At 41.0% G+C, this 72,089-nt stretch overlaps 1 protein-coding gene across 7 annotated transcripts; it reads left to right on the top strand.

Annotated features, from left to right (window-relative positions):
- The first annotated feature begins 31,564 nt into the window (after positions 1-31,564).
- Positions 31,565-63,278, top strand: slc38a4 (solute carrier family 38 member 4). 7 transcript variants are annotated; one of them, XM_085375983.1, is made up of 19 exons: positions 31,565-31,661; positions 31,777-31,811; positions 44,181-44,430; positions 45,065-45,139; positions 46,029-46,067; positions 47,111-47,201; positions 47,724-47,839; positions 49,286-49,359; positions 49,776-49,868; positions 50,015-50,096; positions 50,180-50,262; positions 50,707-50,765; positions 51,683-51,943; positions 52,795-52,874; positions 53,718-53,818; positions 53,974-54,098; positions 58,536-58,680; positions 59,315-59,412; positions 59,612-63,278. In XM_085375983.1, exons 3-19 carry the CDS (start codon positions 44,315-44,317, stop codon positions 59,714-59,716), a joined length of 1,743 nt encoding a protein of 580 aa, XP_085232109.1. In that variant the 5' UTR covers positions 31,565-31,661; positions 31,777-31,811; positions 44,181-44,314; the 3' UTR covers positions 59,717-63,278. The 7 variants fall into 7 exon arrangements, with proteins under 7 accessions (XP_085232109.1, XP_085232108.1, XP_085232107.1 ...); XM_085375982.1 differs by lacking the exon at positions 31,777-31,811; XM_085375981.1 differs by lacking the exon at positions 31,565-31,661 and having other exon boundaries at positions 31,673-31,811.
- Positions 63,279-72,089: the final 8,811 nt, after the last annotated feature.

Here is a 72,089-nt window from a genome sequence, read left to right as displayed (position 1 = left end):
GAGGACCAGAAAGATCCATCTGGCCTTGCATAAAGGTGGTCATACCAAATACTGACTTTCAAGGTCATTAGAATTGTACACAGTCCGCTTCTGCCTTATATACAGTGGGGCAAAAAAGTATTTAGTCAGCCACCGATTGTGCAAGTTCCCCCACCTAAAATGATGACAGAGGTCAGTAATTTGCACCAGAGGTACACTTCAACTGTGAGAGACAGAATGTGAAAAAAAAATCCATGAATCCACATGGTAGGATTTGTAAAGAATTTTTTCGTAAATTAGGGTGGAAAATAAGTATTTGGTCAATAACAAAAATACAACTCAATACTTTGTAACATAATCGTTGTTGGCAATAACAGAGGTCAAACGTTTACTATAGGTCTTTACCAGGTTTGCACACACAGTAGCTGGTATTTTGGCCCATTCCTCCATGCAGATCTTCTCGAGAGCAGTGATGTTTTGGGGCTGTCGCCAAGCAACACGGACTTTCAACTCCCGCCACAGATTTTCTATGGGGTTGAGGTCTGGAGACTGGCTAGGCCACTCCAGGACTTTCAAATGCTTCTTACGGAGCCACTCCTTTGTTGCCCGGGCGGTGTGTTTTGGATCATTGTCATGTTGGAAGACCCAGCCTCGTTTCATCTTCAAAGTTCTCACTGATGGAAGGAGGTTTTGGCTCAAAATCTCACGATACATGGCCCCATTCATTCTGTCCTTAACACGGATCAGTCGTCCTGTCCCCTTGGCAGAAAAACAGCCCCATAGCATGATGTTTCCACCCCCATGCTTCACAGTAGGTATGGTGTTCTTGGGATGCAACTCAGTATTCTTCTTCCTCCAAACACGACGAGTTGAGTTTATACCAAAAAGTTCTACTTTGGTTTCATCTGACCACATGACATTCTCCCAATCCTCTGCTGTATCATCCATGTGCTCTCTGGCAAACTTCAGACGGGCCTGGACATGCACTGGCTTCAGCAGCGGAACACGTCTGGCACTGCGGGATTTGATTTCCTGCCGTTGTAGTGTGTTACTGATGGTGACCTTTGTTACTTTGGTCCCAGCTCTCTGCAGGTCATTCACCAGGTCCCCCCGTGTGGTTCTGGGATCTTTGCTCACCGTTCTCATGATCATTTTGACCCCACGGGATGAGATCTTGCGTGGAGCCCCAGATCGAGGGAGATTATCAGTGGTCTTGTATGTCTTCCATTTTCTGATGATTGCTTCCACAGTTGATTTTTTCACACCAAGCTGCTTGCCTATTGTAGATTCACTCTTCCCAGTCTGGTGCAGGTCTACAATACTTTTCCTGGTGTCCTTCGAAAGCTCTTTGGTCTTGGCCATGGCGGAGTTTGGAGTCTGACTGTTTGAGGCTGTGGACAGGTGTCTTTTATACAGATGATGAGTTCAAACAGGTGCCATTCATACAGGTAACGAGTGGGGGACAGAAAAGCTTCTTACAGAAGACGTTACAGGTCTGTGAGAGCCAGAGATTTTCCTTGTTTGAGGTGACCAAATACTTATTTTCCACCCTGATTTATGAATAAATTCTTTACAAATCCTACCATGTGGATTCATGGATTTTTCTTTCACATTCTGTCTCTCACAGTTGAAGTGTACCTCTGGTGCAAATTACTGACCTCTGTCATCATTTTAAGTGGGGGAACTTGCACAATCGGTGGCTGACTAAATACTTTTTTGCCCCACTGTAGTGTGTTTCGATTCATGTATACAGTGAGGAGATTCAAAGGAATTCAGAATGAAAGGCTCAACAACCTGGATGTCTACGGTAAGCATGAATCGTTTCTCAAGATTGTTGTATTTAATAGAATTCTGTTAGCACACGTGCTATTTATTATGATAAAAGCTTCTTATTCTCACTTTAGGTATCTATGACTTTCCATTATGGCAACATGAAGGCAGAGCTGCCCAGAATGTCCAGCAACAAGATTGAAATTCCATACGAGTGCAAGTCGAAATGCTTGAACATGTTTTTGCAAGCTTACAGTGATAAAGTGCTTGAGCCCAGAACACTGAGAGCGTTGGAGAGAGAAAGGATGTTTTCAGTGGAGGAGGTAGGTAGACAGAGGAGGGAATGTGATTCAGTGCTGAGAGACTGATGCGAGCTCATCCCTTTCGTTGAAGGGATGAGTATTTAGCCCACAGTGAGATAGGGAGGAATTGTAATGCGGCAGACTGACTTGATAATCTACATATGTAGGATAAGCTTTACAAAAGCCAAGAAAAGATTCTGAGCTTTAAACGCAGAGTAACCAAAGCTAAATTTTATGCAGCATATTACATGCTGTGTGAGCTAATTCAGTGGGATTTGTGGGATAAATGCAACACATTACAAATGAAACTGCCATTGATTTGTTTCTGGAAAACTAAAAAGGAACCATCTGGTTAGTCTCAGTGGGGGAAAAAGGCATCAGCATTGTCATACTAAAAAACTGATGCTAAATATAACTACATTTGGAAGCAGTGATTTTGTGGAGGGCACACTGCTCTTAAGCCCATTTCCATGAGATGTCTGTGTGTTGACGGTACCTGCAGAAGCTTTAGATCAACATGTTTTTTTTACATTTTAATCAACGAAGGTCAAGCTGACCCCTCATATTCCTCCTCCTCTGAATGCACTTTAGCTTATGCAAGGTCAAAAAATGCACAAAAACACAACATAAAGAGCTTCCATGTCATGTAAGCTACAGCAAGGTTGGGGAAAAGTGTCACTCTGCTCAGACCCTAGTACCACTGACTCTAATTAACCATTGCTAATGTAACCTTGCCCAGTATCTGTTGTATCTATGTTGCAGGTTTAAACGTTGTTTGTTCTTTTGTTATGAGTCTCCATGTTAGACTATTATTTTAGAGGCATCCCCCCTCCCCATCATGTCCGACATTACTAGGTTTAGACCCAAGGGGCACCTCTGGAGATGAAAAATAAAACCAATGACAAAGGAGTTAAAAACTGCAGTTCCTCAAGGCTGGCTCCATAAAAGAGTCAATCCCCAAAGATTAGGTATTTTCAGCTGCTCTCTAATTCCCCAAAGGGTCACCACAGCAGATGGACCCACATGTTGCACAGACTCCTGGGTTGAAAGTGACAACTAACAACACATTTAAAAAAAAAAAAAAAAAACATATTTACAGCCTGATGCAAAAGATTGCTTTGGGTTTTGGATAGCTTGCACTTTCATTTATGATGTCATGTCTGACATCACTAGGTTAGACCCAAGGGGCAACCCCTGGAGCCACTCAACCAAATGGAATATTTTCAATGCAGTAGAGTACAATGAAAACAATATGATGAAAATAAAAGAACTACCAATGTTAAAAAAAAATTAAGCCTGGAAGATATTTATAATGCATTTATGTCCTAACCCTGTGAGCACTCAGTCATCATATTCTGACCCTAACCACATATGTTGCAAACAGCCAAAACCGACTTTGTGGAAAAAAATGTGAATGTTTTTGATGTGTCTCACTTCTTCACCATCATGAACACAGGATGGACATCACTCTTCCACCTAAACACGAACATTTCACCATGTTTAACTCCGGACCCAACCTGGCCAAAGGAGATCCTGAGAGAGAACAAAGGACGCGACCCTAAGCGACAGCCTCGAGGTAAAAGGAACAGGCTACGGGCTCGCGCATACCGCGCACCCATGCCCAGTATCCTGCTAGCCAATGTTCAATCCATCAAGAACAAGCTTGATGACCTCAGAGCCAGAATCAAGTTCCAGAGAGACATTTTGCAACCTCCTCTGCTTCACCGAGACTTGGCTGAACCCAGCAATACCAGACCACGCCGTGCAGCCGACGGGGTTCTTTTCGGTTTACCACATGGACAGGACAATGGAGTCGGGGAAGAAAAGAGGTGGTGGAGTGTGTCTGATGGTGAACAACAGATGGTGCGACAGCACAAACATCTCCCCACTCACACGCTCTTGCTCGCCCAATCTGGAGATTTTGATCGTTAAATGTCGCCCTTTCTATCTCCCTCGGGAATTCACTGCCTTATGTGAGCTATGAGGCTTTCACACATCAACAAACACTTCACCAAGATGCCGCACTCATTGTTATGGGAGATTTTAACAGAGTGAATCTCAAACGGACATTTCACAACCTTCACCAGCACATCAACTGCCCCACCCGGGGCACTAGAACATTAGACCACTGCTACACCCCGTTCAAGAACTGTTACAAGGCTCAGCCCCTGCCGGCATTTGGAAAATCGGACCATGCCGCCATCTTCCTCATGCCTGCTTACAAACAAAGGCTAAAGCAGCAACCACCAATCAGGAGGGAGGTCGCTCGCTGGACGGACCAATCAGTGGCCGCAATGCAGAGAATGGACTCTTCTCACTGTTGAGGTCTGGGAAGCGCTTCCGCTCCCTTAAGGCCAAAACAGAGAGAATGAGGAGGAGCTTCTTCCCCCAGGCTATTCGGGCCCTGAACCAGGTGTAGGGCTGGACTCTCCCACACACGTCACTATAAGACTGGACTCTCACACACATCACCACACGCACCACCACACATTTCCTATAATCCTATAATTCCTATAATTTATCATCTTTATAATCTTTATAATCTCTTCTGCTATTTGCACATTCATTACTGTAAATTCCTAAGTTAATTTGTAAATTTTGTAGTAAACTGTAAATTGTAAATATTGTAAAACTTTTCTTCTGTCATTTAATGGTCGGGCATTGTACAGGTACAAGCATTTCACCCCCATGTCATACTGTGTATGGTTGTGTGTGTGACAAATAAAATTTGAATTTGATTTGAATTTAATCACATTTTGTGTATGTAGCTAGAGACCCGACAAATGCGTAGTAGTTCAAAGGCAGAGACGCTGCAAGCGTTCATGTGCTGTGGACGCAATTTTAATTCATGTCGGCACCTTCCGACTCAAGACGTGAAGCATCATACCTTTGTTTTATTATCTGAGAAGGGAAAGGGAAACACAAAGGAAAGAGATGTGACTGGTATCTGAATAAAATGTCATCCTCTTCCTGTTCACCTGAAGACACGAAATATAAATAAAGTATGCATAAACATGCAATAACTTACTCTCAGATTAGATTAGATCAGATTAAACATGCAATCCCTCTCTGTACAACTCAGTGCACAAGAGTCAGCTAACAGCAAGAACAACAACATTAGCTGGTCAACACAAAGCCAGCTAATGTTAGGCTTGAGTGTCCTAAAAATCAAACTTTCCCTCCTTTCACTTTTCTCTCTGATAAGCAGTTTGATTGTAGTCGCACATGTTATCAGAGTTTACTGCATGTCTGAGTCCAACAATGTTATATGCACTTCAAATAAAGTTTTTCAACACGTGCTAACTCAGGCTACCAGTAGCTAACAGTGGCAAAAACAAGTTCAGGATGTCCACAACACCTCAGCTTGCTAGCTGGGTACAGAATATTGAATTGGCACATATCTGTTTTTACCATGTTGCTATTATTATTATATTCTAATAATAAAGTGGTAACAAAAGTGTTCTTTTTTACATAAACAGTAGTAGAAACACATCATTATGGGGTACAATCTAAATGTAATATTTTTGGTCTGATCTAATCTTGGCTGACTAAAAGAAGCAGCAGAATTCAGTCGACTGAGATCTAGTGGTGAAAACTTTATACATTATGTCTTTAAGCATATCTTTGAGTTTTTCCGACAGTATTTTTCATAGCACAATGAAAAGAAAACAAGTAAACTGGAAGAAAGACCAGAAGACCAGAGGGAAGACATAGATTTGGGGATAGATTTAAACCATGTCCTCTGCAATAGTCATGCAGCATATGGATTGCCTGTTCAACACAATGAGCTAAACAGGCAACTCTAGAACAAGCAATTTAATTTTTTTAAAAAGACAAAACAATCACCGATGATAACACGGTCGGTTAATTTATTGCTACTGTTGTCTGTTTGCCAAGGTGTTTGACAAAAGAGAGCCTGTTGAGAGAACCAGAGAGGGGTCTTGAACCAACTGCCCCCATCTGTAAACCGACACTCTCGGCAGGTAGATGGGCAGCCAACAGCCTGCCAACACACTAATACTGCTGAACCATAATTTCCCCATTAGATCTCAGAGGGTTAAAGCTGTACCAGTCAATATTTTCTTGGTAACAATTACATTCAAAGTCAAAGAGGAAGCTCACACAAAAGAACAGATGTGGACATTCTTTTAGTGTTTTTCAGCTTACTGTTTCGGCTCATCCGCAGCTACTGTTTCCTTCCCCATGTACGTGTTTTTCTCAAATTCAGCTGTATTATCTCTTGATGCAGACAGTTTTCATGCTTCCACTCACTTTACTGCTCTCAGCTGTGGTGACTATAGTGTTATGTCTATGTTCATACACCAAACTCTCCTGTTTTGCACTTAAAACACTGGTGTTACACATTTCTCCCCTGTTCAAAAGCTGCCTACCACCACCTCCTCTTTCTGAGTGTGTGTGAGGTAGTGTGTGGGTTAAATAATGCATGTAGCACCTTGCAGGACCCTCATGACATTAAAAGTGCTTTGTAGTGAGTGTCCAAGCCCACATTCTCACAGTGAATACTATTAGTATTAGTAATACCAATAGCATTTATACTAAATAGTAATCATTTCACTGTAGTGGTAAGGAACATTTTAAATGGGATTTAGTCATTTCGTGGTAGAATTATAACAAAACCGAATTGACAGACAACAACAACAACGCAGTGGCGTTATTTGGGGGTGTCCAAAATCATAGGCTGCATCCTCCTGGGGCTGCATTTGTAGGTCGATTACGTCACAGTGACGCATTGAAGGCTGTCCACATTCTTAGACTCTTCTTTTCCCCAGATTTGAAGGATGGGTCAGGTGCATCCTTCGTGGCCCACCATATCCCAGAATTCATAGCGCAGCCCAGTCAATTCCAGTTTCCAACAATCGCGGTAGCTATCTAGTTTTAATAGTTTTAATAGTTAATAGTTTTAATATTACTCTAAGTAGTATTACTAATAAGCCTTTAACATATTTTCAGAGGAGAATGTAGCTGTGTAAACTTCAAATATCTGCTCGGTTTATCAAGATATCACATATTTGCAAAAGTGCTCCAACGTTTTCGGAGACGTCTGTTACCCACCAGCTCGATAGCTGACCGGGTGGTCAAGGTTCACTAGAGCCAGCAAGAACAGCAAACTCCCAGCACGTCGTTTTCAAACCCCTCACAGTCTTTCGCTACTCAGGTTATACATGATATATAAGTCACTTAGATTACTTAAAAATGTTATTATTTGGCTTTTTGCAATGTTTGGTTTGTTCCTGAGTAAATCGGTTTGGCTGAGATTACAGCTGAACAAACTTCAAACGGAAAACTGATTAAACAGAAGTGTGAGATAATAGAGAATTTACACCAGTGTCCTGATATATTTTACATAGCAAGGAGCAGACGGCTGAGTTTATTAAACGCCACCGAGACAGCTGGTGACGCAAATCTGAAGGCTGAAGGCCACTCCACAGCCACTCACTTCTGGCCGACCCATAGGCTGCATCCTCCTGAGGACCCGGCCTTTGGTGGGCCCGGCCCATGTAGACCATGAAGGCCGGGTCCTCAGGAGGATGCAGCCTATGAATTTGGACACGGCTTTTGGCTTCTTCTCATGTGACCTTTGACCCTTTTCAGGTCAATCAAGAATGATTTGTCACATGATCCTAAAACCAAAAACTCCCTCTCACATTATTATTTACTGTGTGACCTATATCATGGGTTGAAATTTGATATTTGTGCTATTATAGGAATTTAAAAGACACCCAAAAAAACAGAGACTGTTTTTAAGCTTTGGCACTTCATTAATTTTCTGTGCACCTGTAAAACGTTTTAGAAGATCACAGTTTACCTTAAAGTTAAGTTAAAGTTATTTAATGAAATATGGGAAAAGTAAAAAAAAAAAAAAAAAACTCCAAATATTGAAAGGCTGGAAAAACCAGCCTGCTATAGTGGGGAATAATGAATGTGTTGGTTTCTTTCAAACCCCTTCTTCTGTACAGAGTCAATGCTTACAAAGGAAGAGAGGCTGGTTGGTCTGTGGTTCATTCTGCAGCAAGATCATTACTCTAAATGTTGGAGAAACACACAGTCTGTGGCTGAGCTGTACTTGGAGAAATTGGACAGCAGGGTGAAAGCAAAGTCCAAAACATTCATTTCCAATTTCATTGCTGTTTGCCAAAAGCATGTTCGGCTTTTCAATACAGAGATGCTCCCTTATTCACTCGGGGTTGCCACAGCATGTAATAACATTCTTTTTTAACTTGCATTTAAGATGTAGCGTTCAGCAGTTCTTCTATACCAAAAAAATGCTCTTTGTTATAAAACTCAAAAATAGTTGTATACTTTTTTCTACAAAGAGTCACTTTAATGCCCAGCAACTCAAAGGCAACCAGCTGTGAATAACAGATAAACGAAAAAACATCCAAAGCATCAAATATTTGCGAGTATATGACCTGCTGTGTTTAGAGTTGTCTTTGGAAATGTTTTTTCCGTCAGCTGCAGGGGTTCTCTGTCTTTGAACCGCAGTCGCCTGGCTGACAAAACTGCGACGAGGTTTCTAAAACGGGACTGTTATGCCGAGGTGGCCAGTGTAGCAGCGGCTGATGCATCAGTGCACCGATGCCAAAGCACACCTTGACAAAACCATGCTACATCACAGCCCAGTGACTAACTTGACTGGCCTCAGACCTTTCGGCTTGTTGGGGTCATTGTCTTCCTGCTGAATAAACTGCTCTGAAAAATGTGACCCACTTGCAGAAGTGTGGGCCACGTATTCTCTCCTGTGTGTGTGTTTTTTAAACTGATCTGTTGTTACCTGCTTTCTTCTCTTCCATAGTCAGTCCTCTGAATCTTCAGATAGGTGTTCACCTTCTGGTTTGAAGGCAATCTCGACATATAGAAAGAAATGATAAACATTTCCACATTTATGTGAACATTTTTTTAAAGCCCCTCGGCTTACTTAACTCATTAGTTAAATTTATTTTGCACATAAAAGCTGCAGGAGAAGTTTGCCTTCAGTGCTTTCTGATGAGAAGGGTTCTGTAAAATGAAGGTTTTAAAATGTTGCACTAGACTCAAACTATGATCTTTTTCCCAAAGTCATCAAGATAGTTTTGTGCCTTTAAAGCCATTAAGGCAAGCCTCACCCGCCAGCAGAAAATGGGGACATAAGACACGAATGGCTATAAATACCTTGGAGTACACATTGACAATAAACTGGACTGGGCTAAAAACACCACAGCACTTTACAGGAAGGGCCAGAGTCGTCTCTATTTTTTGAGGCGACTGAGGTCCTTCAACATCTGCCAGAAAATGCTGAGGATTTTCTATGAGTCTGTGGTGGCCAGTGCGATCCTCTATGCTGTTGCATGCTGGGGGAGCAGGCTGAGGGTCGCAGATGCCAACAGACTTAATAAACTGATCCGTAAGGCCAGCAATGTTGTGGGGATGGAGCTGGACTCCCTCAAGGTGGTGTCGGAGAGGCGGATGCTGTCCAAGATAAAGACAATGTTGGATAACACCTCCCACCCACTCCATGACATGCTGGTCAGTCACAGGAGCTCGTTCAGTGAGAGATTGAGATTACCGAAAAGCACCACTGAACGACACAGGAAATCATTCCTGCCTGTGGCCATCTCCCTGTACAACGCATCCACTTAACACACTGTTTGCTGCTACAACTACACATGTTTCTTTTCCAAATATTTATTTATAAGTGACTTATGTATGTATGTATGTATATATATGTATATATTGTACTATTCTTAGTTAGCATATTGTCTGTCTTGTCTTAATGTTGGTTTATAATGGAGCACTGTAACAAAAAATAATTTCCCCCAGGGATCAATAAAGTATTCTGATTCTGATTCTGATTCTGATAAACAATGATTTAAAAAAAAGAGCAAAAACAAGTTTTTAAATCCATCTTCACTCTAGTGTTAAATTACTGTTGAAGAAATCTCAGAGGTGTTAGAGGCCCTGAACTTTCCGATTTAGGATAACACATAACATACGAAGTACAGAAGCATATAAGCAAACAGAGAAGCACAGGCTGTCCTGTGCCTTTTAAAGAGTGATTTACTGATCCAATACAAAATATCCACATCACCAGATTATTGCAAAAATAACCAAATGTTCTTGTTATCATTAAAGCTAATGAAGTGTACCAAAAGCATTTCACAAACACATGATGAGAAGAACTAAAAATGATTTCTCCCTCCATTAGTTCTGCTCATTTCTCTGGATAAAATGATCTTCATGGCTCCTGCTGCTGCTGCTGCACTAGTTTATGTGTTTGGCAGATTTAGTTCTTTGTGAGGGAAGCTATGTGCTTCAGCTATTGCTGTTTTTTTATTGTGTAAAATATTACTCGGAGATTAACAGTCTCAGCTCTGATCCTCCAACAGATCCTCCAATCCACCGCCAATCAAAGCTTAAAGAAAATCACATTTCATCACAGGATCTTTGTCCCATTTAAAACAATTCTTTTGTCTGTCAGATGAAAGACTCTACCAGCTGGAAACAGCTTTCTTAAATGTGTTGACAAGGCATTTTGCCTTTATGGAGAAGGATTTAACATTTTCAGTGATTCTGCAAATGCTTTAAATAATGTAAAGTTTTTCTTTTTAAAGGCACTATCTGCTTAACTACATTGAGCAACTCATGTGGTGTTATTATTATGGAGAAACAGCACGCTCCGGTGGATATATGAGGTACCTCTCTCTACTGCCTACTAAGCAACACATGTATAGTGACTCATTTTCCCTTTAAGATATATATATATACACAAATTATAGCCTAACTATGTTGACACCTATTAGCTTTTGGACTTACTTTCTGAGAGTCTTCCATTTTGGTTGTCCTGGTCTTGTTGAGAGGGTGGAGCTGGGAAATTGGAAGGGTTGGTTTTGGCTGAGAGCCCAACTATGTCATCCACACCCAGATGTTGACTTTTAAGTTGCAAGGTACACAAACCCTTAATTTACAAAATTATGAGACTAGTTAGTAGTGGGAAAAGACTAGTAGTAGTGAAGACTTGAAATGTGAAGTAGTAAGGAAAATTTTAATTATAAATCACGTTAGCAACTAGCTAAACATAACTACCTTTATCTGCTTTACATACCTGTGAGCTGACTGCCCAAGCTTTCATAACTTATGTTCATCAAATGACAAACAAGCAGTCCCTCTCAGTTGAGCAGATAACAGTGTCAGTGGTAACACATGTCAAAAGGGACATTTCTATCAGGTTTATCAGTACTGTTGGCATTTTAGTCAGAGATCTTGCACTGCCTCATTCTAAATCACATGGGTACGGAAGAGGATTAGGGCCACTGGGAAGAAAAGTCTCAGAATTCTGACTTTTTTCTCAGATTTTTTTTCCAGTGGCCCTAATCCTCTTCCGTACATGGGTCCCTGTGAAACCTCTGTTTTTAAATTTGTGACTACAGTCACTCTGTACAATAGCTAGTTAGCTTTGTTACAGTTAACTTGCCAAGTAAAAGAGTTTAGCTACTGGTATGTGATTTTCTGATTCAGGGAACAGTATCATATGAGTGTGATTAACATCACATCCACTGGCTGGTGTGTAAATATAATTCTGATTTCATAAGATCTTTGAATGGTCCTGTTTTCTAAATCAGGACATTATTCTTTGTCAAATATAAATAATATCAGGCTGATCCTGCCACAATTTGTTCCCCCTGTCCAAATCACAGACAAACAGTACCCCACGGTTGTTAATAATTTTGAACGCATTTTGCACAGAGAGACATTTTTTGAAAAATGTATTGATAGTGTAACCCAACCAGTGCAGGGGCCTCCCTACAATAGCAATGTTGAATATTATTACACAGGAGAAAAAACAACTACACATAAAATAATTACACCGTGACGCCTCTGCCTTTCTAAATGGAGGTACAGTAATTGCGTGTGTATATGTAATCGTGTAAAATCTGAAGATAGTAAGATTAACAGTAACAGTATTTTGTCTCTATCCGCCATTGTAGAAATTCATTTCATGTAAACAATAACGTGGTGCACGGCGTGAGGTGAAAAAAGGCACATACCTTTGATGTTGTGAGACGAACTCCGGGGTAAAACAAAGGGGGGCCTAGCAAAAAAAGTTGAGAACCACTGTTTTAATGCAAGATAAATGTCTTTATGTCTGTGTAAAACAATTCCTAGTATTCTAGTGGACTAGATTGTAATTATTTGACATTAACTTTTTTAGACAGACTGTGGTGGGACTAACAGCAGAGTGTGAATGTTAGATAGAAAGTACTTAAGCATATGCTTCTATGAATTGGTGAATGAGGCAGGCTGTATTAAGTGCTTTAAGTGCTTTAAGTGCTTGAGCAGAAAAAGGCTATACAAAAACTAGACCAAGGACCACAAAAGATATGTTGAGAAATAGAGATAAACTCAAACGTATTTATAAAGCAAACTATGTTATACAATCAAAGTGTTCAAACATCAAATAAATGAAAAATTAAAAAGATAAGAATTTATAGAAATAATGTTTCTAGTCATATAAACATAACATTACCGCAAAAACATGTTATTTAGACAGAATTTAAGAGCAGGCAGTGTTGAGGCCCTCTCAGCTCGCAGAGATAAGTCACATTCCCCCCTGTGGTTCAGGCTGGATCTTGGGATAACCAGACCCAACTGGTCAGTGGACATGAGTAACCTTGTTGGGAGGTTGGAGCTAGCCCATCGAATGATTTAAGCAAACAGTTAAGTGAAAATCAATCTGAAACCATACAGAGGGCCATAGAAAAGAGGCCAGTGCAGGGGAATTGAGCTCTTGGCCGTGTGCTTATGTGAAAAAAAATCATGGCAAATAATTACCAAGATGACATAATAGCATGTATTCTTCTTCCAGAGTCATTAAGCAATACAAAGGTCTTCAAGCTCCACAAGTGGGACCAACCCCACAGTTTAAAAGTGAGGGGATTATGTAACGATTGGTTAAATGAAGCCTATGTTAATTTTCCATTTCTACTTATACCACTATCTGCTTTTTTTTGGTAAAGGATACGTTTACTACATTTAGTTAGCTTTAGTTCTTCAAATTTCTGTACAGCATAAAACGGTTAACCTAGCAGAAACAGGCTTTATTAGACATGCAAGTGTTTTAGCAGCTAACCAGGAAGCAAACTCCATGAATATATAGAATAACCTGTTCTGGTCATAATCTGTAATCACATCAGATACATTCTGCCTTGCCACTGTTGCTTAACATACACACTATCATTTTGTGAATGCGTAGCTGTACGTCTATGCCTGTTTGTCAAGATTTGTGTGTGCTTGTGTGTGGCGTTTCCTGTGAGGCATCGTTTTCTTTTATCGCTGTGTTGACACATGTGTGCTCACCCTTAAAACTACGTGGGGGGAAAAAAAAACAATGTGCAAATCATACGTCATGCTACGGTTGCTGCATGGGAAGACAACTCCCCACTATACACTATACACACACTCTGAGAGACTTCCCAGTATTCAATGGGGAGCGGTATAGGGCACTGAAGGTGAGAGTTGGCATTCTAGATAGAAAACATGTAAACTGATTGTGCCCTTGAGAGAAACGAAAAGCTACAATGGTTTGTGTTTATTATTCCAGCTTTTCGTTGATGCAATTTTAGAATTTGATCATTGCAAATCATGAAAAATGCTGTTTTCAGAGACACGTTTTTTATTCCCCTCTGCAAAGTAAAATGGTTTGCCCCCACTTGTGGTCAGTTTATTAAGCCAAATGTTCATTTCTAAAAATATCATGTTGACAGGAAGGGGGCGGGCCCCATTTTGCAGGTGGCAGGCATTTAAACAAAGCACTGGCTTCACACTCAGCAGAGTCGCTAAGAAGCATGCCATCCGTAGCTCCGGAAACAATAACAGTGTCGCTCAGGGACTTCTTTGAATCCCCTCCTAACCCCTCCTGACCATCCAGGTAAAAACTCAAGGAGAGGAAAACGAGGGGAAAAACTCATTCCTCTTGATAAGACATGGCTGCTTAGAAAATTCAAGAGGCCTTTGCAAGTTGTTCGACTGTCTGATGGAAAAGTACAGGTCTTTGGCCTGCCACCCACACGCCTAATCATCATCTGTATGGGAGCATCATCCTCCTGAGCCGCTGCTCTGTGTATAGAATTAGCACAACTCAATTTGAGAAAAACAACTGGCGCATGACGTTCCATCGCACAAATCCTGTTTGTGCAGACACTCTCACGAGGGGCGACTTCTCATTATGAGTGGTGACACAGCAGAAAAAACAAGTCGGGGAAGGACACTGGAATATTGTGTTCTCGATCCACGTGTTTTGAGAAATTAAAGCCTTTTTTCTTAAGTACAGGTTATTAAGTAAAGGATCTACACAGCTTTCTGCCAAGAACAGTTTTGATTATTTCACTAAGTTCATGTTTTCCTCATCTGACCTTAAACCCTGTTGTACAGTCCCTGCTGACAGTTACACCCATAACTTCTCTGATAATTGCACAGTTTTTGTTGTTTTGCCTGTCTACACCACCACAGTGGATTTCATACAATCAATATATGACTGAACGGCTGACTTTCAACTTTAAGTCAAGGGGTTTAACTAAAGTACTGTATTTACTATTTAGGAAATTTTTATATGCAATAATTGTCATTTGAGGATTGCTGCTAATATTTTTATAATTTAGATTAAAATTAGTGCTGTCAGCGTTAATCTCGTTAAAATGGCGTCAACGCCATAACCGCATTACACGGCAAATCTCCGTTAGCGAGTTCACCCCGTGCATGGGGCTGCACAGCACTAACGCATTAACGAGCTAACGCGTTGACGCCGTGCAGCCGCACGCACCGGGCGATCCGTGTTAACTCGCTAACAGAGAATTGTTGCGTTAATGCGGTTGTGGCGTTAACGTCATTCTAATGAGATTAACGCTGACAGCACTAATTAAAATCCTTTGAAGTTTGTTGCCTGAAGTCTAGAAGCCCAGGGACATCACTAAATGTTTCTTCTCTTGAGATGATCTGGAAAGCCTTTATTGCAGCCACCTTACTGCATGTTTGTGGGTCTCCCTCTCCATTTAGTTTTCTATTTAATAACTGGAAAGTGTGCTCTATTGGTTTGAGATCCGGTGACTGCCTTGGCCATTGAAGAATATCTTGTTTCTTTACCTTAAGAAACTCATAGGATGCTTTTGCAGTATGTTTTGGGTCATTATCCATGTGCACTGTGAAGCAATGTCAGATGGTTTTGCAGTTTTGAGTATAGCCCTGAACACTTCACTGTGCAATTCATTAACAAGGTCCGCGTCAGGTGTCAGGTGAACCAGGACACTCTGATGATAAGTGGGCTACAGGAGCAAGAAAACATAAATGGAAGAGGGCCAAAGCCATGGCCAACTACCAAGACTTTGTGAAGTACCCTCTGAAAGTCTCCTAGAAGAAGTGAATGCAGTATTACAGACAATCTCTACTGCGACCATCATTGAAACCAACCAGCTGATATACACCACAGCAACAGTGATCCTTGAGATGCTTGGCTACAATATAAATGCCTGCAAGGAGCAGGACCCTCCCTGGAGAAGGAGACTAGAGGCCAGACTAGATCACAAATACTGTAGATTGCACTAAAAGGTATAGAAAAAAGTGCTTGCTTAAATTAAACCTTGGCACACATGCTAGACGAAGAGAAATTCACTAACTATCAGAACCGCAGAAAGGTGTGGTAAAGAAAGAGGTTCTTTAGAAATACAACAAGCTGAGGCCTTAGAAACTGCCAAGCAATGACTAACAGCCTTGGCTAGCTGCCTAAAGAGGTATACCAGAGACAGAAGCCAGGAGAATAAACCAGATTTTCTGCTCTGAACCACCCAAGGTGCGCTTTCAGCGGGAACAGCCCCACCGAGGCTTTAGACAGAAATGCCGGAAGAGCATATGGGAAAGGGACGCAACGCCTATCAACAGTGCTGTGGATAGTGCATCTAAGAGCAGAGCACAGAAACCTCCCTAAAAAGTAATCCAGTAACCATCACAGTGGCAGACATCCAGACAGAGTCACAAGCATTGGCATAAACACCAGAGGGACTAAACACCAGCTAGAAGTAGACAGAGCAGTCGCTTGAGACCGTAAGACCAGACTGACGAACATGTGCACCGCCTGGATTGACTACAAGAAGGTCTTTGCCTCACACATGAATCCTGGAATGCCGAGAACTGTACAAGAGGAATTCAGGGGGATGCGGGAACCAACACTAGAGGGAAACTTCAAACCAGCACTCTGAGACATCCTGAAAGAAAGAAAAGGAAGAAAAAATGTTCTGACTAATTTTAGACTTGTGGACAAATATGTATGATATGGTTTCAAAAAGGCAAATCTAGTTTACTTTAACTGAAAAAAGCATTTTTCTTTCCTTTCTCAACATATGTCTTAAATAGCCACCATTTTGAGTTTTCAAACAGCCAACGGGGTTTTATCATAAAAGTAACCATAAAAGTGTCATGAAACGCTGTGTGGCAGGCAGGGATTGGACCCAAACGCAAACTCACGGGGACAGAACTTGAACTCAAAAGCACAGCTTTATTGCTGGAAAATAGAAAACAAGCAATACAAAACTAAACTGGGAAAAGCTAATTATAACACATACAGAAGACACGGGGAGACTCACACACAGCATGAGGGACAACACGACACTGACTCAGAGAAACACAGGGTTTAAATACACTGGGGAGTAACAAGGGGAATGAGACACAGGAGGAGGGCACAGCTGGGAGAAATCAGGACTGACGAGACAAGCAAAGCAGGACACATTCACATAAGACATGGACCTTCAAAGTAAAACAGGAAGGATCACACAGAGACACGAACTTGACACAGTGGAGACAGCAACTAAGAAACACAGAGACATAAACCATAAGGCAGAGGACTCTAAGAACCGAAAGACACAGAGGGGAACTCAAACATGCAGACACAGACTTACACAGAACAGAGGGGACATAGAGAAACATGAAGGGCAAGGGATCGAAACTAGAAACCATAGAATAACTCACACAAGTACAATAATACAAACATCACAAAGAACTAAAAACGCTGGGTCAGGAGACCCAGGACCGTGACAAAAAGAGTCTGCACCACTCGTTGTCCTTGTATTTCACCATTAACGATTTCCCTGTAACAATATCTGTTACACTCTTTCTTTGGGCCTTATATTTAATACACCCTGAAGCAAAGTCTGGACTTTTCGATTCTATGATGTAAAATCCACTGTGGTGGTGTACAAAGGCAGAAGTATAGAAAATTGTGTCTTTGTCGAAGAAATTATGGACCCAACTATCACTGAACTTAATCTCCAATGTGTTTAGCTCAACAAAGCATTCAGACTATGACTCTGCTTGCTAAATTGGCTGGATGGAACAGGTCATAATAAATAAATAATAAATCTGATAAAGAATTATATCAGAAAGACTAAACCTAAAATTTATACTAAAGTTGCTTGTGTGTAAGTAAATACAAGTTTTTAAACAAGTGGCTGTTTTACCTTCCTGGTTCGTGGTCACTGGCTGGTGTTTATTAAAGGACAGGAAATGTTATATGTGACTAAACCCATCTATACCCTTAGCACTCTTGAATGGTAACTCCCACAAAGGTTTGTTCTTTCCATATTCACAGTGTTACTGATTGAACTGTCATAATAAGAGCTGACATTTAAATGGAATGAGAAGGACAAATCCACTTCTACTAGTAAATATCCTTTCTGCTGAAGGATCTTTGAGCAATATATATATTGGCTTCCCACTGGTTCGGGGAAGGCAAAAGACTAAGGGACCAATCATATTTGCTCATGTGAACAGTGAAGGTAGCTAGAAGCTGTTTCTGTAAGTCACATGAGGACAAAGATAGCTGATGTCTATTTTGGTGTCCCCGTTGCCCCTGTTGATTCCTTGTATTTATTATATTACAAATAGTGAACATTTGCATTATTGCACATAACCATTTTTAAATGCAGTAATTAAAATAAACGGAGAGCTATTCGATACTACAAATCAGTGCCAGATCAGAAATATTCTGTTTTAAATCTGACGAGTATTTACAATCAGTAGTTGTGGTAACCTTGAGTACAGCGTATATAGCCAGGATAAGGTGTTCTGCCTGTCAGGGTCCACTAATTACTTTTCAGGCTTTCTCCCAGCTGCACCAACCTCTAAAGGAGAGGGAAAAAATAAAACAAGTATCACATTATCACAGTATTACCAACTAGGAAAGGAGGCTAAAGTTCATTTCCTTAAAATAACCCCAGAACCACAGGGCGAAATATGTGAACATATGACAGTTTTAAACCTGCTCTTGTGAATATTTTTATGTTGTCAAAGGAAAAGATGAGTGACTAGAGACATGTGGACGATGCTGTCATTGAGGAAAAACAAAAAAATGTACTCTCCTTTAAACCTTTATTGTCTTTGAGCTCATTGTTTCAGTTTTAGAGTCATAGTTTCAGTCTCATTGACTCTGTATTAGTGTTAAAGTCCTGAAAAATCCCCTGTATTTGTCAGCCTATAGACAGCAAGTAGCTGATCTATCCATTATACTCCCACTTTGTGTCATCAAGAAGTTATTACTAATTAATTATTTCACTTTCCTTTATCTTAACAGACAAAACAGACACTGTTAATCCAGATTACAAATATGTCACACCAGATTGCTCATGAATCATTCTTTTGTCTGTCGAGTTTCCAAACAAAAATAAGTCTACCCACAGGATGGCCCATGCTGCGCTGTAACTGACAAACTGCATACGTCCCCTGTTTTCTCCACACACGTGTGGATCGTGACCGGTGGGCTCTCCGACACAGCCGACTGTTTGGGTTCATCAGAGCCAAACATCCACATCAGGAAGGGGAGCAGGGGGTGAGCTTTTGAATATAAACAGCATCTTCAGCCATCAAAAATGTGCCCCCGGACCTGTTAGTGAGCGGAGCCCTGAAAAATAGACATCAGACATTGCATAATATCTTATGTAACAAGCCTCAGAAATTAATAGATGGGGCAGAGAGGCGGAAGAATTGGGAAATTATGCCATGGCCTTGCAGTATTGTATCGGTGCCCTGGCATGAGGGGCACACAGGAGGGCTCAAAGGATTTTAGGGGGGAATGTCAACTGCTTGATGAGAACAGAATGTTTGAAGAGTTTCAGACTTTCAAGATAGATTAAAAATTCACAAATTATTAGACTAAGCGTCTTTTAGACTAAAACAACCTGATGCTTTTTCCAGTAATTCCAAGTCTTTTGGTTCATCATAGGTTGATAAATTCCTGACTAGTTAAGATAAAAACATGCCATAAGAACAGAGTAAGATAGGAAATGTGATCTATACCTTGTTAAACATTTTAACTCAAGACTGAGTTTGAGTTAAGAAGAAACTTGCTAGTTTCCTGTCTTTGGTTTTAGGCCAATGACAGTTCTCCACACCAAGGGAAGTGGGGTGATTGGTATTGATAACAATGCATCGAAGTGATGTGGTGCAGCACATGCATGCTTGTGCAGAAAAGGGAAGCATTGTTTTTGAAATTTTATTTTGACACTAGCAGGGCTGGCTTCTGCTTTAGTAAGACCAGAAGGGAAGTTTTAACTAATCTAACCCATAGCAAGCCTGAAGACTTTGTTTTTCATGATAATGAGTGGTGCAGATTGAACAGTATAAAGTGGCAAGTGTAAAAGATTTTGATGAATTGACGGCTCAAGGCATCTGCTAATGAAAACAAACTTTGAACTTGGAGCAATTTCTATGTCTTTAAGTTACTACTACTCAGTCACCAAGCCTAGAGACTGAAATCTGACCCTCTTGGCAACCACTGGTCAGTCAGGAATAATGTGTATTCACCAACTGCTTTGCAAATTGTGAATTTAACTAAACTTCGTGATTCCTTTGGTCAGATTGCCATAGTCTCCTCCAGTTTACATAGAAGATGCATACTTGGCACTTAAGCGTGATTGAGATTTCTATCAGAAATTTATTTTTAAACCAGAAATTCCTTATAGCCCGACACTGTAACCTTTCCACACCATGGGGTATGTGTCGACGTGATTTGTAGTTACATTTCTCAAGAGGTGCACATCAAGTTATGTAGAAGGTTGTGGCGTGGGGTTAAAATGGGGTTCAGGCTATAACGTAAATTACAACGTGGATCTGATGCAGAATATGTATTGAGCTTTGACAAAGGACATAAACCTATGAAAGAAATTTGTAATTACATAATTAGAGTTAAACATTATATTGTTAATTAACAACTCAAGTAATGTTTAGAATTAGGTAAATGTAGCAAGTGCATGATAATAATAGTGTAAGAATATGCATTACTATAACTAATAATATGTAAAAACTAATTTAGTTATGACACTGCCTTTTCTAATCTTAAGTGGTGTAAGTGTAACTGAACTGATATTGCAAATGCAAAGTACAACATCTTTAATGCGCATTTATAAACCCTTTCTAAAATGCTTTGCAATTAGGCATTCACATTTATTTAGCAGCACTTGATTCCTGAATAGAAAACAACATTAAATTGGTTAAATGTAGTTAACTCTAGGTGAATTAAATCTTTAACCACAACTCATGTGCAGGGTCTGTGTTCTTCACACACAGCAGAATATATTTCCTACTTTAACTGCACTGTTTTCACTAATGCAAACTGATATCAACCTATGTGAGCTCAGCCTTAAATAGCTGATAGCATTTTATTTTTGCATTGAATGAAGATGTGTATTATTCTACACATAATATTATATATCTAAAAGGAACATTGGACAAATTATATACACATAATTTGCATGTTTTGAAGCATTTTAGGATCAAATCTGACAAGTGCTAAAATAAAAATTTAAAACAGCCTATTATACCAAAATATTCAACAAAACTGTATGAAACAAATTTACCATATGGACACACTGCATAATCAAGGAATTTATCTTCTGTCAGATAAAGCTTGACATATACATATGCAGTTTTACAGGGGGTGTGGATTTCATGCCAGCAGATCTGATTTTGTTTCCTAGTACTATTGCACAACTTTATTTGGTCTCACGTGTGCAGTACATCTGAGCAGCCTACACTGACGTTCAATTAATTAAATGTGAATTAACCAGGAATCTGATTACTATTATTTATGATTTTTTTGTGCGACTTTCTTACCACAAGTGAGTCATAAATAAAGTTTTATCCTCTGTAAATCAATTATGTGCTTTGGCTCTTATGGTCAGAAAACACCCATCTGGATAAACATCTATTTGTAAGAGGTGAAGGGTCTTTGTCAGGGTCTCGCTTCTCGTCTTCAAACACTTCTTTTATGCTAAATCGGGAAGACAGATGTTAGATTTAACAAAAACACTCTGGGGTCCTACGCGTTTGCCCTCCCCTTTGATTTTTGTAAACATTGTTCAGCCGTGTCAAAACACAGATGTGGTTATTATTCAGAAAACAGGGTCTGACATTGAACAAGGGCCTGCAGGGCCTAAAAGTTCCAAATTCCAAATCTAAAGTTTTTATCTGTCCCAGCTCACGTGCAGTAAACTCAACCTGTCCCAGCGATCACTCCAGCAAAAGTTCAGAAAGTTGGCAAATGCATTTGTGCAATGTCTTTCTCAGTTTGTCAGTTACATAACGCAAGCGTTCGTTTGACTGGTTTGCTGAGTGGGAGTATTATCATGCAGCAACAGGTATGTTCCAGTCTAAAGTTTATCTAAGTTCTGTTTGCTAATATTACGATCCAAGTCCAAGTTATGAAGTTCAGCAGTATTTGAACAGAGAGGGTGGGATGGCTTTGAGCAAATAGAACTCTTACACCGTTGTTGGGCCAATCACGATAACCGATAAACGGGATACACATGTGTAACATCAAATCAAAGGAAAGGTCACACTGCTTTTAAATAGCTTATTAATATATACTTAAAAGCAGCCAGCCCTTTAATTGCAGCATGATAAAAAATGTGACATTTGTCTTAATTTGTAACATTTTTTAATCTATATTTAATTGTTGTTACTTTGTCACTTGAATTGTGCATGTGTATCCCACCACAGTGATCACTATTAATAAAATATTAATAATCAGTTTTATTCTTCCTTCTGTAACCACTAAAATTGATTGCTGTAGATTTTAGTCACAAGGTTTGTTGATATGTCCAAAGTAAATGTACCAATTATTGTTATTATGTACCAGCCGTGGTTACACCAGCCTCTTATTAGCAGGCAAACATCAAAGTAGCATAGCAGCATGTAGCTCTACAGCACAAATATTTTTAGCTCATTTTTTTTGTTTAATATTTAAGCAAAAATCACAATTCTGAGAATCATGTTTTAGTATTTTCACCCTCTTTTCTTTTTCTGAAAGTTGTGAGTATAATATTATGTTTTACCTTCAATTAAAACTTAAGTGCTAGAAAGTTTATTATCATTTTTGCTAATTATTATCTTTCTGCTCAGCATTAGCACATTCTTCTTTACATGCTCAACAATAAAGAGCGATATTTATCATTATGTTTATGTTACTTATCCACTTTAGCAAGACTTTTGTTCTGCTTACCCCAGAGCAAAATCTCTTCCTTCTTAGCTAACATAAGGAAATATTTTGGTTTGGGGTTTTTTCCTCAGCTAACATCGCAGCTAACTGTTCATCTGTCATTTGCTAATAAGTAGTTGGCTTTTCTACATGGAAAAGAAACTGCCACACCAGACAGCAGAGGCATAAGAGGCATAAGTCAAACAAACCTAGTGATATGCTATGCTATAAATTGCCGTTTTCCATTGAAAGTATGGGCAACTGTAGCAATCTTCTAGCAACCAAATCTGTCACAATGAGTTTTTGGTTATACTATGTTCAACACAGGCATGTCGATACCTGTGAGATTGCTTATATGGTGTTTGCCACACTGCAAACTGACATTATGTGTGTTTTCAACGTTATACAAGTCACAAAGAGCAGCACATTTCAGCAACATATAACAGAATTTTAGTAGTAATGTGATTAATTGTTTCACCTTGCTCTTAAATACATGCAGTATCTGTACTGCAATTGTTCAACATCGTCCATTATAAAGTGTTTAGTTTTAATTGTGTTTTGTTTCCTGCTTTTTAGATTTTGATTTTATTCTCCCATTTAAATCACCAGTAAATTCAGAAGCTAGGTAGTTGACATCAGGGAATAGACATTTTCCCCTTGTCAGCAGTGATTAGCAGGAAGTCCCAGCCAGTCTTTAGGCTTGTGTGATTGGGCCTCAATGTTCTATGAAGACGTTTGGAAGGAATATTTTATATTTTAAGAGTTATTATTTGAATGAAAGTATGAATGAACCACAAAGCCTAGCATTTTTCAAAGGAGAAGATCCTGTCACAATCTGCTGTAAACAGTTAACTAACCATCAGCATTCATTCCTTTTCAGGTAGGAAAGAACAAAGGTCATTACAGTTCACTTCTAAGATTCTATGTAATTCATTTTGTAATTTCAAAAGCTAAAATAAAAATTGGCCTTGAAAATGTTAGTTCTTTAGATCCATTGACTGCTATTTATAAAGGACTAATTTTCCTCGTGGTAACCGCATCTAAACATAGAAGGCACTTTTAGGTTCTGTTTCTCTTCTGAAAACAAAAGAAGCACATGATGGGAGTGTTATGATGAGAGTGTTATGATGAGAGTGGCTGGATGGCTTTGAAGCCCAATTTTCTTTGTTTCTCTAAACTGTTTGCTATCAGTCTCAGGTGGAATTGCTGCGCTGGCTTCTCTCACTGGGTCCGCCTCTGGGCAGCATTTCCCTATAGTTCCCTCCTTCATACACCTGCTTCACATTTGCGATCGAGTGCTGGGTATATCTGGCTGGTGGATTCACCAGTTCTTTGCAGGTTTGTTACAAATAACAGGTAATGAAGGTGGCTCAATGGGCGCCATGATGGTGATGACAATCTGTTTGTTTCCTCCCAGTTACCTGTCTGAGCTGTTGTGGAAACTTTGGCTCTTTGGAAATACAAACCTCCTCCATGACTCCATTCACCTAGAAAACAAGTAAGGCTGACACAGTTTTCACCTCTGTCAACAGTGTCCCACTACTGGACTGCTTTTAGCTCCCTATTTAAAGGCAGTGCTCACTAATGAACTGCAGAACCTCCCGACCATCTATCCACTACTTCTTCATTCAGTCGTTGTCAATAAAATAAATCTTAAACTTCCCAGCTGTTCTTTGAGTCTGCTCTCTGGGTCTACAATTAGCCACATTACCTTGGTGTTCATCTGAACAACAGACTGGACTGGACTCATAACTCAGACGCCCTCTACAGGAAAGGGCAGAGCAGGCTGTACCTGCTGCGGAGACTCAGGTCGTTTGGGGTGGAGGGCCCACTCCTGAAGACCTTCTATGACTCTGTGGTGGCTTCTGCTATCTTTTATGGTGTGGTCTGCTGGGGCGGCAGCATCTCTGCTGGGGACAGGAAGAGACTGAACAGGGTGATCCGAAGGGCCAGCTCTGTTCTAGGATGCCCTCTGGACCCAGTGGAGGTGGCGAGTGACAGGAGAATGGCGGCTAAGCTGTCATCCCTGTTGGACAACGTCTCCCACCCCATGCAGCAGACTGTGACAGCACTGAGCAGCTCCTTCAGTGGGAGACTGCGGCACCCACGGTGTGGGACGGAGAGATTTCGCAGGTCTTTCCTCCCCACTGCTGTCAGACTCCACAACAAAGACTTTAACTGAACAAACACACACATCCACACATGTGCAATAACACTAAGTGCAATAATCTTTTCTGGCATCGTTGTATTTTTACTCAGTTGTATATAGCATTCGTATTCTATTTTTATCTTATTGTATATTTTTATTCTATTTTATTCTACTGTATATAGTATATTATTTTATTCTATTCTGTACAGCTGTGTACTGTATTTATTCTTATTGTATTCTAATTTTTGCGTCATAACTTTTGCACTGTCCACTTCCTGCTGTGACAAAACAAATTTCCCACGTGTGGGACTAATAAAGGTTATCTTATCTTATCTTATCTTATTATTACAGGAAGCAGTCATCTATAAAACTGAATAAATCTCATTCAACCTTTATGATCCTGTACATTAAACATAAAAGTTTTTAATTAAATGTATTCGTGTCAAGGTGTCAACTTTTGCACCATATCTATTTATAAACGGCATGTTGCAATTAGAACGTCGCTCATGTGTGCCAGTTTTGTTTTTAGATACAGAATGTAACCCGCAGCTCAAAGGCTCTCAAATAGTTGCAGCTCTGCTATTGAAATCCATTTTTAGGTCAAGTCCCAGACATGCACTCCTTTCCATTAATCTGAGAGCATTTGATCAGGTCAGCTTCATGTCCGAATGTGCACACTTGTCGCTCTTCTATAAAATTAGCGACTACAATCTTACAAGGTTGATCTGGCACAGTAAAACTGTAGTAACATTTATGTGTCACTGTCAGCACAGCACACGTCACATTAATACGATTACAACTGCAGGTGTCCTCTGCTCAAACTAGTTTAAAGGGAGACTAATATTTTTTTAAAAAGCAAATATTAACAGATGCTGCCCTGGACAAAGCCTGAACGTGGTGCATCAGGCCGTTTTTTCCACATTTTGGCAGCAGCATTGTTTCATAAACATAAAAGTGCAACAGTCTGGCACACGCAGAGCTTCTAAAATCCCATAATGGTAACTTGGCTTAGTTCATCAGTGTTGTAGGTGTGTTTGAACGAAAGCATGAGGAGCATAAACATAATCTATCAAATCCCTGCGCTATGCGTGAGTAAGTGTATAGTCTCTGAGTTTCATACAGGTGGATTCTGCCTGGCCTGCAGTGCTTGTTTGATCACTGAAAATGTGGCACATACTTTGAGTTTAACAGTCTTACTTGAACTGTTATCACCTAATGATGGTCAACATTGCAAATATATTTATGTAATATACATTACATTTACAATAAAACGCTTTAAATATATGGTACCAAAACTTTACTTCAATTCAACATTCGCCTCAAGGTCCTTTATACTGTACATTCAAGACCCTACAATTATACAGAGAAAACACCAACAATTAAATGATCCTCTATGAACAATCTCTTGGTGACAGTGGGAAGGAAAAATTCCCTTTTAACAGGAAGAAACCTATGGCACAGCCAGGTTTATGGAGGAGCAGCTATCTGCTTTAAGTGTCTGGGGGTATAAAATATTACTATTACACTGTACTAAGTGTTGAAGCATTGATGATGAGTTGTAGATGATATGATGATGATGATGCTCACCCAAACTCCTACCTCTTATCCCGATGTTGTTGACATCTGCTCTGCTGTGTTATGTTCCTACCTTGTGCTTTTATTAGCTAATATCAGTAAGTTAGCGGCCACTCATCTGCACTGCAAAGATGGCAGTTTTGCAGTGACCATAAAGATGCATAGCATAACCAACATGCACAAACTACAACAAACATAGCATTCGAACACCAAACGTCCAAAAATGCACATGGTGAATGCAGTATTAAGGTAGGTAGGTAGGCAATATTTATGCAGTTTCATTAAGATCTGACTTCTTCCTCGTTTGCTCTCTCCTTGGCTCTCCTCTCAGTGAGCATGAGCGTGTGTCTTCCAGGAATTGGCCCAGGCGCACCTGTTTTCCATCTGTAGTCACTGGCAATATTTAAACCCAGCTTTCATCTCCACGTTTCGCCAGATTGTTAACCTACCTCATGTGGCTGTGAAGTGCAGGCCGCTTGCATTTCAGATTTATGTTCTACTTACCTGCTGTTAACTTGTGCTTTCACTTACCTGCTTCTCTCCTCCTACTCTTGGAATAGCATACACATCTACATACCTGCCTGACCCACTATCATCCCAGACTAGGAGTCAACCATGTATCATCGATAGAGGACAGAAAGGAAAGACACTTCTGATTCAGTGACGAGTTACTTACCTGAATAAAACATTCAGGTGACTGCAGAAACTTGTCTGATTTTCTAACAAGAAGCCTACCTGAGTGGCTTATTCACGTTTCTGAGACATCCCAGGAGTATCACCTGTTTCTTTGTCGTAAAATTCTCACCTAAGTTGAACACCCAGCTTTTAAGAAGCTCCATGGTTAACTTCTATTGCTTTTGTAAAACCATCTTGGCTTTTTTCATTAAACGTTATGAATCTGTGATCAGCGATCTGCGTGTGTGTCCTCTGTGCGAATAGTGACACTAAAAGTTATCTGCATGTGTTTTACCTGCACTTTAACAGCGTGGAGAACCCAGCAATGTTCTGTGCCTGAAAAGGAACTCGGAAAAAGTAGGTCATCTGGCTTCATGTTCATACACGTGTTGCACTGTTGGGATGTGCAGTTTATAATATCTGCCTGCAAATCCTCTGGTCTCAGATATAGCTGCTCCATGGACCAGCTATCGTGTGACAATAGTTCACATGAACTTGTTACCTGACAGAAAAAGCCAAAGTGATGTAGAAGCGGACGAAGATGCCAACTTTTGGATGGTTAACTCGTTGAGGTATTAGAGACTTCTTCAGGGGACTTACTTCCTGCTGACAGATGCTCCGTCTAATTACTGCCAGTGTGGTTCAAGTATTCATAATCGCTGTCAGCTGAAATGAGCCGACTCTCATGAGATGATTTATAGCATTTCTGTGCTGTTATTCAAAACATGAGACAACACATGACACGTAGCACCAAAAAGGGGGAAAAGCATGTCGAGCTGGCCTGTAACACCACACACAACTATTTCTGACCTCAGTGGGCACGTTGGCTAATAATAAGAAGGCATAATAAGAATAAGAATAATAAGAAGCTTATTTTTTTACTGCAATCAATCACCCATGCTATTCCAAAATATTGTTCTGCCCACTGTTATCAGCTGTACTGCGCATATAATAAAGAAAACTATCACTTGTTGCCTGCTTGTTGCCACATGAATGCCTGCTGAGAGGTGAAACCTGAAGGCGGATAAAGTCGAACCAACATCAGCTTCCTCTTTCCATCCTGTAAATACGGAGCAAGGATGTAGCAGAGAACAGCAGGTCAACAAAGCACACTTGGAATGTTTTCATAAACAGACGTGTTCAGTGTGTCGTTTCGGTGATGTTTGACGATAATGAGCTTTCAAATGTAAAACCAAAACATGCACAAAGGTGCACAGCAACAAACTTGAAGTGACAGCTGATGAAAGTCAGTTAAATGAAGAAAATGGCCTATCTATATAAAAATCCCCACTCACCACTGTAAGCAGTCTTCTTTCATGCTCGGGTCCTCTACCATAAGCCCGGGAGGTTGAGGGTGCTGCACAGTATCTTTACACTTCTTAGGACTGTGCGCTTCTGGACGGAGAGCTCAAATGTCATTCCTAGTATCTGCTGGAGCCACTCGCCTAGTTTGGGTGTCGAACAAGCTATAGGTTCATGTAACCCCTTCTGCTGGGATTACTTGTGTAGTAGCATTCCAACAGCTCCCTATTCCCATCCCTTGTCTACGTTCTTGTTCCAGTAGCCCACTTCTCATCAATGTGCCCTGATTCCTTAACACCTGATGTGGTACTTGTTAATCTAGGAGATGTTCGAGCCAGCATGGCATCCTGTATGGTTTAGGTAGCATGGGGGGCCTAGCCAGATGGACATCATGGTCGAGATTGGTATCCCCACCCTGTTCTGCTATATATATATATATAGAGAGAGAGAGAGAGAGTGAGAGAGAGAGATAGAGAGAGAGATATTGTACATATATAGCTAAGTTATCTGGCAGATAATTGTTTGTAATGAAAGACAGACAGAGAGTACCGCAAACACTGGAAGAAATATTGAAAGTCTACAAAATGTAAGAAAAACTGTTGAGTCCATTTCATATTGTTTTAAAATGTTTGCATTAAGTTCGATGTATTACATACAAACACACCATATTGTGAAGACACCCAGTCTCAATAGGCTTATCCAGTAATATCTCCTTTAAATCGGTCAAACAGTGTTTGGCCCAGTGATGAGGAAAAGATAGCAAAGAAGGTTTTCAGCAACAGACCCGTCGCATCAAGAAATTCTTTGACAAGTGGTTCCTATTTTATTTTCATGGAAGAAAAGGTGCTCAAACTGAGCACCAAAATGGGGAAGAAAGGTGATTTAAGTGACTTTGAATGTGCCATGATTGTTTATGCCAGATAGGCTGATCTGAGTCTTTCAAAAACTGCTGATCTGCTGGGAGTTTTCCACACAACCATCTGTGGTTTTTCTAGAGAATGGTCTGAAAAACAGAAATGAGTGGCGGTCAGTGTTGGTCAAGTTACTTGAAAAAAGTAATCGGTAACTAATTACCGATTACTTCCCTTAAAAAGTAATCCCGTTACTTACTGATTACTTATTTTCAAAAGTAATTAATTACTTAGTTACTTAGTTACTTTTTAAAAACACGATTTACAACCTGAATAGGTGATAAAGCAATAGATCTTTCAGCCCAATTCTACTTTTTCTACATAATCCATCATACCAAATGTAATCAAATGGAAAAGTCTCTTTTTAAAACTTGTTTTATTAGTTTTAACCTTTTAACTTTATGCATCAAGCAAAAATTTAATTATATGCAACATTCTCTGACTGGAAGAAATTTGTTAAACTTATTTTCTGCACATTCCAGCACATAAAATATTTTTTTGTGTGTGTGTGTGTGTTTACACTCACTCTTTCAAATAGATGCAAGTAAAACACAGCAGAAAATAAATAAAGTCAAAGACTAGCGGTCCTGTTGCTCTATTTTCACCTGTAAAGCAGGAGTGGCGTAGGCGGAGGTTTACCCTGGTGCAGGTGTGCCGAGAGTTTCTCTGTGAGTTTCCCATTACGTCATAGCGCACTCGGTGCTTGCTTGGAAGTTTAGGGGTGGGGGGGGGGTTTCGCTTTAAAAAGAAGTTTTCATCCCACGCACAACGGACACTAATGTTTTTGTCACTTTTTATGGAATCTAACTCAAAGTAAGGTCAGTACTTCCACGCTTTGAATGCTGCACGCTCATACTCTCTCCCGCACCCATATAATCCATTGTTGATCTGCACACAGCTGTTGTCAGGAACGTCGCACTCGCTTACGTCACTGTTATGAGACATTCTCGCAAAAAAATCACGTTTTAGTAACGCAGTAACGCAGCGTTCCTACGGGAAAGTAACGGTAATCTAATTACCGTTTTTGCAATAGTAATCCCTTACTTTACTCGTTACCTGAAAACAGTAATCAGATTACAGCAGATTACTGCCCATCTCTGGTGGCGGTGAGCGGCAGTGAGCGGCAGTTGGACAATAAAAGACCGGAAAAAACGCTGCCTGATGGGCTGAGTCTTAATTTCTGCTGTGACATTCAGAGTTTGCCATAAACAACATGAAAGCATGGATCTGTCTCCTGCTGCTGTAATGTGTAACGTGTGGGAGATACTTTGTTGGCACACTTTGCCAACTGAAGTTTTGTTCTAACGCAGCGGTCCCCAACCCCGGGCCTCGGACCGGTACCGGTCCGTGAGTCGTTTGGTACCGGGCCGCGAGAGTTGACGCTCAGGTGAGAAATGTATGGTTTTCAGGGTTTTTATCGGTTTTCAGCGTCATTTTGTTATCGTTTTTATCGTTAACTCGGTTTTCCTGGGTCTTTTCACGTGTGTTATGAATAAATCTTCTTTTTTTCGGTACCGGTACTAGTTTTATTTTGTTGTATTTATCAGCGACACCTTAAAGGCCGGTCCGTGAAAATATTGTCGGGCATAAACCGGTCCGTGGCGCAAAAAAGGTTGGGGACCACTGTTCTAACGTGCACTAACCAGTGTCACAGTCACCAGATCCCAATTTAATAGAGCACTTTTGGGATGTTACACGGGAGAGTCGCACCATGAACGTGTAACTGATAGATCTGCAGCAACTCTGTAATGCTGTCACACCAAAATCTGCCAGCAATATTTCCAACACCTTGCTGAATCCATCCCACAAAGGCTTAGATTTCTATGCCTGCTGTTAAAACTCACGACACTAAGATTTAATGTGTATTTGTGTAATATTTATTCCTTTTGGGGGGAAAGTAGTTAATGCAAGGCAGTAAAATAATACAATGGATAATAAATGCATGGCAAATAAAGGCGACAGTAAACTGCAGCTTCCTCAAACTTGGCCACCACCACAGGAACGCCCAAATGATAAGTCCGTTCCAGGTCCTGCTCGCTTTAAAAGCAGTGAATTGCACTGAACTGGCAGCGTGAAGCTGTTTTTCTCCAACAATGTGGTCAGCCAGAATGTAAACAACGACTCCCTGTCATTAAACCTGTATTTATCATAAACACTGCCCAAACATAAAATTGGACACTCATTATAAATGGCTAAGACTACAACGCCTGTTTCAGGTGGAAAAACTGGTAAAAGACTGACTGAGCGACTCCACTCAGACCGTCACTTTCTGAGCTCTGGGCTGTTTAAGTGTATCCTCAAATCAAATGAGGTAATTGGGAGAAGAAGGAGCCCCCAGCAGCGGTGGGTGTAACACGACGCTTAAAGAGTTGCTATCATCACATGGCAGATGGAAATTTCCATTCAGTGTCCTTGCTTGTTAAATGGGAAGGGTCTGAAGCGCTCGTTTCCAGTAGTCCGCTTCCTCCTGCGCCGCTCTTACACAGTAGGTAAGACCCCGACATTTCCATTAACATCTGCTCTTTACTTTAAGTTGTTTTTTTTTTCCATCCTTCTTGTGATTAGCTGCCTAATCATTACCCTCCCTTTCTGATACTCTGGAAGCGGGCAGTTTGACTCGGAGGGCTTCCCCCCGCCTGGTAAGCAGTGTGGTGAGGTTTAATGACTAAAATTAGAACATGTAAGTCAAATCATAAATAATAATAATGACAGAGAGCTCACTTGTGCGCGGGTTTATTTGGGTTTGCATGCATGCTTATTCGTTTGTTTGTTTTTTGTTTGTTTTTATCGGGTTTCTTTCTACAGTAAAGCGTGTCTTTAGATAAGGAGCGTCTGTGTGCGAAGGCTTCCTGCAGGGTGGTGCCTGAAGTCAATAAACAGCGCCAAACGTGTCTTTATTTATAAGAGAAAATTGCGCTTTTTTCTTTCTTTTTTTTTTTTTTTTTGGTGTGAGCATTTATTGTCTTAACAAAAGGGTTTCTCGAGCCACCAGTTGATCGCATGCAGCAAACGTGGATTTTGCGTGGAGCTTGTGTGTGTTTTGCATGCTTTTCCGCGTTCACTGAAACCGCAGGAAAAAAGCTACACAAAGGCGGCTAATAACGTTTCCAATTTTCATCTCGCTTTTTATTTAACATTTCCCTGCTTTTTTTCACTTTCCATAGTTTCTGTGACTCATAAAGTCTCTCTGTATATAATACAATTCCAGTAATGATTTTTGAAGCGGTGAGCAGCTGGAGAAGATGCTTAAAGAAAGAAAGGATCGTGGTTTATGTAACAGCGGAGCGAGGCACGCGGAGCGTGGCTTGAGGAAGCCCTCTGAGGACTAATAGATATGTTACGACTGCAATCACAAGCTCATACTGTCCCCATGCTTTGATGGAGATGCTTATATGGTTAATCTCAGTTTATTTTGACGAGATTTCATGTCCACGCTTTTTGTTTTTTTTTTCTTTTTCTTTGTCTGTCATGGTGTGCCCCTCAGTTACCACCTGGAAGATCATTTTTTTTGACTGTGGGCATCATAATAGATTACAGATTGTAAAGAGTGAGGTTTTTATAATGGGATGCTTTTCACTTTCCACTTTACTCTCTTGAGCGTCTTTTGGTTTGAAATTGGAGAACACTGGTCTTAGTGGCAGACAGCCAGGTGACAGCACAGGACTGAAAACAAAGACTTAGATTGAGCCTGGAGAATCTGCAGGCTTGGGCGTATTCAAGTGGTGACTTAAGGTTCTGTCACTGCCATTCTGGAAGCTAAAAATACCCAGTTGCTACTCAGTGACCGTACACTTTCAAACCAAGGCCTAGATTTTTCTTTTCAACCTACTTGCATAATAGAGGTCTGAGTATGACTCCACCTACATGGATATTTAAGTTTCTAGATGTGGGCGTGTTTTCTTTGAGGAATGTGGTGGTGGCAGTGGTACACACTCGTGTCGTAAAGACTGTGTGGAGACATAATGGCTATCAGTTATTGAAGAGAAGTTATTACCTTGCTGCAGCTTTAATAATTACTACAGAGTAAATGTGTAACCTAAGTTTATAAGAAATTTGAAATGACCCATTGCCTCAATGGCAGTGGGTCATTCCAGCTCTTGAGCAGAAGTGCACTTTAATGAAGTTTGACAACTTCCTAAACTGTAACTTTTTTTAAAGAGTATGGTCAGAGTCAAAGGATTGTAGAAGCATAACATAAGCGTGTTTCCAGCTTGGAAAAGGTTTTGTGGATCACGTACCAACTGAGCAGTTTCCAACTATTTCACCAGCTGCACGCTGGTTAAACTAACCTCCATGTTTAATATCCGTGCAGTGCCTTTCAGTCTTACACCAGCTGACTGTAAAGGTCTCTGTGAAAGCAGCCATTACAGTTATTTTAACTGCTTTTCCAAGATAAAGGTGGGAAGGAAATTCCTGCACATGTTAGAGCTTGGAGCTCGTGAAGCCTTACTCCTCACTGACCCCATGGATACCTGAATGACACATGTAGGTCAGATCCTGCTGCGCAGCTGGGAGCTGAAATATTGCCTGCACTGGCTGATCTAACTTGGAGTATGAGCAAATGATCCACAAGCCAAGTCAGTTTCAAAGGAATGGATATCATACAAAGATGCATTGAGCCAGTGCCACAAAGCACAGAAGCAACTGGCAGTTTTCCAGAATGCTGTCGGCACATTCAATGCGAATGTGAAAAGGTAAATACACTGTATAATGTGTGAACTGAATGATTGCATAATTCACAAACCTGGGCTGTTCACTGAGGTAACCACCTGCCTGTATGCAGTAATCCAGCTTTTTTCTAATGTAAAACTTAGCAGAACCTTGGAAGGAATTTACCCCTTTTCTTTTTCTCGCCAACAGGGTGGTCAGGGGTCAGCTGCAGGGGTTCAGTGTCCTCTAAGCACTGTGGGATGTTTGCCAACACAACTGCTTGAGCACTTTAAAAACTCCTGTGGAGGGAATAAGGTGTGATTCCTGATTAGGTTTTTTTGTTTTGTTTTTTTGTAGTTTTAGGGGGCATTCCTCAGTTGACTGATTGTGGTACACCTGGGGTAAATGTCAAGGAGAAAACCACAAAAGGAAAAGAAGGCAAAGAGAGGGAGTGATAGAAACTCGTAAACTATTTTTTTCAGCTAGCAAGCATATCAGGTGTCAGTCACATAGCCCTGGAGACCTGTCGACCCATGTATTTCCCGACCGTTTGACAAGTGATTGCTGGAGTTTGCTAGCTTTCACCAGGTGAAACAGGTCATAAAAAGAGTACTGCTTCAAAAACCTCCTTAATTGTTATCCATAGTTGCACACGTCTTTGCAACGCAATTTCATGGTAGTGACAGTGCAACCACTTGCTAAGCATTCGCAGAATACACAGCAGGACAGGTGACTGCCAGCTCTCAAGGCCTGTGTGAATGGGGCAAGTGATATCACATTGACTGCTCTCAACCACTCGCAACTTGTTGGGGAATGTACATTTTCCCCTCATGATCAGTGGTTTCCTTGCAGTTAACAACCTGGCTATAGGCCTGTGTGACTGGGGGCTTAGCTAGGCTATCTGTCTCCCCATGCTTACTCTGCTTTCATATTTGTCCTGCAGACTTGAGAGTTTTAGAATATTCTCATCTAAAACCTCTGAAGAAAGGACAATATACAGACTTCCCAAGATACTTCTGCCTTTCCTAAAAATGTAGCATTTATAATTTACCCAGAGTAACTCTGAGTTTACCTAATGTTAGCAAGTCCCTGCAAAGGTAAACACGAGTTTCATGTAGGCAACACTGTGCATGAGAGAGGTAATATATTTAAATATTTTCTTCTTTTATCTGTCTGCCAGGAATCAGAACTATGAGTCAGTGCCTTAGCAAGAGATTAGTGCAGAGCACTTGATATGATTGTAGCTCTAAATATCCCACATAGCACCTCTGAATAATCAGAGAACACCGGGTTGATGGTTACTAAAATATTCTCCATTTTTCTTCTACAATTCCTTCCTTAGACCCAGTTAATGTAATTAAAGTGACCTGAATTCATGCTTGTGTAGTGTAAAGACTCTTTTTCTGTTTCTCCTAATTCAATATTGTATGCTTCAATTACACTTTATAAAGCTACTAGGGACAAAGGTGTCAGCTTTACATAAGCAGCCAGAGTAGTTCTGTGTTAAAGTGAACTTAAAATGCAGACTGTTATGTGGAAAGTTCTTACTATGGCGTGATGAAGATATCCAGAGTTCAAAATGGTGCCAACTAGAGAAACATGAAAAGAAGCAGGTTATTTTGTAAATGTGTTCTCCTACTGAGAGAACAGTCTGTCTCCTCTGTGCATCAGGTAGTGACGTCTTTATACAGGTGACCTAACAAAAGTTACTGGCTCCAAGCTCTCAAATTACACCCACGGGTTATTTTTCATGGTGGAAAAGACCACAGATGGAACTGGTTTTAGTCTTTTAGCTTAATTTTAATCAAACTGAAACTGAAGACACCGAGAACTGAGCCTTTGACGTAACAGGAAACAAAAACCCTTCTCTGGCCCATTAGCCCCTTCTGAAGTCATCATCCACACCTCCAGCTAGAGTCAAGGGTGAAACCTTGAGCTTGTGAAGAATTACACATTGTTACAAAACAAAATGCTGTCGTCACTATTAGCAGACATGAGCTGGCAAATCAATATTAACTGATAAGATGGACAGAGAGAGAAAGTCTCCAGGGTTCACAAACAGGTTTGGACACACCAGGTTTATTTCAAAAGGTCAATATGGTGTTTACTTTAGGTCTAAGGTCAAAGTTTTTTGTCAATATGGGCTTTTTTTTTGGTTGTTTTTTGTGTGTTACTTGTTTGATATTCGTCATAGAAATCTCCATCTTTATGTAACAGTTTCTTTTGAATAAATGAAACGATTCATTCCTTCACTTCCGACACTGCTGTCGCCTAACAGTGGACGCAAACTGGTATCTTAAATGTCACAGGCAATAAGGGCCGTTCCATATTATGTTAGAAATAGGTCACACCATGTGCGGTTTGGCTACGTCAAAAAGTGTTTGCAGTTGTTTTCAGTGGCCACATACGTCACAGTGATCGCATGAAATGACAGAGGTGCGTTCAAACCCCGTCTTCTTCTTTACCTTCACACATCTAGCCCGTCGCTGTGAAACGATAACGGGAAATGAACAGAAAATGTTGGAAAACAGTTGAGAGGAATTATCTAACCAGCTAACCTAGCACTTTGGATGTAGTATAAAGTTGCCCTTATTCAGGAGAGTCGTTGTATGTGATTATTTGTTCCAGACTAGAGGGAATACCTCAGGACTGAGGTTGAAAAAATAGTTACCAGCCACCACACCTTTTCTGGGAACACTCAGTCCTCTGTGCTTACTTTACCCTACAGAAGCAGAACATTAAAAATCAAACTTCTCTATGGAACATCAAAATCAAGAAATAGATTCCTAACCCTTCCATATGGTAGCAGTTTCAAACTAGATATGAATAGCATGAACGCAGCCTTCCAGGATAGTCTGTTCATATGCTCTCAACATGTGAAAACGTGATATTCGATTCCAGCGCAACAGCAAGGGAAATTTACAGAAGGGAGGAGGGAGTTGTCGTCCACATGTCACACATGATGATTCGTCCCAAGTGCAAACAATGACAAACTGGATGATCTGAAGGAGCATGCGTGCCTCTGTCACACTCTCTCATATGTTGTTATAGTTCTTGCTGCAGGGACACAAGTGAATGTTAAGCCATCCACAGATGACACGCCTCACCAGTAGCTATGGTTAGGCTGTCATAATTCTTTGCAGATTCAGAACGCTTTGATTTCTGTCACTGTTCTTAGGCAGCAGAGGCAGATGGACTTCACTGGTTTAATGGACAGTTTGGTATTTTTTGCGCTCATGAAAAAGAACTTTTAGCTCCGTGAGCTTCAGCTGTCCTTATCTGTTATCAGTACATATTCAGACTGTTTACAAAACGAGTTGCAATCATAGCAAGATCTCTCGTTGGGGATTCCAGTCTTGGCTGTATGGCTCTTCACAGATAAGACTTTAGAGATAACACTTTATTGTTCATCCATCTATCATAGGGTTTCATGTTTTGGCAATTGTGAAATGACTGGAAAGTGTAAGCAAACCTAAGGTTAGCAAAACTGTTTTGTGCTTTAAAAGTTTCACGAGTTTTAGAAAGCAGGGATTGTCCGAGGTAGTAACACTGTTCTTCTAGGTCTTGGTGATATTTCTGGTTGGAATGTGGCGTTTGTTCATCGGGTGTCATCGTGTTACTTAGCAACCTCCGACCAATAGGTTAAAATGGCTAGTTTCTAGCATTTATGAATAGTAACACCTTATAAAAGTGTCATATGATACTGATTTTATAACAGTAACATCTAATTTAACAAATATTGAGTATACTCATTTTTGACATCTCCAAAGTGTGCCATATTAGTCCAGTGTTAGTATTAGTATTACATCATTTCACAGGGTAACTTAGTAAGTCAAGTTAACTGTACTTAGGAACCATATCAAAAGGTTGTCAGATAACTGTATGCATGTATTTTAGGCTACGTGATCTAATCCAGCTTTCAAAGTCACCTTTGTTTCAGCATTTTATGCATTTTTGTCTGGTGCATGTTGCTGATGTGCAGGTAAACCATAATTAAACGATAACTTAATGAAAATTAAGGTATGAAAATCTCCTTTCCTACATGGATGTTTATTTGATTGAGCAAAATCTTGCATTCTAATTTTTTATTATGCACTCAATGGAGGTGGTCAGTGTCTGACTGAGTGTAGTAGTTGAGCATTGATGCATGCATGCAGGTAAATAGAGTTTGCTGCATGTAAACATACAATGAGGCCCATATTTATGTCGATTTCTATAAACTATGTCTACCACCCTGTGGCCCTGTGACAGACTGGCGATCTGTCCAGGGTGTACCCTGCCTCACGCCTCTCTATGACACCATACAGTTTGTTATTTAATCTGTTACCCAGAATATTGCTTTACCTTCACCTAGTGGCAGGGTACCCAATTGCTTCTTAACAGGAAGTTTTGTGGCCGGTTGTAGCACAATTTTTAAAGCAAAGTGCATCATAAGAAGAACAGTTTGATTCTTAGTGACTCATTCTGTTGACCTGCAAACAACTAGCGGCCATTTCTGCTGACTGATAACTTTTTGTTCATTTTAATTGTTTAAAGCCCAAGAGAGGCTGGCAGGCTACTGGTGTCAGGTATGAACCAGCTGGTTCAACTTCTCCTTAACAGCTACCGTTGTACATCCAAACTTCCTCATTAAATTGAATTTGTGGTTTCAGGTGGAGGAATGTGGTTGCAATTTGCAGCTACTGTGACGTGTGTGACTTCTTTTTGACGTAAGCACGCCAGAACAACTTTGCACTAACTTTTAGAATGTTTACAAAAAAATGTTGAAAGTAACTTTAGTCATTTGAATTAAGCTTATATTTTTAATGTATGTGTTATTGAATATTTTTGAGATTATCTTGAAGGGATCTCCACAAATATAATTGCTAAGTATCATATGATGTACATAGCACTTACTTAGAAACACGTGCTGACAGAGGACAACTAATGATTTACTTGCAAGTTGTTTGGTATTTGCACCCAGTCACATCGAGTTGAGAGGTTTGGGCTTCACTAACAATAAAGATATACAGAGAAGTTAAAGTTGATGGTGCCAACGATGTTTTGGTCAAAATGGGAGGTTAATAAACCCTCGATCCATGATGGAAACGTCCCTCGTGGCCTCTTGTCAGCCACCTGATTTCAACATACTTTGTTATTCTCCCGCTACAGACATGCAGTTAAAGCGGGAGAGTAACAACGTGTACTCTCTAATCTGGAAGAACCACATGATTACTTTAGCAAACTTTAAGAATAGCCAGAGTGTGGTGGCAAACACCAGCAGTAGGTGGGCTCTGCCAGTTAAATGACAAAGTGTTCCCAAAACATTGACTGGGGACATGCTAATGGCTCAAAATGTGGGTAGAGATATCAGCGTGAGCAATGATCAACCTTTACTGAACCCAGTGAGAAGAGAACTGAGAACATGAACTCTTACACCCTGTTCTGTACAAACCTATCAGTAAATAAGTGAAGTTTCAATTCCAGGATTGAAACTTATTATTATTACTCAAAAAAACACCTAAAAGAAAGAAGAATCGGAAGATTCAAAAAAGGATAAATATCTGTATTTGTAGATGCTTGTAGCAACTTTGCAATATTTTCAGCCACATATTTCTTACTAAAAACCTTCATTTTAAATGAGCAAAGTTGGTGGACTGGTCCTTTGGGTTTATGTTTTTTTAGTTGTAGGCTGGAACTGAGGCAGATACAGATCATTGAATGGATTGGCTGAAGCCAGCACGTGTCTTTGCCTCCAACGGATACTTCAAGTCTTTGTTTTGTTTGCAGTGCTAATCATGTGACCTCAAACTCTGACCTCAGACACTTTGGTTGGTAGTTGCTTTTCAGCTCGGCTCAGAAGTTTCTTTCCCAACCCCCGAATCTGTGTCTTCGGGGGTTGATGCTTAGTCACAGGTGATTAGCCGAGCATGTGTGTGAAGACACCCCCCCCCCCACACACACACACACACAGTTTAGCTTTCACAGAAATTGTCTCTCCTGTGCATTTTTCTGCTTCATCATTTTTCTTCTTTGTGTCAAACTTTTGGGATGAATTTGATTTTACTTGCATTTAAAGTGAGATTATTATTACTGCTTTCTTGCTCTGGTACATTTTGAAGTTTCTCACATGATCTCACACACACATTGCTCAAGATTTGTCAGGTTGTGCTCGCCTTGCTAACTACTAGACGAGTGGTAGTGAAACGTGAAAAAGTGCAACAGAGATGGTAAAAAGTTGAGACGATAAGAGATAAAGTTGTGCAGAGCTGCAGGTGACATATTTCAAAAGCAAACTGTCCCCGTTTCCCATTTTAGGTTATACTTTTCACAGTTTCACTACAAACTGGACAGCAGCTAGTCCTTATTTGCAGCCAAGTATGCGGACTAATAATGGCTCGTGTGGGCTCAAGTAAATTTTCTGATTTTATTTAAACATTAAAACACAGTAAAGTATCGTATAAACGAAGACTTTGTAGCAGTTCAGCATTTGGAGTCTATATTTAAAACATATCTTTTCATGTTCAGCATTTACAAGCTCAGTGCCCGATGTTCTGAGGAAGAAAATAGTGTCTTTTTACCTTAAGTGATCTGTACATGTGTGTGTTTTCTTCTATTTGAACTGCATTACAAAGTAAAAAAAAAACCCATCTCTGACACAAACATGACCTTGGGCACGCCGACATCCAGACAGTGAGCCATCTGATTGGTCAGCCTGTGGCACGGCCTACTACTGAAAACACTGACAGTCGCCTACAGTATGTCTGTGTCTGGGCATCTGTGTGCCTGCTGCATGTGCAAGCAATTTTGTGTGTGTGTGTGTGTGTGTGTGTGTGTGTGTGTGTGTGTGTGTGTGTGTGTCAGAGACCAGTCCAGACAGCAGTTTTCTGTGACCTAAATCATACAGACCACCTGTGTTTGATCTGTATGATTTAGGTCCATTTATAAGTGGTCATGTGTCCTGTCATGTGGTCGTGTCTTGAAGCTGCTGAGGGTATTTAAGAGTTGGTGCACGCTGGTATCTTCAGTCCGATGCCGATGATCAAACTGGCCACGTTACAGTGTAGCTCTATCCGTCCTTCAGTGAGTGTATATAGTTTATTCTCCGTGTGCTCTCCTCGATTATATTTGTTGAGTCAGATGTGTATATACATGTATGCATACCAAGTGGGTGGTGTTGGTGGAGATTGGGAGTGAGCTATCAGGGTTACGACCCCGCTTATGACTGATCAAAAAAGGAGGAGTCTGAGCAAACTGCGCATCCTGATTGGCTGACAGAGGCCCTCCTTCCTCTCTTTTAAAAGCTTCCTGTCTTACCTGAGTCACAAAAGGGCCAGAGCACCTCACCCATCCACTCGTCTCTCTTCTGTCTGTTTTTCTTCAAATCTATTCATTCAAAAAGGGAGGACAAACAAGGAACCTTCCTAGAACCGCTTTAAGAAACCTTTCAGTAAGTGAGCTTGTTTGTTTAGGGAGATTTTTTTTCTTGAAAAAGTGAGCCATGCCATGCACAGCAGGTAGGACCTCTGTTGTGCAAATGTTGAGTGGGGGGTAAAACAGAAACACGTGTAATGTTTGCTTTCAAGGAATTTTCTGTGTAACACGTAGCAGTTTAAAGCATTGACTTCACTCACTTAGCTATAAAGGGGTGTGTTTGCTCGTGCCAAGACTTGTAGACCGTGGCTGATGCAACAGCTTGTGTGTACACTGAAGGCGAATGGTTTCAGACTAAATAGGTAAAGGGCTCTCATTCTAAATTTACAAATTACTGTATTTTTTTAAGCCTGGCTTCTTTTCCTTTTTTGCCAAACACTTTAGATAAGACCAATATCTTATCTTAACATGACTGCATACAGTCTATATCACTATAGCAGACATTCTATATATGAGAAGAAACTTAAAATGACTGCTGCTGTGTGATTTGCCTTGAAACATGTTGAAAGAACCAAGTCAAAATCTTTAAATGCATATTGTATGAACTGTGTGTTGTCTCTGGAGTCTTTAAAAATGTTTTGGCCTCAGGAGTGAGATAGATGGGTCGGGTTTGGAAAAGAAATGAACAAATTCCAGCAACCTATAAAGATTAATTTTACCGATGGTGGGAAGTACTTAATGTGGGTTTCTATAAGTAATGGTTGTATCAACACATCATTTTAACCCAGCTTGACAGGTTAATCCTCTTGGCTGCAGAGAGCGAACCCCAGTCTCCATTTCCCTCTAACAGCACGGCAGACAAGGACTTTGAGAGATTAGGTGTAGCGGCGTGTGTGATGTGGCTTTTAACGATGACACAGCCACCTAATCTCTGTTGGCTCAAAACTATTATGGCTTTACTTCACAGAAAGTACAACAACCTGTCAGTAACAATAAGTTTTTGTGAAAGAAGGTCTCAACTGCATCGGCCAGGACATTGAACACCCCTGGTAGTGTATCTAAAAGAGCTCAAGTTTTGACTGCAAACGCTTGTTTACACTTTGAAGTGGCTCAACCGCTTCCCTCTTTAAAAGCTGTTGCTTAAGTTGCAGGTCTTTGTATTTCTATCAGCTGTCCTTAAGACTGACCACTTGCGGATGGATGGTAGCTCAACTATGTTTTTACTGCTCCACTTGATCATCACCAGGTGGTTGTGGGAAGGTTTTTGTTCATCGTTGATGTTACAGTTGTTGTCGTATTGTGGCATTATCAGAAATTTGCATGAAAAACCCAATGATTGGTTTAAAACATAAGACCTTTTTAAACAGAGAGAAACACTGTTTGATTCAGTGCAAAGAAGCAAAGCTATCATTATGCATAAAGGTAATCAAGGTAGAATAAAGACCTGTCCATATCTAGTTAGTCATTACAGGAAGTGTTTGTGAACTAAAAATCACGAATGTGGGATACTGTTTGTCCGTGATTTAAACAGCCCAGTGCTGCTCCCAACAAAGGGAAAACCAATTCTGCAGGGGAGACCTACCTCGGCACTTGTGCAGGTGAAGCCAAAGGGAAGATATGCTTCACCATATTTTCTAGTCTTTGGCTTAGAATGAAGTTGGTTTGGAAACACATTCAGCGATGCTTCATCTCCTGCTTTGCGTTTCTGTAGGCGCCCGTGCTAGCAGTGTCCAAGCGTTTTGTTTTTTTCCCCCCTTTTCATCCCGTGCCCCCCCTGCCATGGCTCTGCGCCCCCCCTAGGGGGCGGGCCCCATACTTTGGGAAGGTCTGCATTAGTGTATGTTAAGTTCATGGCAGAAGAAAGAGCTGTGTGAATAGGTAAATGTGGTTTGCCGAGCTGTTCCTTTAACTTTACATTAACATATTTGTTCTTCTCAATGCATTACACCACATCATTACTGCTGCGAGTGCCGTGAAACAAAAGAGGATGTCAGAAGTGTCCTTTCTCATGGGTTCATCGGTGTCACGGCTCTGGCTGGTCCTGTACACGTTGCATTAGTTTTTCATTAGTGAGTCGCCCTTAGGCTCTTTTCTTCCAACTCAGTCAAAGAGCTCTTTGTGTGAGGGGGGAAACAGCACTGTAAATCACGTTGCTGCTATTTTCGTTTATAATCACGTTGTCTTCTTTCAGTGTGTTGAGCTCCTCCTTACATAACTTAAACACTACAGAAATTGAAGGCGGTGCCCCTAAGTGGAGTGTCATTTCTTTTCTTTGATGTTAAGGGTTAAGTTGTGTAAACCAGCTCATGCATTATCAAGGGCGCAGCTGATGGTGGTCCGACGACCCCACGGACATGCTATATCCATGACCTAGTTTCACGTCACTGGAGCTGACTCGACTCCGCTCAGCAGTCATTATGTACGTCAGCACTTGGTTGTGATATCTTCCTAAAGAGACAAGAGATACAAATAACTTTAGTCATTAACACAACTAATTGAGCCTGTGTGAAATGTAAAAGGCAATAAAATTAACACAAAGTCACCCTTCCTGGTACAGGTGAAGCTGCGTAACAAGTGCCAAGGCACATATAATCTCTTAGGAAGCCCCTCAGTTCCAGGAAATGGTTTCCAGAGTAGAGGGCTCCATTTTTACCTTAAAGGATTTTTTTATTCTTGTGGGAGTGGTCTTCCCCCGGGGCTTTCTACAAGAAACCCTTTCTGCCATAAAGTACTTGGATAGTTAAAGGTTAAACATCATGGTTAACCATGTTTAAGTTGAAGTTTGCCTTCAGGGCTTTCTGCCAAAAAGGCTTTCTGTGTGCCTTCCTCATCATGGCCAAAAACCTGATAAGGGCAGATAATAAAACCACTGACAGCCCCTGTAATCAGTTATTCCAGTTCGTGGAACAGTTTAAGACCAGCAAAAAAAGGAAAGCAACATATAAACAGACAAAAAGCCAATTCTGTTACTGAAACTTTGTCTTGTTTTTCCTTTATTGTTTCAGGACTTTTCTCAACGGTAACAAGATATAGCTGAGGTGATTGACAAGGTTCTTGTATCCTGTGCCAGTGAAGTCTAAACCCTGAAAATCCTAGAAAGGTACATTTCTCTGCCTCTGGTCCTCCTCTCTGTACCACTATGCCGGGAATTGTGGAACGCATGGAACTGAGGAAAGTCTCCACAGTGGCTGACGACGACAGCCTTGATGAACAACTCACAGAGCCCACCGACTGTGAGAAGGCCACCATGAGCAGGTCAGTGACTGTGATGTCTTTCTTAATATCAGTAGACTAGAGAAGGCTGGATTTTTGTGGGCAAGCCTCTGGTTATGGCAATCTAATCACAAGCGGATCTTTGAACTCCTGCTTTACCATGATTGGGTATAAATTGGTGTGCATTGGTGCGTCAGAATAAATGACAGAAGTTGTAAATTGGTGTCAAATAATCAGCGTAGACAGCTTCTTCTCTGCTCGTTGCACAGAAAGGTGATTAAATCATAAATCGTAACACGGTAATGTTTTCAATGAATGACTCTCTGTGTTTGCATCACTTCAGGACACCTGCTGAGTAATAAATTGGGATGTTTGATCTGTTTCTAAGAATAAATTGCATATGTTTTAGTCTGAAGCAGCACAGTGAATCTTTTTACACATAGCTTCCATATATAGTTGAGACGTGGACACACAAATGACCTCAGACAAGTGGCATAACCAGTTCAGCTTCTTTTCTGTTGCTTGTACTGGCACTTGCATATAGACATAAAGATTACATCTGTTAGCAGTTTGCTAAAAAAAAAAGAAAAGCTAAACATAGCACAGAAAGTTGATATACATTTGAACTGAACCACTGTGTTTGTGTCCTAATGCATATCTTTTTCAATCCTATCAGTCAGTATAATGTGGATGATAATGACGATGGAGAAAGCAATGTGTTCCTGACAAATGGGATACCAAAGAGGCAGAAGTATGATAATAAATACTCTATATTACTAACACATGTCTATGGGAAGCTGGATTTTCAATCTCTCTGACAAATCTTTCACCAACAGCACCAAAGCCTTTGGTTTGCTGCACATTGACAGTGTAAACTTAAAGCTAACACTAATGAAATAAATAAAAGTCTTTGTCTGGTGAAGGTTGGTGTGTTTGAGGACAACCGCTTGACAAAAGCTATAGACTCTACTTTATTTTCTTTTGCTTGCACTTAAGACTTGCAGTTAAACATAAACACTACAACAGCTATTGGCAGCTGGTTACAAAAAAGATGTGCCACAGTTGACGTATATTTGAACTGAACCATTAGCTACATTTGCATGTCCCAACGTATAACTTTCAATTCAATTCAATTTTATAGAAGACCCTACAATAATACATACAAACATTCTGTTGCTTTCTCTATTCTGCCAGTGAATATAACATGGATGATATGTTCCTTCCAAATGAGATACGAAGGAGGAAAAAGTATGATAATAAATAGTTTTTCCTTCTACTGGTGAATCTTTCACCACCAGCAGTACCAGGCTTTGGTTTGCTTGCACATAGCATCCACTAAGACTAGCAGACTTGGCAAACACTAATGAGTCATAGAATAAATATAAACATATTTTATTACTCATTTTAGGTTGGTTTATACAGATTATTACAGATTCTTGTCCATTCTTTTCTTTCTGGGCATAGGTTGGTGTTCAACTTCTTTTCTGTTGCTTCCACTGACACTTGCATTTTAACATAAAGACTACAGCTGATGGCAAGTGGTTAAAAGCAAATTGTGGGGCAGAAAGTTGATTCATATGTGACATTAACCATTAGCTGTGTTTGCATGTGCTAATATATATCTTTCTCAATCCTCACAGTCAATTTATGGATGATAATGAAGACGGAGAAGGACAAAGGTGATAATAAGAACTTTATAAAACTAGCACAGGACTATGGGAGGGTGGATTTTTCCTTGTGTCTGACAAATCTTTTACAGAAGGTTCAGATTCATGACAAATAACCAACATAGATAGTCCAGTACCTTTTCTGCTCCCTGCACTTGTGCTTGCACTTGCGAAGTTACTCCTCATTTGGCATGTCTATCTTTTGGCTTTAAGGCGGCAGATTAATTGCATGTAAATAATGTGTTTATCAGGGTGAGGCACACTGGTGGTTATTGAATTGGGAAGGTGTTTCAGTCCAGCTAGCTACTTTCTGCTGCTCCCTTGCCACAGCGGGTAGCTAGTTTTTTTAAAAAAAACTGAGTTGTTAGAGTTGATGCGTTTTTAAGAACAAATGAAGAAAGGCATAGGTGTAAAGAGGTGCAGTTACAATTTTTACGTTTACATTTAAAACCCTGACACACACAAATGTCGTCAGATAACCAGCATAACCAGTCCAGCTTCTTTTCTGTTGCTTGCATTTACACTCGCACTTAAACGTAAAGACTACGGCTACAGATTTAGGTAGTTAACAGTAAATTGTAGCACATAAAGTTGATACAGAGACTGCATGTGCTAATGTATATCTTTTTCACAGTCAGTTTATGGATGACCATAGTCCTGGATGGAGGACTATGTGTTGGTAGATTGTTTTTCTTGTGTCTAACAAATCTTTTATAAGTGGCACCAATGTCTTTTTGTTTCCTGCACGTTGTCAAGTCAAGGTACACTGAATGCTAACACTAATAATTTGCAAAAGAAAATCTACATATTTCATCACTCATTTGAACTTGGTTCTACTTCAGAGGAAGTCTCTGGGTTGAGAGCAGTGTAGATCGGTATAACCATATAAACAGTTGAGCATCTTATTGCTTGCACTCACGCTTGCACTTACGCACAAAGACTGCATTTGATGACAGGCGGTTACATCATAAAATATAGCACTGAAAGTTGATACACATTTGAAGTGAACCTCTCACTGTGTTTGTCCTAACGTGTATCTTTCTCAATGTTGACAGCCAATTTAATGGGGATGATAATGACGATGGAGAGAGCCACAGGTTTCTGTCAAACGGTATACCAAAGAAGAAGACATATGAAGAAGAATATGTAAGGATTTAGTCACATCAACTATGTATCTCCTTTTGACTCCCAATATAATCTGTTATATTATTTTTATATTTGGTTTTACTCACCATATAATGCATATGCACATGTCAACAATTCATCATCCTGTCTTCATAATTCAAGTAAATGAAAAGTATTAATTATACACACAGACGCACTTACTGTTCTACATCAATTTTTCATGTGTTCAGTTCACTGCTCATTATTTTAAATTAGACCACATGGCAGACCACAGTCTCTAAGTTGTTAGCAGTTATGAGATGCTGTAGGAGAGTGAGGTCAAAACCATAAGAATAGTGCAGAAGAACTGCAGCTTGTCTCCTAAAGCTTCTATCTGTCTGTAGGTGGCTTACTATGCCAAATGTTTAGCTCTTTCTTTTTCTAAAACAGGGCGCATATGATGCTAACATTAATGATTCATGTAGTAAATATCAATAGTTCATCACTCAACTGAAGGTAGTTTTACCTTAAAAAGCTCTTGTCTTTTCTTTTGACTTTGGGCAGCATCCTGGCCACGCCTCATTCGGCATGTCCGTCTTCAACTTGAGCAACGCCATTATGGGCAGCGGCATCCTGGGCCTGTCCTTTGCCATGGCAAACACTGGCATCATTCTCTTTACGTAAGTATGTTTGGACTAGCGGATATATAGTGCATTGTGTTACATGTTTGATAGAGATTAGGTGTTAATTTGGTTATAAATGCCAAAAACAATGATTGCTCCACAGGATATACTTTGAAAGATTATTCAATTTCAGTTCAACTTACTTATCAAATTACAAAATGACAACAACAATAACCTCAATGCACTTTATATTGTAAGGTAAAGACCCTAAAATAAAGCAGAGAAACCCCCAACAATCAGACCACCTCCTATGTGCAAGACCCTGGCAACAGTGGAAAGTAAAAACTCCCTTTTAACAGAAAGAAACCTTCGGCAGAACCAGTCTCAGAGAGGGGCAACCATGTGCCACGACCAGTTTAGATCGAGGGGAGGGAGACAGCACAAAATACATGGATTAATAATAACTAATGCAATTATAAGCTGAAGCTTGTTAGATCTCCCTGTCAGTGTCACCCCTCCTTACAGTCCTGAAAAGAGACCTAAAATAAACACCGGTTAGCATTGCATTGTTCTCCACAGATTAATTCATGTCTTCTTAGAATTTATTGTAGTGGAGTTTAAGATGACAGAATTATGGGTTGGGCAGGAAAGACAAAGATTTTCTGCTGCGTCACTAGGTGGAGTGTTTAGTGTGTGTACTAACTAACTTATACCAAATGATGGCAGAAAGTTCTTTTCACTTTTTGTTAGAAAAGGTGACAATCGCGTGTTACCACAACAACCATGACAATTCAGCATTTTGGAATCTTTTGTATGGTATAATAGTGTGATAATTATGGTACAGCTAAGGCTGAAGGGAATGTCACTAATTTGTTTGGAAATCAGAGTGTCTGATTATTAATTGTTGCACTGACAAAGTAAAAATGATTTTTATGACTCTTTTAGATATAGACTGTGGTCACGTACCACTCGGATTAGGGGGCACCTGTTCCCCACGGGGACATCTGAGCTTCAGTGGTCAGTTCCCTCACCAATCTGGTCCCATGCATATGCATTATTGGACTGTGGATGACTTCCATTATCCAACACCCCCTAAATGCCCCCGGTGTACCCACCGCAACTCCCTCTGTCATCCACTGTCCACGCACATGGCTGCAGTCCAGAGCCTAAAAATGAGAACTAGCTGGGGGTGTGAAATAACTACAGGAAGCTGTACAACTTTGTCCCTCTTCCGTCATAATCTCACTGCTGACACACAGTATGGTATTTGAAGAATGCAGCAATGGATGTATTTGTAGCATTTACGTGACACAGACATTAGTCATGCTACAACCATGCCAAAGTCATTTTGAAAGGACAGAATCCCCCCCCACCGAACACAAACATGAGCCAGAGCAGCTTCAAATGTCATTACGTTTTTTTTTAACAGCAAGGGGTAGATACTCAGTTACACAGTACCAGTTTTTCATACTTCTACACCTCTCTCTCTCTCTCTCTGCGCAGAGTCCTCCTCATCGCTATAGCCATTCTCTCCTTATACTCTGTACACCTGCTCCTTGTGACTGCTAAGGAAGGAGGTTGGTATTTGCTCTTCAGACCTTTAAACATTTTTAAATGTTACGACGTTAAATGTTATGACTGCTGATTAAGGGATTACAAGTGTATGTTTCCACAGATGATAACATTTTATATACAGTATTTAATTGGGAGGTTACTGTAGGTCACAGGGAGGAGTATGACGCATGAGAAAATGCTCGGACAAGTGATTGTAACAGCACAAAAAAGTAATTGCTGTTATGCCAACTTTCGTTGGAAATCTCCACACCCTTACCTAAAGGCATTTGAAGAAATGAGAATGAAGTAGTTATTGCAAAGATAACTTTTTTTTTTTACAAAGAAGGGGCTAAGTAAGAATTGCAAAAGAGACTGTGTAACATACACCTGATTGTCTAGTTAAGGCTGGTATCCTTAGTCACTCTCTCTGTTCTGGCAGGATCCCTCATCTATGAGAAGCTTGGAGAGAGGGCATTTGGCTGGCCCGGAAAAATGGCTGCATTTGGATCAATAATCATGCAGAACATTGGAGGTAGGCCCTAAATCAGTGTATTTCAATGAAACATATGTGTTTTTAATTGCATTACTGGAGCTACAATAATATCTGTAATGTGCACCTCTAAAGAAGTATTTGTAGTTTGCATGAAACCTGAAGTTGCCCTTGTTGTCCTCTTGCAGCGATGTCCAGCTACCTCTTTATAGTGAAGTATGAGTTGCCAGAAGTGATCCGCGCATTCCTGCACTTAGAAGAAAACTCTGGGTGAGAATGGGCTCCTCTAAAGATGAAGCAAACTAATGTTCGTGTGCCATCTCTTGTGGTCTAACCTTGTGTTGTGTTTGCAGTGAATGGTACCTAAATGGAAATTACCTGGTGCTGTTTGTGTCCGTCGGAATCATTCTGCCTTTATCCCTCCTCAAAAATCTGGGTAGGAACACAAGTGAAAACCGTCATATTTTCTCCTTCACATGTTTTGTAAACTTTATCCACTTGCTCCCACCACAGACTGACTTCCAGTTTCACTAAAGTTTCTAAAGTTCGCTTCCTGCTATGTCTCGCCAAATTCCTCAGTGCCTCCATGTTCTTGCAGCTGTCTGTAAAACATACAGACAGCTGTATAAAGCAGCAGACGGGATAAATTCTTTATGTTAGAACTGAATTTGTTGATGATGATGATGGTGGGGTTTTTTGCATCTGTCACTATTTAAATTTGTTTCTGCTCAGATCACACTTGGTTGGTGCGTTTCTTTAATAGGGCTGACAAGCAAGAGTGACACATATAATAGAAAAGGCATCAAAATGCATTAAAAACAGCTATCTAGGTTCAGAGTAAGAAAGGAACTCACTTTTTGTTTTCTCGTTTCTTTTTTAGGCTACCTGGGCTACACCAGTGGTTTTTCCCTCTCTTGCATGGTTTTCTTCCTAGGTGTGGTAAGTTGAGTGTGAGCAATCGTAATATGTGCTAATAATAATGTGATTAAGAATTGTATGTCAAGAGATCAGTATGAACATAAACCATCTGTACGTAGGTGTTTGTCACTTGGGGTATGTTAGCATCTTTCAGCTAATAGTTTCTGTGTTACGGCCTGTTGCCAGTTACTCAGATTTCCGATTTGCCAGTGTCAGGACTACTAACGGAGGAAGTAGATTTTTCTTTCTTTTCATATTTACTTTCCCAGGTCAACACTCAACTTGTTGCCTAAAAGAACAAAAGTGGTAGGGAAAAGGGTCAAATAATTTTTTTGTTACCACGTTTTAATAAATTTTAGTTGCAACTTCTTATTCTTGAAGAAGGTGCAACTAAAACCTAAGATACAGCCTCACACCTCAACTAAGCAGTAAAACAACCGTCCTTAAATTATTTGTTTTAACCCTTCAGTATGGTTGACGCTATAATGGTATCTTTTGGCATTTTCTTGCTAGGTAGTATGACAAAATTACACTAAATGCAAATTACAAAGATGACATTTTTTAACAATATTAAACTCTTGATTCACTGTCACTCCTCACGTGCACCTTCTTTGGTAAAGGAGCCTGCTTCAGTGAACAGTCTTGATAAACCCAGCATGTGCTACCTCCGCAGCATCAAAAAACAGATAATTTTAGCTGCTAACTGGAGAACTCAGTCAATTATTTAGCAACTAAGTTGCCAGTTTATTTTTCTATGGAGTTGAAGGAAACTAGAAAAGAGCTAAAAGGAGTTTGAAATCACTAAGTTGCTGAGATGCTAATGTTGCTCCGTATCTTTTGGATGTCGTAATAAAAACTGTTAGCTAGTACGTTAGCATACAATATGTGACAATTCTACTTTGAAGAGCACAGTCAGACTTCATGTCAATCTTTTTCAGATAATATACAAAAAAACCCAGCTACCCTGCCCTCTGCCTTTCCTCCATGGCCACTCATCCAATCTCAGCATAAATGGCTCGGACATGCCAGGGCTCTACGCCTTGCAAAACAAGTCTATACAGATGGATTTCTCCCACGCTGACATTTCCCCAGCAATCATTGGCAGCCACGATACCCAGCACTCCACGGGAATACACTCTGAACCTCACCCAGACGTTGAGGAGATGTGCACGCCGAAATACTTTGTCTTCAACTCACAGGTTAGTTCGTTGTACTGGTGCAGAACCTTTGATTGCCTTCACAGTCCATTGCTTATTTGTTATTTTAAGAGGTTTTAGCTTCTGAAATGGAGAACTGTTGGGTTTGTCATTGTACATGTGCAAATATTCACCATTGATCAGTTCCCAATTAATTAGACACTCCAAGACTTTAGTAAAGTTGAAGATAATCTTGTTGCTGGGGTAAAGTCTTGAAAACATGTACACAATGTATCATGGGGCTGTAGGGGTGGAATAGACAAGACACCAGTATGCCAAGCCAAGACATGTTTGACATCTTTGGTGCTGTGTTTTCGGCCTTTGAGTGACAAATGTTTTGTTTAATCTGTGGGCAAATATAATCATAAATCAGGGTACACATTTTAAATGTGGCATTATACTTCATAAAAGCGAGTTAATCCAAATCCAAACTTTGTGTAATAACAGCTCTTACAAATAAAATTTCACGATGATACCTTTCACATAATTTAAGTAGAAAAATGAGACCGTTCAAAAGTAGCAGCTGGTAGAAGTAAAGGTCATTGTATTGTCTGCATGTCATGCTTTGATTGGAGACAAAGAAAGGAAACATATTCCGTGTCTTTTTATGCATACCAGTTTTTATGACCTGAGCAGACAGCAGTGCAGCACTGCTGTGTTCAACTGTCCAGTGCATCAGAAGTCTTAAATGCTGAGGAAAAGGTTTTTTAGTGCTCTCCCTCCTCTCTTTTCTCCTGAGGCTATATCAGCAGGCATTTCTGTTTTACAGCTACTTTACCCAGTAGAAGAATACTTCTCATATATATTACATCATGTTAATGGCTCGTTTCCGTACTTTTTTCATCCTTCCTTAGACTGCGTACACTGTTCCCATCCTGGCCTTTGCTTTCGTCTGCCATCCTGAGGTGCTGCCTATCTATAGCGAGCTTAAAGAGTAAGTATGTTACTTACATTTACATCATCACATCCTGAAAAACCATCAAACATCTTATACATACATTTAAATCATCATATGCTGACCCGTTGCAATGACGTCTTCCAAGAGAGAGGAAGCGAAGAAACAGTTAGTTCTCGATATTCTTGATGTGTTCAAAGCAAAAAAAAAAAGTTGATTAGTAATTCTGACATGGCAAAAATTGTGGTGTCTATGTGGGGTACTCCTAATGTGGATTAGTGGATGCCTCCTAGTAGTGGACCTCTGCCAGAGCTGGTATTGTTTACATTCATCTGGTTTCAGATACCTCCTCGTGCACTGCTGTCAGGGACTTTAACATGGATTTCTAATTAGCATTTTTCAGTAATACTGTCATTTGGGAAGTGCTAGTTGTGAGCTAGCTCCCAGCTACCGCCTCCACCTTATTCGAGGAAACACCAGGGCATTCTGAGGCCAGTCAAGAGATATAATCTCCCGAGGACACACTAGAGAGAAATAGGGGCCTCCTTCCAATAGGAAATGCCTGGAACTCCTCACATATGAGGTGTCCGGGAGGCGTACTCGTCACTTTCCCGAACAACCTCAACTGGCACCCAATCGCTAAGGGGGAGGCAAGTCCTTTGGAGAAAAGTCATTTCTGCCACTTGTGTCTACAATCTTGTTCTGTCGGTCACTACCTAATTTTAACAGACCACCTCCTGCAGAAGTGGCGTGATAATGGTGTTACTTCTGCAGGAAGTGGTTTGTTTTCGACACTTCCTTTTGTGTTCACCCTTTTGTCCAATCCTTATATTTCGATCGTGAAGTCACCTCTCTAAAAGTCTGTGTGTTTGCCATCTACAGTCGGAGCCGGAAGAAAATGCAGAATGTCTCTAACCTGTCCATCCTGGCGATGCTCATCATGTACATGCTGTCGGCACTTTTTGGCTACCTCACCTTTTATGGTATAAGCAACAGTTTAACCAACAGAAAAAAACGATTGGTTTTTGTTTGTTTTGTTCTGCCATTCCGTTCTTTTGTCTTGCTAGAATTCCTATTTTTCCATTTCTTCAGTCTCAGTATTTCTCACGGACTGCTCTTTTATCCCTCTGCATCACAGACAACGTGGAGGCAGAGTTGCTGCACACTTTCACTAAAGTGTACAAGTTTGACACGATGCTGCTGCTGGTGCGTTTGGCTGTCCTCACTGCCGTCACTCTTACTGTCCCCATCGTGCTTTTCCCTGTAAGTACAACCTGCATAAACACACAGTCTGTCTCTGTCTTGTCTTCTGGAAGCCGAAAAAGTTGCCTTTATGGTAAAATATCATGCCTAGAGCTTATTTCTAACCTCTTTCATCACTCGCCTTCATCATTTGGAGCCTCGTTTAGGCAGCAGTTTAATTTGATTTACGTCAGAGCACACGAGCACAAACACCACGCCTGTAAATGTTGAACATTGCTGCCACTCTCTGTCAGTCTGCTTACAGACTGTGTTTTGTATTCACTGCAGTCATTCAGAATGTTTTGGGGGTTTTTTTTGTCATTTTCTGGACACAGCTGCTTTTTCCCGGCGTTGGTAAAAAAGAACACACTGTTCAGTTTGGAGCTCCATCTTGTGCCGTCACCTCAAAGCTCAAATGCACAGACGAAGGCTCTTTAAAAAAACAAAACTTTTTTATCACATTAACGCAAACAGGCATACACACTGTAAGATTTCAGCAGTGAGGCCCGACTCTTTTTTACACCCGTTTATGTTGCTCTTTCTCTCAGCATGAAGTCAAAAGTCTGCATGTGTGTGATTTCCAGTCACCACAACTTCACAAGCCACATTCATTCACACGTACGCTTCCCCTCTTACTTGCCTGTCCATACATGGTCAAGGACTAATTTTAGCTTGACCTTTATCTGACTTGAGGAGAACAAGAATGGCTGCTAGACAGAGGAAGTTTCCTGACCCGTTTTGGCTTCCAGGCACTCACGCACACACACACACACACACACACACACACACACACACACATCTAAACTGGGTTTAATATAGAGAAGAGCAGCTGGGGCATGAATTCTTCTCGGAAATACCTGAAGTTACAGCAGACTGCCACCAGGGGGCAGGAGCATTCAATCAGAGGAAAGTGCTGATGGAGAATGATGCAGCAAGTGATGGCATGTTATGGAAACACACTGCGACACCGCACTCACACACACGCACACACATTTATACAGACACATTTCTGTACATCGGTGCTCTCTTACATACAGCCTACACATTTTGTTATATTTTAGACGCATGGATGGAGCTTATGCCCGCACAGTGCCACTTCCGCCTCAGTTCCTTTGTTGTGTTTTGTTATGTTAGAGGGGAATCCCTTCAGCCCCCTCAGTCTCTGCAGTGGAAGTTTACAGACTCGGAGTGGACAGTGGAAAAACCCCGACTCTAACTGCTGCCTTCCGGGCGATAGAGAGGTGGAGCCAGTGAGACGAGCTAGAGAAGAGAAACAGACACAAACCTCTGCCAGGACCGCACAGTCCTCCAATTGTGTAGTTTTGTTGATAAGAAATATGCATCTGTACCCACTCTGTCAATGAGGAAGACAGTGTAATGGACTTACTTTGTTAGCATTATTGTGTTATCGTATTGTATTATTGTAGGGTCTTCACCTTACAATATAAAGTGCCTGAGGCAACTATTGTTGAAATCTGGCACTATATAAAATACATTGCATTGAATTGAATTGAATATTGCGGCCATATGTGAAATTATGTTCAAATCATATCAAAAAACGTAATCCTGGGTATTTATGATCCATGTCTAGTCACTGTGTGAAACATATCCAGCTGAGTCCTTCAAGAGAAATAGAGAGAGTTTGACAGAGGACATAGAAAACTGATAGCAGCAGAGAAACACGAGACTGAAACGGGATGCTGTGATGAATTAGGAAAAAGGCAGCTATGCAGCCTTGGCTTGGAGTTAAAAAACTAATGTTCACGTGGCTGTTTTATCAGCGTTGAAGCTGTTACAAGGAGATTTCTTTTAGTTATCCTGCTTTGCAAACTGATTTTAGATTGAATATGCCTGCATGTAAAGACATGACACATAACATTAGTCAGTCTTGGGTGTACTTTTAACTGGTGACAGTGTGAATGAAGTGACTGGGAAAGTTGATTAACAGCGTTCTGATTAAAATACACAAAGTTGGGGAGGTTTTAATTAACTGACCATAACTATTCCTACAATCACCGTTGCCATAACACTGCCGGAAGACTGGCTAGATCTAGATCCGTGCACGGCGTTGGATCAAAAGAACTGCTCAGTCACAGCAACGCTTATGCCAAGTTTCCGTGTGGCATTTGAGAATCTTGTCTTGAATGCTCCTGACCTTCATTTTGTAGGAAAATGTGGCCAACCTTCAGCTAGAGACTAACTTTAGCTTTATCTGCAGCTGTCTTTGACTCCTGTAGAGGACTATAAGAGACGAGACAAGACTGTATGTGTGGGAGATAAATGTCCAGATAAACGTTCAAGCCTGAAAGTGTGTGTGTGTGTGTGTGTGTGTGTGTGTGTGTGTGTGTGTGTGTGTGTGTGTGTGTGTGTGTGTGTGTGTGTGTGTGCATGCAGAGGGCGGTGCAGTCATGTGAAGGATAGATGCTTACAGAGGCCACATCACATAAGGCTTTGCCAGGATTCAGGATATAATGAAAGGGTTTTATGTGGAGTCAGACGTGCTCCAGTTCTCAGGCTCCAGCAGGAGATGGAAACCACAAAAGACGGCTGTAAGAGAGCTGATTAACACTTACAGCCAGTAATAACTTACTATCATCAACATAAAAATGTTCCTTTTGTAGCTCTGGCTTAAATACATGTATGTAAAGTCTTGTATGCTACAGCTGGTTTCTCTTTACTTCCTCTGCTCCTGCTTTAGTAATGTACATGTGACTGTGAATATTTGCAGATAGCCACTCAAGCTAAATATATTTAATGTGTCATGAGTGGTCATTTCTGGTGATTAATCCAGGCGTGTGAATGTCTTACTTTTTAATAGGTGTGCTCCTCCTAAGTGTGCTTCTGTAAACAGTTGTGTTATTTCAGTCCAGATGTGCTGAAACGCTTCCAAAAGAGCCGAGGGCAAACAAGCCTGAGGGGTCTTCTATTGAATTTAGGTTAAAAGGATGACACTGGTGTCATGCTGGAGGGGACAAACACCACCCAGACAGAAATTACACAACCTCAACACCCGAATGTTGTTCTTGCTGAAGTACAAAGCGTGTTCTGTATGTAAACCTCTGGGAAGGCAGGGCAGTCTGTGCCTCACACAGTGCAGTTGTTGTCCATCAGGATCGGTGTCACCGCTAGAGAGCACGGTTCACAAATATTCTTCTTAGGTTTGCTTGGCTGCATTAAAGCCTTTTGCCTAGAGAAGAAGTCATGGTTTGTAAAGCTTCAGTGGTTCTACAGCAAGGCAACACTTTTTTTTACATATATATATATATATATATATATATATATATATACATATATATGTGTATGTATATATATATATATATATATATATATATATATATATATATATATATATATATATATATATATATATATATATATATATACACATATATATGTATATATATATATATATATATATATATATATATATATATATATCCGAGAAGGGGCTTTCCTTACTGTGCTGCTTGTAGTTTCAGTTCACACTTGGTTTTGTCAGTCACACATTTAACTTTGCTCAGAAAAAGTCACATATGCTTGCCTATTTATTACCTTAGATCTTCATCTGTGGTTTGTTTTGGACTGACCGAAGCCTGGCCATACTGATAGGTTAGGAGTGCGCAGATATCAAAGGGTGCACTCCCAAGAGTCATAGTGCCAGATGACAGTCAGATGCTGAATAACTTGAAGCTTTGGAGTGAAATGCTGCGTCCAGGCTCTAGTTTTCCAAGCAGTCCTAATTACGCTGGTGGGAGTAAAGTGAAGGTATGGGTTGGGGCAGTGAGGAGGGGCTGTTTTAAAACGGCTAAGAGAGAAACTTGGGTTTGAATCGTTCATTTTATCTGTGCTGTGAGCCACTAGTTTGTCACAGAGAAGAAAGCACATGCTGGCAGCAACAAAAAAAGAGAAAAGGCGTAAAGACACGCCCCCTCCTCTTCCTCCCCCCCCCCCCCCCCCCCCTGGGGCTGAGCCCGCCCTCCTCTCTGCACTGGCTGATGCAATCCCATAGTTCCATTGCGCTGCGGGAGATAATCCCAAACAGTTTTGAATGGGCGCTGTAAGCAGGGCTCTTTGTGACCTCTCTCCCAGAGGCTTACGGGCTAAAGGGGCCTCAGGTTTTACCTGATACCTGCGACCTTTCACCCAGTTCAGGCTTTAACAGGTTGCCTGTAGCTCAAGGATCTCCTGGTTTTCTCTGACTCACACACACACACAAGTTCATAACTCTTGACACACTTCAATCACTGGCCAAATGTGAGGAATCGGCTTCAGTCGCAGGCTGGCAGCCGTGCATATTTGTTAATGATTCGGTTCTTTGACTGAGACAAGAAGAGAGCAACTGACTTTAGTGTTGGAATAAATTGTTTTTATCAAACAAACGTTTATTTCTCTATTTACAAGAAAGCTGAAAACACTGTTTCACCACATTCATCACCACTATGTCACTGTTTCTCCTAGATCCGTTCGTCCATCACCACGTTACTGTTCAGCGGGCGAGAGTTCAGCTGGACTCGCCACTTGCTGATTGCCGCCTTCATCCTGGCCTTTAACAACGTCCTGGTCATCTGTGTCCCCACCATCCGGGACATCTTTGGCTTCATCGGTGAGTCCTGACACTGAGTGTGAACAGAGAGCAACATTTCTGCCCTTTCAAAAAGACACATGAACCCAGAGTGAGTCAGTGAGGTTTGCCGGTTCACGCCTGATTGGCACCTTCAGATGAGGGATTGTTTAATTGGATAAAGCCGCTGGAAGTACAGAGAAGCTTAAAATGTCAGGTTAAATCCTTACCTGGTGAGGATTCTCAGGTTTAAGATTGTCAGGAAGAACACTTTCCTACTCACCCCCTTTTTAATAAAGAGTTGCCAGCAGATGCCTGTGCACATGTTCTGTTGGAGCAAAGACGATCACTTCGAGCAAAGTTTAAAAAAAAGAAAAAAGAAAAATCAGCTCTGCAAAACTAATCCCTAAATCAAACCGAAGAGTACTACTTTGTAACTGAGTACCAGCACCTCAAATCAATACTTAATGGCATGCCTATAATATATGAGGCTTGATGCTTTATTAAAGGTATTTTAAAAGCTTATATTATGCACCTTAATTATTAAAAAGTCTAAAAAACACAGCTGTCACTCAACGTGTCACTTAAAGAATTCCTCATAGTGATTGGTCTGGCTGTTTGTTTCAGTTGTTGTCACCTGATGGCAGATTCAGTTTTCCTCTCGGTTTAATTGCAGGCGCCTCTGCAGCAACAATGCTCATCTTCATCCTACCCGCTGCCTTTTACCTGCGCCTGGTAAAGTCGCTGCCGTTGCGCTCCCCACAGAAGATTGGGGTAAGTGTACAGAAACACACTCGCAGTCACACACAATGCTTTCTGCTGCTGTCTCACTGTATTGGCTTTCTCCATGTATCCACTGAGGGCCAGATGAATGTGATCTGCCAGAAATTTCCACAGACCCCTTCTTTCTTCTGTGTATCTCATCAAGCTGAATCCCTTCTTGTTCTGTCTCTCTCTCTCTCTCTCTCTTCAGGCAGCCATCTTCCTGGTCATGGGAGTCATCTTCATGATTGGCAGCTTGACGCTTATCGTTCTTGACTGGATCCACAACCCCGCAGGCTCTGGGGGACACCATTAAAACACTTTTCTACCGTCTTCAGTTTCCCATTTAGAAGTGCAGCCACTTCCTTGACTGCCCCACAGCAAATCACTTGTTTTCCGTACCCACTGGTTTCCTTCATTTCATCAAATCGTTATAGAACCTCAGGCTATAGACATGAGTGCAGCACTGGGTTAAGACATCTTCAGTATCCTCCCAGAAAGTCCCACTGGAGGGGATCCTTTTAGCTTAGTTTGTATTTTTTTTTCTTTTTTCTTTTTTTGGATGTGAAACGACACAAATGAAAGAATCACAACAAGGGGTACCGGTCTCTGGTTTAAAATGCCAACATGCCACCGAGACAGCTTTAGATCGTCACCATCATCTTGATGATCATTCTTTTCCAGCTAAGAAGAAACAACAATGAACAGATACTCTGCAGCCTGTACTTGAAGCTGGAAGGGCTGGAACGATCATGTAGGTCCATCAGTCCTCTGTGAACTTTAAGGAGTCTTTTGGAGTGTGCCATCATCCATGGAAAAAGGAGCACATCTAGCATTGTGTTCAGTAGTAGCTGTGTAAGAAGCCATTACTATAATTATTACTACTATTTCCTAAAATTCCTGCGGTCGATTAAGCATTCATCTCTTCTCAAAATGACGGTTGATGAGCAATTTAATTCCATTTTTTATTTGGGAAATTCAACATCGATTTGCTGCTGTGTTACGTATTAACAACCAGAAGCTTTGCCAAAGTTGGCACGCACAAACAATTTTCTTTAGTAGAGTTATGCTAGATATTTTCAGCTCCAAAAAGACAAGGATCTTCCTTGCTGGTCTTTTTTCATTTCGGCTGTGCACACAAGATTAAGTGGGTGCTTTCAGTATTACTGTTCACAGATGGATCTAAATATGCAAGATACGAATGTACATAATTAAGTGTATCTACTGACAAAATGGTTGTTGTATATAATATCTTACTTGGCCTCTTAAGGCTGTTTCCCATTCAGCTGGATGATCATTTCCAACTAGCAGTATACATATACCTGCTGGAATCATTATTAAGGCACATACAGTAGAACTCATGAGATAAACATTGAATTGTTTTTTTTTTTAAATAAGTAATTATATGGGGAAAAAATAAGTATGCATTTTAGACAATTTTTAAAAAAGATCAGCTAAAAAAGATACATATGAATAGGTTGACCTAAATATTACAATTATTTTAACTCGTGCCATATTATGCTCAAGAAGAACTTTATTCGAATGTACGTCCTTTGTTTTTGTTTTTTTGCATAATTATATGCTATTTAGTTTGAAGTAATTGTTTGACACTTTGTAAAAGTTTATGAGTTAGATGCGAAGATTGATAACAATCTCATGTAGGCACGTTAAGTAGGAAGTTAACCTTTTACTGTCAGGCCTGTAGGGATTGAAACGCTCCATTAAAGTGTGATGCAATGCTTAAACATTTACGGATATATAGAAATTAATTTAAGGAAATATAATATTTCAGTTATTAAGCTTTAGAGGCTGTGGTAGGCAAATTTTAACTTTACGCCAAACCATGCTAGCTAGTCAGTCAATATGCTAGCGAGGGCTAACAAGTCTCCAGGTTCCTTTGTTTTTACTTGGCATATAAACGAGATTGTTATCAATCTTCACGTGTAAGTCTTGACAATTAAGTGAAAATGTTCCCTTCACACACAAAATATCAAAGAGCAGTAATTTTTAGAAGTAAGGGTGCGGTAAATAATAACTAACAAAGAATGCTTCAATACCTAGATGACCATGCTAAAGGTGTCAGCCATTTTTAAGTATGTTGTGAAGGGTGTCTACCAAGATCCCAAGTTGCAACTCCAGATGTTTTACCTCAACATCTAAAGCTAAACATTTGGATATCCCCTAGCAATATATTTTTTTATATATATATAATTCTTGATGTTTTTTTTAATTTAAAAGAATAATATACAACCGGTAATCGTATTCATTATTTTATTGTGCCTTCTGAATTCTTGGTATTGTAATTGGCTTTTGAAACAGGTGCCTTAAATGTAACAGTGAATGGCGGCATCACAACCTCAGACTTGTTCCGTTTCACCGCTTCTCCCGTGCCATTGCGAGTCACACGCAGCCAAAGTGGACAGCATTTATAGATCCTTTGTGGATCTACGTACATAAAAACAAATAGATATTTCAAATGAAATAGTATATAATGTGCATGTTTTTGGCCTACAAACATGGTCTTTTTGAACAATTGTATATGCTCTGTAAATAATCTTTATTTTATGGTACACTGACACTCATTGCTTGTGAGCGGGTTGATGGATGAATTCTACTTGACTTCTTCTGCAATCCGTGTTTGTTTTAGTTTCTAAGTATGTATTAGACCTTTTTTTTCTCTTGCTGTCAGACAGTAGTTTGTTCTGGGTTTTTTTGGTCCTATATTTGAAGCTTGTATATTTGTAGAAAAGTTGTTCGCTATATATCTGTTTTCATATTTTAACATTAACCTGTCGTCACAATGCATTAACTCAACAGCCTACTTCCCAACACGGTTTTCCCAGGAGTCTCAGAAATAAGGCAACTGGGTTTATGTCACTAGCTGACCGTCACTGGGTTGAATTTTAAAGCCACGATTAAGCCGTGTTGATATTAAACATGTAATTTAACACTCAACAAAATTAGGACGAGACAAGTATTTTATGACCACACTACAGGAAGTTTCTTACAAGACACGTTAGTCATCTGTTACAAGACCAAGTGGTTCTTTTGCTATTGCACTGTGCAATGCAGTGTAGCCATCACTTAAACTAACATGTACTGTAAGCGTATATCTTTATGCATAAGAACCTTCCACGTTCACCAGCTCAAAGCTTTACCAGGACAATCATACACCATTGCTGGATGTATGTCAGTGGCTTGTGACGCATTGGTGTCATAGACATCTTTAAAAAGCCCAGTTTTTGGTCAGGTTTTATTTGCAAGGCATTACTTGAATATTTTTACAGCCTGATAAAGTCACCAAGCTTCTCGACTAAAGGGTCACTTGACCCGTGCAGTACTCACTATCAATATTCAATAATAGGTGTTTGAAAATCTGCCTCACTCTCTCCTCTGGGTCTGTTACTAATGTAAGAGTTTTTCTCAGTTCCTCAGGATGAGTTTTGTCTTTTCAAGCAGCTCATCCAATAAAAAGAAGAGACAGCAGTTTTTTATCAGAAAGCTCTTTCAACCTACTTTAGTATCTCAGGTATTCAGTCTGGCTGAACTTTTCTTCTCACTTTCGGATAGACTCGTATCGTACCAAGCTGTACAATGCTGTTATAAGCCGTGCTGGTCTAAATGACAAGTCTTCTCATGGATTTGTAAAACAGACAAGTCCCCAGAATGTGTTTCGAAAGAAGGTGTAGAAAAACCACCTGCCTTATTTTTCTATGGAGCCTCAGCCGTGTAGAAGCACTGGCTTAATGTTTCTGCTGTTCACAGTGTTCCTATGGATCAGATTGAACATTCAGATTTGTAATTTTACCTAAACAAAGGGGATTTTTTTTCCTTTTTTTTTGTATCGGTGATGCTGTTTCATTATGATGAACAATAAAAATGTGAAATAAAAACCATGTTTTTATCATTTTTTAACTTTTAAAATCATAGTTCTTTAAAGAAATCCAAAGCAAACGAACAAGTGGTAATAATAGAAATGCAGTATATTATAAAATGTTTGTAAATGTGGATATGGGAAAAATCCCTTATGTCGCTCCAGATTTTATATAACATGCTGGGGTGGGGGTGGGGGGGTTCTAGTTTGTGTCTGAGAAGGTAGTGACCAGAACCATATTTCTGTCATAACAATTAGATGGTATTGGGCCTATAGAAATAAATCTTCAATTTCCTGGATACCTAGCATCTGCTGCTGACATGTAACACCTGCTTGTAATGTCCCAAGAGTCAAAATGAGGAATGTTATAATCTTTCCATTTTTTTCTTTCTCCAAAGAGTTTTTCTCCTGCATTTTGCAAATACAGTAATAAAAATGCATAAATTTCATATATCTGCCACAACACTGTTGAGCTTGAGTAGTACAGTGACCAACAATACTTCATAATGGTTTGGAGTGACTGAATGTACTGATGCTTGTACACTTCTAATGATGTGCAATTCATTTTAAAAGGTTTTGCAGAGTTTTAAAAAAAAATCCACTAATACTGCATATTTTCCTGTGCCAATGAATATAAAACTACTTTAAAAAAAAACAAAAAACTACTCAACAGTTTATAATTAAACTCATCTCCAGCTGGAGCATTAAAATGGCTATACACAACAAATCAATAATCCTAATTTAATATAGCACTCAAAGGCTTTTAGAGTACAAGCACTTTACCATCTATCACACACTGTGTCCAGTTTAGAATCTCTAATTATCCTAACATGCATGCGGCTGAATTGTGGACAAAGGAAACCCACAGAGGCACAGCAGTCTCCACACAGAAAAGCCCCCAGCTAATATTTAAACCAGGAATCTTATTGCTGTGAGGCAAAAGTGCTGACCAGTGCCATATGTTTCTGTATGAATACTCTTGTTGCTGCTTTTCTTTCTATTTTCTACTTGATGCTAAAACTTCCTGTAACTTAAGTGTCATTTTGACTTTCACTGAAACAAAGATTATTCTTAAAATAAAAATTATTTCACTTTGCAAAAGACATAAAGTTATTTTCTGACATTTCTATGCTCAAAGCAAATAACTGTATTGTACTTACCATAGTATTTTTACACCATTATTTTAACAATCATTAAGAACTCATTAACAGGCTTTAATTATGCAAGGACCTGGTGGCCCATGCTTCAGTTTTTCATCAATGCCATTAAAAATGCCTCTATGAAAAATTGTGTTGTCCAACTGAGATTTTATGTGTGAGCACGGCATCTTTACAAGACAATGCAGATTCCACCACATGGAAGTTGTAAATCTGGTTATGCCACACGTGTGAGCTTTGACCTCTGATTGACAATCTGTAGAAACCTCCCTTCACCTCATTGTGCTGCTCCTTTGCCTCATATACCTGTTAAAACATTTTTGTTCTCTTCATACATAAATAATGAACCGTGTGCATTCATAGATTAGCATCCACAAAAATAGTAAGAATGTCTTTCAAATGCTCCCATTTCCCAGAAGTCCAGCTTGCTGCAGTGGCAAAGGGAAAGGATAGGATGCATGAGTAATAAACTGAATAGCACATTTATCTTCCACATTAGATATGTTAAGTAAACACAGGATATACAGCAAATATGACTCACTCTACACACCCAAATCCATTGTTAATGGAGCTTTTTATGAATAACTTAATTTATAATGTTTAGAACTGTGTAACCAGTCAGTAAGCCGTAGCTTGATGTTGCTATTTGTTGTTTCTGAAGAATGTAAAGCTTTAAATGTATTTAGATGGAAGTGTAATTGAAAAAGGGAGCAAATAAAACTGGATCAAGGTGTGCCACTCCAATGTAAATAATCAAAACAGACCTGCTTCTTGTGATTCCTGTTGCTGTTCTCTTCTCTTCTTTTTTCCTCTTTTCTGATTCACCATTCTCCACCAAGACGTTTCTTCTTAACTTCTCTCTTCCTCCTCTTAACTCTTTACCTTTGGAACTAATAGTCCCCCCTTTCCAAAACCCTCTTTGCTTCCTGCCCCCCTCCCATACCACCCACTATCTTAATTTTATGAGGATTAGCTGTACCGTTCTGTAAATTCCTGGAATACACTCACCGTTAATAACCTACTATCTGTGTGGGAAAGAGGCTCAGCACAGCACCACTAAACTGCTGAGAACTGAAGTCACATTACCCAGATTTTTTGACCTGAGAAAGTACCTGGCCATAATTAAAAGCTCCCACCATGATCTAATAAGAATTCCAGTTCTGATCATCAAATTCTCCTAATGCAGCTTATAAACCACAAAGTGATTTATCTGGTATGTTGGGTGTGTAAGCAAACTCTTACAAATGTACTAGACCCGATCGCAAATGTGTTACATGTGAAATATGCTACTTGGCTTCTGTTTTGTGTCCAAATATTTTGTAGAAGTAGCTGCTAAATGAGTCATCTAGTAGGTGATTAGCTATGTCAAGCTAGAAGCTAATTTTCTCAGTGCTTTGTAGGTGTAAAACTACAAATGTGTAACAGCTTTACAATTTCAGTATAAAAACTAGAATTATAACCAATTAAGTTACAATTTACATCTGTGTGTCCAGATTTACATAATACTTGCTTCATACCAGGGATGGGCACCTCATGCAAAACTACTGTTCCTTATTTGCAACAATAAACCCCAAACCACTCCAGATTTGTGACATGCTAGCTGTATTTGATAGAATTTGTACTGGGCCATCATAACTTTTTGACAGCTTTAAACATTTCTTTTGCATTAGCATCTAATCTCACCACTCCACACACCACACCACTAGTGTTTTTGTTCCATGCGCAATACTGTCACACTCTTGGCAGGAGTAGTGTATTTCCAGTATAAGGAAAAGGGTTTGTTTTTTTGTTTTTTTTAAAGAAGCTGCATAAACTATTGGAATGTTTTATGATTGAATTACTATGCAATTATATAATTCAAAATGCATGATACTTCAAAATGCATGATCATCGTCTTCACAATCTATTTTGTGAGTTCACATTGCCAATTGAGAACCAAAAGATAATCAGTTCATTAAATCAATCGGTTCATGTGAAAGTTTGTGACAAATTTGAGGAAATTCCCTCAGGATGTTCCTGAGATATTTTGTTAACAACTGAACAAAAGGACAGACAACTGAGAACATAATGCCTCCTGGCTATAGCTGTTGCCAATGTGGAGGCATAAAATCCCCACAACAGCTCATCTGAGTCATGTGGCAAAGTTGTCACAGTAGTTTTCTTTCTAGCCACATCCTTCAGATTCTCCTGGGGGAACACAATACTAAGTCTTAGCCCACCTGGGTCTATGGCTAAAAGTTATTTGCAAACATTTACCAATACCTCCACAACGAATGTGAGAAGCATTTCATTTGGGAGCTTCCATTTGGCTCTGTTTACATTAAGATTCTTCCAGATATTTGACCCCCCCAACATGCCATAAGGGTGAACCCAGAAACTAATTCTGGACATTTGTGTCTGTAGTATAATCCTTGCAGAGGCCAAATCCAGGTCTAGAAGTCTGGAGACTCCTCATCCTGTGTATGAAAGCTCCTTGTAATAAAACTGCTAACATTTAAACTAAAGAAACAGTAATAATACTATCTCCTATCATAACCAAGGACACCTTATACTATGCTACACAAATATGCAGTATATGGAAGCTACAGTATTCATTTACATACACTGCACAGCATGAAATCAAATTAAAAATAGTGTACAAAACATATGCCATGATTTTCAGGTTTATATGCAGCCCTATAATGATACACTGATCCTATTTCAGGGGGAGCCGATGCCACCTTTCTGGACATGCCCCTGGGTGTGTCTGACTGATGAGTCATTCTAATTACTCATATATTACGGTCAGTGTGTTCAGAAAACTCATTTTAAACTGTAACATGTCTCCACACGTTTTTGATCTCCCACTGGGTTTGCTCACTTACAAAGAAATGAACAGTCTCTTTTTTTGACAGTTTTATGAAGGAATATCAACCAAAAGACCAGAAAAAACATAAACATATAAAAGGTATAATCTAACTTCCATGTCATTGAGTAAAATGAATATTTGTGTCATGTTCGCGTACCGGCAGGCAAGGAGAAAAGGACCCAAAATGCAGGTTTCAGTGAGGCGAAGTAGAACTCAAAATAACCGCTTTATTAGCAGGTTGCCGGTAAACAGAGTCCAAAAACAAACCAAAAACCCAGGTGGTCAAGAAAAACAAATCCAACCAACAGTTCAGGGGGCTGACCCGGAGGCCGACAGTGCAGGAGGCCAAAACAGTTCAGTTCCGGGGGCCGACCGCGCGGACGGCAATGGCGGCGTGGAAACAGTTCTGGGGCCAACCATGCGCACGGCGGCAGCGGCAATGCAAATCCAGAGGCCGGCCACGCGGAAGGCAGTGGCGGCGTTCAGGAGGTCGTCCACAGTGGCGAAGATGCCCAACAAGCGGCCTGGCAGATGGCCGACGATGTTGAGCCGGCAGTTGTAGACCTGAAGGCTGCGTGGCCCCCGCAGCACCAGGCGAGGTGGAGGCCGGACCAGACGAGGCAGAAGCGGATGCGGAGGCCGGACCAGGCGAAGCTGAAGCGGAGGCCAGACCAGGCGAAGCGGGCGAAGCTGAAGCGGAGGCCGGACCAGGCGAAGCCGAAGCGGATGAGGAGGCCGGACCAGGCGACGCCGAAACTGATGAGGAGGCCGGACCAGGCGACGCCGATGATGCTGAAGCTGATGAGGAGGCCGGACCAGGCGACGCCAATGATGCTGAAGCTGGACCAGGTGACGCCGATGCTGGAGCTGGACAAGGCGACGCCGATGCTGGAGCTGGACCAGGCGACTTCGATGCTGGAGCTGGACCAGGCGAGGGTGAAGCCGGAGCTGGACCAGGCGAGGATGAAGACTCGGAGGCTGCAGCTGGTGAGGATGAAGACTGGGAGGCTGCAGCTGGCGAGGATGACGAGGCTGCAGCAGGCGACGGCGAGGAAGCCGGAGCCGGAGGCGCTGCAGGCGGTGGCATGGAAGCCGGAGACGGTGGCGCTGCAGGCGGTGGCGTGGAAGCCGGAGACGGTGGCGCTGCAGGCAGCGGCGTGGAAGCCGGAGACGGTGGCGCTGCAGGCGGCGGCGTGGAAGAAGCCGCTGCTGCTGCCGGCGGCGTGGATGAAGCTGCTGCTGCTGCTGCTGCAGGCGGCGCTGAAGCAGATGAGGAGGCTGCTGCAGGTGGCATGGATGAAGCTGCAGCTGGCGAGGATGATGAGGCTGCAGCTGGCGGCTGGACGGGCTCCTCGGGCCCTCCAGCTGACGAGGCAGGAAACTGGCTAGGTTCTCCTGAACCTCCAGCTGATGAGTCTTGGGGCTGGACGGGCTCCTCGGGCCCTCCAGCTGACGAGGCAGGAAGCTGGCTAGGTTCTCCTGAACCTCCAGCTGACGAGTCTTGGGGCTGTACGGGCTCCTCGGGCCCTCCAGCTGACGAGGCAGGAAGCTGGACGGGCTCCTCTGGCCCCCCAGCGAAAACAGTCTCAGAACCAGTGGGCACCGGAGCCCCTGGCACACACAGGACAGAACCAGCAGGTGCGGAGACCCCTGGCATAGACAGAACAGAACCAGCAGGTGCGGGGACCTCTGGCAGAGACAGAGCAGGACCAGCAGGTGCGGGGACCTCTGGCAGGGACAGAACGGAACCAGCAGGTGCGGAGACCTCTGGCAGGGACAGAACAGAACCAGCAGGTGCGGGGACCTCTGGCAGGGACAGAACGGAACCAGCAGGTGCGGAGACCTCTGGCAGGGACAGAACAGAACCAGCAGGTGCGGGGACCTCTGGCAGGGACAGAACAGGACCAGCAGGCGCACGGGCCTCTGGCAGCGTTGATGCTGACTGGGGCTGAGCAACACATAGGTTTGGCTCAGGAGGCAACAGTTGGGTGCAGTCCTCGGCTGACTCCTTAGCCTTCAGGGGTCCAGAGTCGACTGCGGGTTGAAACTCGGACTCTGGGGAGGCCCTGGAGGTAGTAAATGTCTCTAATCGGGCCAGCTTTTGAGGAACGAAAACAGTCCTGTTGGGAATGTTTTTCTGCTTAACACGAGTGAGAAAAGATGGCTGCTCAGCAGGAGACTGGGTTGAAAAAGGCTGAAGTGACAGTTGTGGTGAGAACGAAACTAGTGAAGGAGCAGATGATTGAGCTATAGGTAATGGAGGAGCTAACTGGGCAGCTGACTGAGCTGAGGGCAGCTGAACAGCTAGCTGGGCTGCTGAATGAGCTAACAGTTGAAGAGGTGTTTGTAGTGAGCGTGATGCAGGGGGTGGTATAGGCTCCCCTGAGCCTCTAGGGCTCGGTTTTAACTAGCTGAACAAGTTCAGAAGAAACAGTTCTGCTTAGGCTTCTCTGCTCTAAGAGAACAGGGCAGAAACAGCCCGTTAAGTCTCCCTCCCCATTCTTGGATAGCGAACCCACAGCGTCATTCATAGATTCAGCAGTACATGTCAAAACTGAATTCAAACTGTCCGGGGTTAACTCTGTATCGACAGAAAAATTCTTAGTTGGCTCCAACAGAGGGTGCACAATCAGAGTTTTGCCCATACATTCTGATACTTCAGCGGAAAAAGCATCAACATAATTAGTCAGGGAGTCTTTTCTTTCTACAGGGCCGGGATGAATGTCCATGGAACAAACCGCCTTCACCTCACTACTCTTAGCCGTGAGAAGAAAACAGTTCCCATTACTATTCGCAGGTGAAGCAATAGGGGTACAGTCAACATCACTCACCATTGCCTGCTGTTCTGACGAGTGATTGGGCTCCGGTTGTAGTGAGGAATGACGGCGGTGGCGCTGCTTCCTCCTGGCGGCAGGGGCTGAGGCGACAGGAGAAACTGGTGACGATGGAGAAAAGACGTCCTCGTCCTGCGACCACATCGCCGCCAATCAGGAGGCAGGTGAATTAAGCCCTGAGCGGCAAGTAGTGGAGCTCTGTGGCCGCGGTGCGGAAACCCCTCTCCCCCGTGGCAATTGCTGCTGTGCGGCGGGCGACTCCGCGGAGAGCTCCTTATGTTGCGGCCGCTGCCGATGCGATGGCTTACAGCCCTGTAGCACCTCCTGGGCTTCATGCAGCTGGTCCATGAAGCCCATAAATCCCTTTAGTGTGCGCAAATGAGGATTCCCCTCCAGGATCGCTTCGATTGCATTAATCCCAACTGCCATAGTCTTAGTGTCCTTAGTGTGGGAAACCCACTCGATCAGGCGGTGGATGCGGGAGAGGTCATGCTCCCGGGATGAAACCGCTGGGTCCAGGAAATGGTCGCATCATTCTGTCATGTTCGCGTACCAGCAGGCAAGGAGAGAAGGACCCAAAATGCAGGTTTCAGTGAGGCAAAGTAGAACTCAAAATAACCGCTTTATTAGCAGGTTGCCGGTAAACAGCGGACCAACTAAACTGGGAAAATACAAGATACAGGCCCATCTTAATTTTGCCAGTGAACATATAATTCATTCAGAAAAGTGCTGTAGTCAGATCAAACTAAAATTAAGCGCTTTGGCATCCACTGCATTGAGGGGCCAATGGACAGGCCTATATGCAATAAAATCTTGGACGAGAACTTCCTTCCCTCAGCCAGAACACTGTAGATGAGTCGTAGATGGGTCTTTCAGCATAACAATGACCCAAAACATACTGCTTAGGCAATAAAGGAGTGGTTATTTAAGGAGCACATTACGGCAATGATGTGGCCTAGCCAGTCTGAAGACGAGAGCTAGGAAACCTAAAGGATTTAGAGATTTGGCCTTTCTCAAAATTCCTTTTTGAGATGTGCGCAAACCTGGAGACCAACTATAAGCCAAAAAAGGACTCTCCACCAAGTACTAATGGATCCTTTGCTTTGGAAAAATTAGTTTCAAATTTCTTTATGGTTTAATTTGTTGAAAATATATATATATACACAGGAAAATGCATTAAGCTCTGTCAAATAAGATCACATGGACTTATTGCTTTCACTATGAGAATCAGAAGTCTAGCCACCAACCAGAAGCCTGTTGAGCCAGGAAACCCTGGTATAGGGTAACTGGAGACTCATAACATGGTTTATTTGTAGGTGTAACATTATATGTGAAATACCTTTCAGAATTTCCATATAAAAATGAGAATTATATAACCATTTAAGTTATAGTTTCTATCTCTGTATGTCCAGATATACATAACATTTGCTTCATACTAGGGATGGGCATCTCATGCAAAAGTGCTACTGCTTCACTATTCTTAAACAATTGGCCCAAGCCTAAACAATGCAAATTCTGTCCTGAGATCTGTGCAAACCTTGTGACCAACTACAAGAAATGCTTACCAACAAGGGTTTTTCCAAGTCATGTTTTGCTTTGGGATCAAATATTTCTTTCACTCAACAACATGCAAATCAGTTCATAACGTATTTAATGTGTTAATGCTTGACATTTGGTTGATATACTATCTTACTTCATTAAAATGAAACTACCCTAAAAAGAGACTGTCCAAGTGTAAGTGAGAAACTTTAACAGGAGCTCAAAGACGTGTGGAGACGTGTTGCAGTTGTATGAGTTCTCGGAACACACTGACCTTATAAAGAGTTCTCATTTCAGTGTCAAGTTTCATGACTGCAGCTTACATAGCTTTGATGTTAATGTCTTGATAAAAATCTTTCCATAGCTAGACAGACATGCAGTACAAACATCTGTTCTATTACAGCTGGTAATTAGTAAAAGCAGAGATTTAATTCAGA

Source organism: Diplotaxodon limnothrissa, linkage group LG17 (assembly GCF_057381915.1).
Source record: "Diplotaxodon limnothrissa isolate DT_005_m linkage group LG17, D_limnothrissa_male_GT1.1, whole genome shotgun sequence".
Lineage (NCBI taxonomy): Eukaryota > Metazoa > Chordata > Actinopteri > Cichliformes > Cichlidae > Diplotaxodon > Diplotaxodon limnothrissa.
This window is presented reverse-complemented; position numbering and strand designations above follow the sequence as displayed.

Bases quoted from the DNA above. Each gene is read 5' to 3' on its own strand.
- slc38a4 (XM_085375982.1), top strand. From the start codon at position 44,315: ATGCCGGGAATTGTGGAACGCATGGAACTGAGGAAAGTCTCCACAGTG. The intron at 50,766-51,682 runs GTAAGTTGAGTG...AATCTTTTTCAG, and splicing joins TGGTTTTCTTCCTAGGTGTG to ATAATATACAAAAAAACCCA. The intron at 51,944-52,794 runs GTTAGTTCGTTG...ATCCTTCCTTAG, and splicing joins ACTTTGTCTTCAACTCACAG to ACTGCGTACACTGTTCCCAT.